General features: G+C 40.2%; 2 protein-coding genes and 1 pseudogene across 2 annotated transcripts; 1 reads left to right on the top strand and 2 right to left on the bottom strand.

The window, feature by feature from the left end:
* The first annotated feature begins 34,473 nt into the window (after positions 1 to 34,473).
* LOC145803981 (uncharacterized) lies at positions 34,474 to 38,639 on the top strand. Its single transcript, XM_082897385.1, has 4 exons — positions 34,474 to 34,722; positions 35,045 to 35,323; positions 37,830 to 38,281; positions 38,513 to 38,639. Exons 1-4 carry the CDS (start codon positions 34,474 to 34,476, stop codon positions 38,637 to 38,639), a joined length of 1,107 nt encoding a protein of 368 aa, XP_082753511.1.
* Positions 38,640 to 49,296: 10,657 nt separating this feature from the next.
* LOC114275153 (filament-like plant protein 4 pseudogene) lies at positions 49,297 to 51,433 on the bottom strand (annotated as a pseudogene).
* Positions 51,434 to 59,710: 8,277 nt separating this feature from the next.
* Positions 59,711 to 66,157, bottom strand: LOC145803980 (zingipain-1-like). The gene is made up of 5 exons (XM_082897384.1): positions 66,056 to 66,157; positions 64,333 to 64,402; positions 64,016 to 64,248; positions 60,137 to 60,274; positions 59,711 to 60,046 (listed from the first exon to the last, which is right to left on the bottom strand). Exons 1-5 carry the CDS (start codon positions 66,155 to 66,157, stop codon positions 59,711 to 59,713), a joined length of 879 nt encoding a protein of 292 aa, XP_082753510.1.
* Between the last annotated feature and the right edge of the window lie 5,932 nt (positions 66,158 to 72,089).

Raw genomic sequence — 72,089 nt, 5'->3', positions numbered from 1 at the left:
ATGTTTGCATAAGTGTCTTGCCATGCCATGTTGCATCCCTAGCTTGTATGCCTAGGTTGCATTGCATCTTGCATGCATGCCTTATTCCTTAACTTGGTGATAGGAATTGGGCCTCGGTCTGTTTGTTTGGTTTGCATTTCATTTGACATGAAAGTTGCACACTTGATTCTGTGGGCCGTCATGCATGGAAATGCGTGATTGGCGGCCCGAGAATCGAGACACATGTCCTTTTGAGTCACAAACATGATAAGGGGCATGATTGGTGCATACATTGTTTGAATTGTATTGCCATGCAAGTTCTGTCCTCTGCTGCTGTGAGTTGCAGGTTCTGCAGGCATTCTTTGTCGACCGGCAGTGTACATTGCCGACCGGCAGTAATTCACCAGCCGATGGATTCATTTTGTGCCGGTGACCACATACCACTGCCGGTGGTAGTTCTACTCAACCGGTGGTGATTCCCAGCATCCAGAGAAACATCCCTAAGGTTTTGGTAGCCTCTAGAGGAGCAGAGCAGGGAAAACAGAGGCAGACTATGCATGGCGGCGCACTTCCGAGCAAGACCAAGCATGCATTGCATCGAGCTCTCCTCCCGAGGCGATTTATCTATTTTTCCTAGCTTAGTTAGTTTGTTAATTGATTAGGCAAATTGTAATATTTAATTAGCTTGCGTAGTTAATTAATTTGTATTATTTATTTGGTCCCTCCGGGCGAGGGCAAATCTGTAATAAGTGTGTGTGAGTGGTGTGTATGTCTTCCAATCCCCACTTATTTCTTCCCTTTTATTTACCTGCTTTGATGGTTAGTATTAGGGCACGTTCAAATTAGCATACCTTATGCTATGCATGCGTGCATTCATCCATTTGTTTTACATGCACCGGGCTCGGTACATCACGCTAACTGCATTTGTACTTCAATTCCAAATTGAATATGTGCATCAATTGACTGCATTTCACATGCCATGCTTAGGTTAGCCGAGCCTACTCTAATTGCATTTTGCATGCGTTGCATTAACCACTCTAACATGAACTAGGATCATGCATGTTTGCTAACTAGTTTATTGTTTTGGCACGGAGTACGATGTAAGTATTTATGCTTTAGCATCTCGCATGCGTGTGAGTGCTATCATGACAGTATGCTTACCATGTGGCTAGATGCTTATGTGAGATAAAACTGTTTGAATGCCTGTGGGTGAAGGTTGGATTGTTTGAGTTGGAAAAACTCGTTGAAATCCGTATTTTAGCCTACTTGCGAGTAGCAAATTCCAAAGTACTCTTTTTCAAAACAAACGGATATGCAATGCTTGTTTCCAAATTAGGAAATCTAGTCTATACTTGTTTGCTGTGCGCATAACATAGTAATTCTAGGCTAACAAATGGAATAAGAACACATAACGTTTTCAAAATCGGATATCATGGTCAGTAGAGGCCCATCTTCGGACCGGGCGAAAGGGGGTGCTCATAGCTGACCTTCCCTAATCGTACCCTAGCTCCCGAGCCGAGACAACTCCGGTGATGACGGACATGTGGCCTTTGGCACCGAGTCAGGGTTTCCTAAATTCCCCCATTTTAAAATATTTAGGTGGCGACTCTGTATCTGGCAAAGCAGTCCATGTTTGGCACTTCTTTTCAAAAAATCTATTTCTCAAAACGGTTTGCCAGATTTGGACTCTTTGGTTCAAGATTAAGAACCGTGACACGAATCGAGTCCGAACTGTAGTAGCGGGGTCCCTCGCGGGCGCGTGCTACACCATGCTGTGCCTTGCCCTCTGCTGCTGTCAATTGTAGGTTCTGCAGACATTCTTGGCCGACCGGCAGTGTTCAGTGCCGACCGACCATAAATCCGTGGCCGATAGCTTCATCAACAGCCAATGATCACATCTTACTGCCGGTGGCCATTCTCCTCAGCCGGTGGTGTCTCCCAATGTCCAGGGAAGCAATTCTGAGACTTTGGCAGTTTTCAGAGGGGCAGAGCAGGGAAAACAGAGGCAACCTACGCATGGCAGTGGACTTCCGAGCAAGACCCGAGCATGTGTGCATTGAGCCCTCTTCCCGAGGCCCTTTTTCTTGCTTTCTTAAATTAATTAATTTGTTTAATTAATTTAGTTGGTCTGTAATAATTAATTAGCTAGGATAGTTAATTCATTATTCGAATTGTATTATTCTTTTGGTCCCTCCGAGCGAGGGCGAATTTGTAATAAGTGTGGGTAAGTGTGTGCATGTCTTCCAACCCCCACTTCTTTCTCCCTTTTACTTACTTGCTTTGATGGTTAGTAATAGGTCATGTTTAATTTAGCATACCTTATGCTATGCATGCGTGCATCATTCATCAGTATTGCTTGCACCGGGCTCGGCGCATCATGCTAACTGCATTAGTATTTCAAATCTAACTTGAATACATGCTACCTGTGCATTTTCACATGTCATTCATAGAATAGCCGAGCCTACTCTAGTGACACTCCGTATGCGTTGCATTAGACATTTAAACATGGACTTGGATCATGCATTGATTGCTAACGAGTTCTTTGTTTTGGCACGGAGTACGATGTAAGTATTTATGCTTTAGCATCCCTGCATGCGTGTGAGTGTTGCCATGATAGCATGATTACCATGAGGCTAGCTGCTTATGTGATATAACTGCTTGAATGCCTGTGGGTGAAGGTTGGATTGTCTGAGTTGGAATAGCTCATTGAAATCCGTGTTTTAGCCTACTTGCGAGTAGCAAATTCCAAAACATTTTTTCAAAACAAACGGATATGCAATGCTTATTCCCAAATTAGGCAATCTAGTCTATACTTGTTTGCTGTGCGCATAACATAGTAATTCTAGGCTAATAATCGGGACAAGAACACATAATGTTTTCAAAAACGGATATCACGGTTAGTAGAGGTCGATCTTCGGATCGGGCGAGAGGGGGTGCTTATAGCTGACCTTCCCCAATCGTACCCTAGCTCCCGAGCCGAGGCAACTTTGGTGATGACGGACACGTGGCCTTTGGCACCGAGTCAGGGTTTCCTAAATTTCCCAAAATAAAATATTTAGGTGCCGACTCTATATCTGGCAAAGCAGTCCATGTTTGGCACTTCTTTCAAAAATCTGTTTTCTCAAAATGATTTGCCGGATTTGGACTCTTTGGTTCAGATTAAGAACCGTGACACAAATTGAGTCTGAATTGTAGCGGAGTCCCTCGCGGACGTGTTACATATTGAGATATTGTTTAACTTGTAACTAGGAAGGAATGATCGGTGAATAGGTCATGGTGATGGAATTGAATGATTATCGTTGCCATAATTAGTTTTAATTGTATTTTAGAACTTAATTTGAAATTTCGGGGACGAAATTCTTTAAGACATAAAGGTTATAATGATCCCAGTTTTGACCCGACACGTGTGGCAGTCCGGACTCGAGTTTATGGTTTCTTAATGTTGCTTATTGTCTTTTCCTCTTTATTCCTCCTTAAATTTGGTTATTTGGGCATTTTGAGTGTGTTTGGAATAGGTTGGTTGCTTGGTTTTCAAACCTTATGCTATCAAGAATTTTGGTCCTCCGCTCAAGCAGCCCTTTTTGCGCTCGAGCGAGATTTACAAACTCTCAGTACGTTGCACGTCTGCAAAGGTACTGGAGGGGTGTTTTCCATACTCGAGCGGCGTTTCCTACGCTCGAGCGGGCTGTCACTTGAGCAGCCTTTCTTGCGCTGGAGAGGTTTGTCTGTTGTCTGCAAAAATACTGGAGGTGTGTATTCTGTGCTTGAGCGGGGCTTCTTGCGCTCGAGCAGATCAAATTTTTGTGTTTGACACTCTAGCGGACAGTGCGTATATCAAATCCCGAAAATGACATTTTATATCACTTTTTAATTCTTCTCTCTCTCTAAAACTTTCTAAAAACCTAGATCTTGACTCTCTCTCTCTCTTTAAAACACACTCTCTCTCTCTACATTTTGACTTAGATCCTTTAGGTTCTCTACCCTAGTGTCTTTCAGAAAAAGTTAGAGCATTCCAAGAGCTTCATTTTGATCCGATTAGAACTTGATTTCGGTGTTGTTGAGGGTTCCACTTGCTTTGCTTGATCTTCTCTTCTTGAGGTAGGTATTTTCTACACTTTAATATGGTTTTTAACTTAGTTATTTGTCGTTGTGTAACAATGGTGGGATTTGGGGGTACTGTGAACAAACCTAGGGTTTGGGCGTAAAATGGAAAGAGGGGTTTTTGGTAAAAGAGAAATAAATGATTGTGGGGTTTGAAAATAATGTTGTATGGGATCAAAATTGTTGGTTTTAACCAGGGCTTTGGAAGCTTGTGCTAGGATGGGTTCTTTTGGGACTGGAAAAATCAGATTACCCTGGGTTTGTGGATCTTGAGCAGTGGCAATATTAGCAGGGGGACCGAGCACAGGGATAGCCGCGGTGGGTACATGGGATACAGAGGCCGTAGCTAGCTGCGGTTGCTGTTGTTATAGCCTAGTTATAACCTCGGCCTGACGGGTCGCATCATGCTATAGTGTTTCAAGTATCTGTTGCAGATGTTGTATTAATTCCTCCACATTGCCCAAGGGATACTGTGTCATCGGAATAGGTGACTGTTCTTGAGCTGGACTGGAAGTAGACGACCGCTCCCATATTGGACTTAAGACAAGTGAGTTGAGAGGTGATTGCTGTAAGAACGACACTGGTGAATGTTGTCAGATCCTCATTTGTCTTGTAACTGGTGATAGTGAGGTAAACACGGGCTATCCCCAAACAAGATCCCTGACTTTGCAAAGTCTTCTGATGTTGGTTCAGAGCACTTGGGGGATATCTGAACGTTCTAAAGCTATGGTTTAAACTACCTGGTAAAAGAAATAAAGCAAAAAAATAGTAATCAGAAATCGCACGGCATCTCAGTTGAGATGTTATCAACACAGATGTGATCAAAGCTGTAGAATTGTACTCTACACTGAATCTTGCCCCAAATCAGATACCAACTGTACCACTAATATGCACATCCTTGTACAGTTTCACTGTAAAGCACATACTAGTTAAAAGAGAGCCAAAAGCACCCTTATGAGGGGCTAGGGTTGCCCTGTCCTAGTTTTGTCATGAACTAGGGTTTCACTACTTCAATCAATCAGTTTCACGCAATCCTACATAAGGGTGAGTATTCTGTCCTAGTTTGGAACAGTCACTACGGCTTTACTATATGTAGCTAGGCCAAATGGTCAAAAGAGGGTACCTCAACAAGACTACCTAATATACCTCTCACACCTAACACTGAAAAGTGGAAGGAGGATCAAGCGGTACAGTGGTAGTCCAAATCCAATGGTTGTGTTTCCAATATGGCAGAGCCCACGACCGGTCAGCCTTTTTGCAAGCTTTTGGGCAAGCCTCCATAAACCGTCCAGGAATAACAAATGGAAAATACGGTGACTGAAAACACCGATGCAGATACAATGCAAAGAACATATATATGTAGGTAAAAAACTCACATCATGAATTTCAAGTCAAGTTCTCTACTTTTCCCAGTAGAGTTGCCAGAAACTGTAGCGTGCTTTTCGTGCTTCTCTCTTATACGATTTGCCCTACAATTCGGACTCACGTGGTTTTGAATCTAATTTTACAAGTGCAATGTGAAATAGATAAACACAAATGAGTCCAAATCCAACAAATCTTTTGAAAAATCGATTTTGAATAAAAAATGCCAAAAATGGACTGCATTGCCAGATTACAGAGTCGTCACCTAAATATTTTTGTGAAATTTAGGAAACTCATGACTCGTGACAAAGGTCAGTTATCCGTCATCACCAAGAGTGTCTTAGCTCAGAAACTTAGGTATTAGAGGGGAAGGTCATGAATTGAGCACCCCACTCACCCGATCAAAGATCGGCCTCTACTAATCATGACGTGATTCTTATTTACATTATATGTTCTTTCTCCGATTATTATGCTAACTTACTATGTGTTGAACACAAGTATAAACTAATTTGTAAAATTTGGAACACTTTGATTTTATGTTTGTGTGGAATTTGTTTTGAATATGTACCACTAAAGTGACCTCATATATACATTTGATCAAACTATCCCAAGTTAAGCAATTAGCCTTCATCCACAGGCATCCAAACAGGTGTATCACGTAAGCACTTAGCCTCACGGAAAATATGCTTGTCATGGCAACAATCACACATGCGATATGCTAAAGCACAAAAATGCTTACCCCAATGTCCGAGGTGAGCCGAAAGAGAGAAAATAGTTAGAAAAAATGCATGATCCTAACTAATGCAACACATGAAACTTGTAATTAAATAGGCTCGGCTACTAATATGGCATCTGAATCAATTTGATAACATGCAGTTTAAACACATTTCAAAGGACTAATAAATAACAATGTGAGTTAGGATGATGAGCTGAACCCTATGCATGCGAGACAAATGGATGCAAATCATGGAAAATGCTAAAAGAAACATGATGTTCTATTCTATCCATCATAAGCAAGTAAATAAAAGGGAGAAAGAGATGGGGATTGGAAGACATACACATTATTACACATTTTTCCCTCTCGCAGGAGGGTCTGAATAAATGTCCTAGCTAGTGACTTTGAATTAACTAACTATTATAATACCAAAATAAATGAATCAACTATTCTAGCAAATTATTTACAAGTTAGAACCAATTAATTAATTACAACACATAATTAATTAACTAAGCTATTACAAGTTCGAAGGAATTACACTTAATTAATTACAAGATACTAATTAACGAGCCACGAGGAGGAATTGCTCATGCATGAAATACGGATTTGCCACCCAAACAATGCCTATGTTTGGCTGCCAGAATGATGTTGTTTTGCAGTCAGAAAATTGCACAGTTTTTCACCTCAACCTCTGCTCTGTTCTGCAAGAAAAAGGACACTACCTGGCTGAAAAAGGTAGCCGGCCAGCCAGAAGAAGTGGTCAGCCGTACAGTAATGTGGCCGGCCGGCGACTAATGTTTGGTACTGCCTTACTACAACAGACATGAAACAAAACACAAACAGAGTAGTCTCAGGGGATGTTTGTCTATCCTGCCTCTCCTTGTCATTAAATAGATCAAATGAGAGGTAGGCTTGATTCACAAACCATCAATCAACACAAATTCGTTGCATGATGATTTATGGATCAAGGGACAAAAGCTTAATAAATGAATCTAAATGACCAACAAAAACCTCTCCTTATCATGATATTGATCAAGGGAAGTGGTTAACTTGAAATTTGAACCATTATCATCACAAGAGAGTATGAAATGGCTCAAAACTCAATGGGTTCAATTAACGTCCGATTGAACCCCAAACCATTTTATTATCCTGTTACCTCGTAGTCTAATTTTATTACCTCTTCTAATTACCTTTCCATTCATTAGTCATTTTAGTCCAATAATGAAAATTAAGTCCACTAATGGAGAGGAGCGTCAAACAAACGGTTGTTTTGGGCATGAGAGAGAGGTCATGCCTTTGGTAATGAACCTCTGAAGAGATTAAACCATTAAGCACAGATTTCTCTTTCTCAAGCTTAAACAACACTTATTTGAAATAACTCTCAAAGCAATAAAAAAAAAAGCCAAGAAAAGAGAGAGAGTGCAAAGGTGATTAGAGGTGAACACAAATATGGAAAGCTTAAAACAAATGCTATCAACTCAAATAGATTAGTGTCTAATGCCTAAAACACCAAACCTATGAGGACTATTATACTACAAACATACTATACAAAGCATACATGAAATGGACAACCTAAAACAGTCCTAAAACAGTCCAAAAAAAAAAAACATAGAAATTTTAAGAGAAAAGCTTGAAAAAGTTAGCTAAAATAACAAGGACATGAAGCTAGTAAACAAGCACAAGAAGGGAAGGCTAACCCCTCCATTTTTGGGACTTCAAAACCACATTTTTAGCCTCTGAAAAACTTTGAAACTTAGTGGTAAAATGCTCCAAAAAAATTGATGAAGAAATGGAAACACAAGGGCAAAAGCTTGAAATACAAGGTACAACAAAGGGTGGTCCACCCTCTACCTTGGATAGCTTTTAACCACAAGTTTCAGCCGATAAAAATAGTTGAAAAATAGCCCAAAAATAGTAAGAAAAGATAGGAAAGAAGTTGTGATAACCCCATCTTGTGTTAAGTTAATTAATTATGATTATGTGTTTAATATGATTTTGAGTGCTATTTATATGATTATATGTGGTTTTGGCTTTATATTTGTTCACCGTAGGGAAATATGTTCAATTTGTTGTTGTAAATTGAAAATTGAAGGCCTTATTGGCCACAGAAACCGAAATTGACTACACCATTGTGATTGACGTAATTTTTAGAGCCTACGGTGAAATTTAATTGAAAAACTGATTCGGATCAAAATAATTAGATTCAGAATGATTAAATTAGAGCACTATTACTAAGCCTAAATCAATTTGATTAGCCAAGCCTATAAATAGGCCTATATGCACTCAAGTCCTTCCTTTGAGCTCATCTTGGCTGAAATCACACTGTAGAGAGAGAGAGAGAGAGAGAGAGAGAGAGGCCGGTTCTAGAGAGAGAAGAAGAAGAAAATTTGTGAAATTGTCTCAAACATTGGGGATTTGAAAGGCTAGAATTTGGAAGATTTGAACTCCTAGGTGAGTAATTGAGCTTAACTCAGAAGTTTTAGTTGGCAATTAAGTGAATTCAAGCAAGATTTGAATTGATAATGATGAATTTGAAGTCTATATGCACATGCATGTATAAAATTGCGATGATTTTACATATTCAAGCATGAATCATGTTGAACATGATGAATTGAGAAACAAATTTCACATGCATGCATAATTTTGTGTAGCTTCATGATTTTGAGCACCATTTGTACCATTTGAAATGGAATTGAAGTCAATATTTCACATGCATGCAAGATTCATGTAAGTAAGGAGCTTAACTATTTGAGTTTAGAAATTGACAAGAAGAATTTGAAATGATTTGAGAGATGAACCATGATTTTAGACAATTGGTTTCAAATTACCTATATTCTTATGTTGTACAATGTCTTTCCATGCCTTTGTATGAAAAACATGAGTTTTGGACCTTTGAATATCAAGATTGAGCTTCAAATTCAGTTATGACTAGAATTTGTCGAGTCCGCTCGAGCGGGGAAGGCACCGCTCGAGCGTAAAATGTTAGCTCCCAGAAGTTTTTCAGACATTGATATCCGATTGAGCAAGAGTAGTTATGCTCGAGCGTCCAGTCACATGTCTGACTCTTAGCTCGAGCATCCAAAGCCACGCTCGAGCGCAAAAATGAGGTAACCAGTACTTTTGCAGACCAAAGGGGTCCGCTCGAGTGAAGAGTCCTGTTTCAGAAATTTTAAAAAGTTGTTTTGTGTTTTGTTTTCCGTTATCTTTCGTTTCTAAGCACTCTTGGGCATGCATTGATCATTATAAATGAATTAAAAAGATAAGGAAGAAGCCTAAGAAGGATATATGAATTAAGAACGGATTGAATCGCTTCTGACCCATTATGTTTATGAAATGTGTAGGGTCAAGCAGAAGGGCAAATCATCCGGCAAATCGATGTGAGTAATGTCTTAATAAAGATATGTTAAAGTATGCTATTTTTCACAATGTTACTTCTATGTGAGCCTTATGGGTTCGTAATTTGAATTATGGATGAATAGTGTAGACACCTCATTTTTGACCGCCCTTCAGACTTGGGCGCCATTGATTGATTATTTGGTGATGAAAGTGATGTTATGCAAAGGTTCAATTTCTTCGGCAAGGAGAACTCCAAATCCAAACCTTACACCTCATTTTGGACCAAAACTATTTTGACCAAAATGATTTTTAGACCTTAAAACCCTCTCTTTCAAAATATTTTTGAAAACGTTTCTACGATGTTCCGAGGCTCGCATTTCGTTAAATATTGCGCTTTTTGGTAAACCGAGCAAGGATAAAGTGGAAATAAAATAAAGAGAGGTGAACTCTTTGAAAAAAATCTTTAAAACATCTTGTTTAGAGGTTTGGAGTTGAAGAAAATTGGAGGAGAGGGAAGAAAACTAGCTGAGGAGAAGTTAGTCATGAATCCGGTTAGGACTGAAACTGAGCAGTCTTCACTAAAATAATAATATCTTCTTCCCCAGTTGGAATTTTGATGTGATGCTGCCACCATTGGAAAGATTACTTCCAGAGTTTCAATTTAGACTTAAGAATGAACTACAACGGAGTCCGGACGAAGGAGATATGCCCATTTGAAGTTGGACCTAGAGAGCAGGTTTTTTGGCCAGCCACTGGTGGAGTTTTCTAGCCATGAGTGGGCTTTGTCGGCCATGTGTCGACCAGAGGTGAGTTTTTTCGGCCACCAATGATTGCCGGTTGGCCACTGGTGTCGAAAAGGCCGTTTTTTCTGCAGATATTTTCCGCCAACTGTTCCACACTGCTCCAGCTGTCCCTTCTTTGATATTTTCGACCTGAGCTCTCATTTTTCTATATATAGAGGACCTTCTAAATTGTTTTCAAGGTTGGAAAAAATTTGGGAGCCTCTCTCTCTACAATCCTCTCTCTCTATAATTCTCTTAATTTAGATTTCTTCTCTCTTGAACTTCTGTGCATACAAGTAGAGATATACTTCTATTTTGCCTATCAACCCTTAACCAAAGCTGCTTATCTTTGGGCTGAGGTTACTTGGGACCCTCTTTGAGCTCTAGAAGGTGGTCTTGGCTTGATTTAGTGCCTCATTTGTGCCTAGAATTGTCCTTTGCTTCAAGAGGTATAACACTTGTCCTTTAAGCTTGTTTTGTACACATGGTTTGCCATCTTTTCAAACTATTTTTGGGTTGATTTTGAGCTGTAAAAAAAAATCTGTTTTTGTGGCCTAAAAGTGTTGGTTTGAGGCTATTTTCAATTAAGGGGTGGTTCACCCTTCTTGCTTCTTTGCTTGTAAAGCTTTTGTACCATTTTTCATCACTTTCAAACCAACCTTTTTGGGCCTTTTAACCACTGAATATCAGAGGTTTTTCAGTGGCAAAAATGTTGTTTTGAATTCAAAAATTGGAGGGGTTAGCCTCCCCTCCTTGTGTCTTGTTTACATGCCTAGTTAACCTCATTTATTAGCTTATTGTTTTAGCTTTTTTGTGGCTCAAGTCCAGCATGTTTTAGACTATATTTAGGGCTATTTTGCCTCTATTTTTGGCTGGTTAATTCATTTGAGCCTTGTATGGCATGGTTGTAGTGTTAATTCCTTCACTAGCTTAGTGTTTTAAGGCTTTAACTAGCATTGGTGTGAGTTGGTTGCATGTTTTAGTGTTTTTATCACTCATTTTCAGCACCTATAATCTCTGCAATCTCCCTCATTTCTTCACTTTTTGGTTTTGCTTTGAAAGTGGTTTCAAACCACTTGTTTGCCTAATTGTGAAATGGAGGTTCTACACCTAATGGTTTAATCCCTTAAGGGGTTCATTACCAATAGTGTAATGCCTCTTTCGTGCCCAAAGCAACTTGTGGTTTGAGCCCTCTTTCCATTAGAGGACACTCACCAATGGACAATTGGTTAATGAATGGTTTGGTAATTAAAATGAGTAAATAAAATTGGAAAGTAAAAGTGTGCAAGATAAGCATTCTTTGTGTTGCATTGCTTGTGTTCAAATCAGACGTTAATTTGAACACAAGGAAAGTGGAACATTTCATACTTAAAGTGATGAAATGTGTCATTTTCCTAGGTCACCATTGCCCTTGATCATGCATGATAAGGTGGTGGTCATTTTGGTCTTATTTGTGCATTTATTGAACTTGTACAAACTTGGTCCCTTAGCCATCATGCATGGAAATTTCTTGATTGATGGTTTGAGGGTCAAGAGTTTCTCTTCTTTGAGCTTGTGTGATGATAAGGAGGGTAAATAGTACAAACAATTTGTGAGAATACACTGTTTTGCTCTCTGTTGTAGCATGGAAATGTAAACCAGTAGTGGCCGATAGCCACCACCAGTGGCCGACCGACCACTAATGGAAACCGACCGGCCACCATTGATAGCCAACCGGCCCCTTGTCCCTCTTGTAGGCCGTCAGTGATTTTTGCACAATGTGTTGGTAAGATGAAGCAGAGGTTCTGGAAGTGGACAGCTTTGTAAGTGATCATATGTGCAAACAGAGGCTTGTAGTAGCAGAACAACGGCTTTTCGGGTGGAAACCAAGCACGTGCATTAGCCTCCCTTGCATTTTAAGTTTACTTATCGCTTAAATATCAAGCTTAGATATGTGTTGTAATTAATTAGTTATGGCGAATTAAGTGTTGTAAATAATTAGTTAGTTTGACTAGTTATTCGTTTTCGGTTTGTATTAATTAATTAGTTAGAGTAATTAATTAATTCGGTTTGTAATAATTATTTAGTTTAATTAGCATAGCTAGTTCATTAGCTTATTCATTCAGACCCTCCTTCGCAAGGGCGTAATGTTGTAATAAGTGTGCGTGCGTGTGTGTATGTCTTCCAACCCCACGTCTTTCTCCCTTTTATTTAACCGCTTTCGATGGTTAGATTAGGAGCATATTTCGATTAGCATGCCTTATGCTTGTATCCATTCATCTTGTCTTGCATGCACCGAGGCTCAGCGCATCATTCAAACTGCATTGCCATTTCAATAACTTATTTGAATACATGTTTAATTGCAAGTTATCAAATTGATCCATATGCCATATTAGTAGTCGAGCCTATTAATTGCATATTGCATGTGTTGCATTAGACATCTTATATAGTTAGGATCATGCATATTTCACTAACTCATGTTTCCTAGCTTAGAGTACTAGGTGAGTTTTTATGCTTTAACATACCTGCATGATTGTGAATGATGCCATGTTTAGCATGCTTGCCATAAGGCTATGTGCTTAAATGCTAAACTGCTTGTATGCCTGTGGATGAAGGCTAGTTGTTTGAATTGGAATGATTCAACAAATGTGCGTTTTAAGCCCACTTTGTTAAGTGGCAAATCATGTTTTAAGCCCACTATGTTTGGTGGCAAAACCGCAATCTTTAAGCCCACTTGAGGTGGAAAATTCAAACCATTTTCACAGACAAACATGAGTTGAATTGTTCCAAATTGAGCAAACTTGTCTATAATTGCTTATGCGCATCACATAGTAATGTTAGCTAATAACCGGAATAAGAGCACATGATATTTATAAAAAATCATATCATGATTAGTAGAGGCCGATCTTTGATCGGGCGAGCGGGGGTGCTCAATTCATGAGCTTCCCCTCTTATACCTAAGTTCCCGAGCTGAGGCAACTTTGGTGATGACGAACACGTGGCCTTTGGCACGAGTCAGGGTTTCCTAAATTTCTCCAAAAATAAAATATTTAGGTGGCGACTCTGTATCTGGCAAAGCAGTCCAATTTTGGCATTATTTGATTTAAAATCGATTTTCCAAAAAGATTTTCCAGATTTGGACTCTTTGGTGTTTATTAGTTTCACATTTCACTTTGTGAGATTAGATTCAAAACCGCGGGAGTCCGAACTGTAGGGCTTCTTTCGAGCTTCCAAAAGGGGGCACGAAAAAAGCGAGCCACAAATAGTTTGAATGATAGTCTTTTACACAAGACTAATTGAATACGAATGTGATTACTATCATGAGTATGACACACACATGGATACGAGTATGGAAATGAATGAATGGGCCAAAGGCCGTTTGATATAAATGATTGGGCCAAAGACCATTTGACATGAATGAATGAGCCAGAGGCCATTTAATATAGATGATTTGGCCCAAGACCGTTTGATATGAATGAATGGGCCAGAGACCGTTTGATATGAATGATTGGGCCAGAGGCCGTTTGACATGAATGATTGGGCCAGAGGCCGTTTGACATGATTGATTGGGCTAGAGGCTGTTTGATATGAATGAATGGGCCAAAGGCCGGTTGATAAGAACAGAATAGGCCTGAGGCTGTTTGATATGTTTGGGCCTGTAGACGTCCCCGAACGCCCCGGGAGGGTGAGCTCCCGTTCTGTTCATTTATGGGGTTCACTACAGTTCGGACTCGATTTGTGTCACGGTTCTTAATCTGAACCAAAGAGTCCAAATCCGGCAAATCGTTTTGAGAAACAGATTTTTTTTTGAACAGAAGTGCCAAACATGGACTGCTTTGCCAGATACAGAGTCGCCACCTAAATATTTTTTTATGGGGGAATTTAGGAAACCCTGACTCGGTGCCGAAGGCCACATGTCCGTCATCACCAGAGTTGTCTCGGCTCGGGAGCTTGGGTACGATCGGGGAAGGTCAGCTATGAGCACCCCCTCTCGCCCGATCCGAAGATCGGCCTCTACTAACCGTGATATCCGTTTTTGAAAACTTTATATGTTCTTATTCCATTTATTAGCCTAGAATTACTATGTTATGCGCACAGCAAACAAGTATAGACTAGATTGCCTAATTTGGAAACAAGCATTGCATATCCGTTTGTTTTGAAAAGCGCTTTGGAAATTGCTACTCGCAAGTAGGCTAAAATACGGATTTGAACGAGTTTTTCCAACTCAAACAATCCAACCTTCACCCACAGGCATTCAAACAGTTTATCTCATATAAGCACTTAGCCACATGGCAAGCATACTGTCATGGCAACATTCACACGCATGCGAGATGCTAAAGCATAAATACTTACATCGTACTCCGTGCCAAAACAGGAACATGTTAGTAATCAATGCATGATCCAAGTCCATGTTAAGTGCCTAATGCATCGCATACAAAATGCCACTAGCGTAGGCTCGGCTAGCCTATGAATGACATGTGAAAATGCACAACTAACATGTATTCAATTCGGAATTTGAAATACAGATGTAGTTAGAATGATGCGCCGAGCCCGGTGCATGCGAAGCAAATGTATGAATGCACGCATGCATTGCATAAGGTATGCTAATCTTTAAATATGCCCTAGTCTACCATCGTAAGCAGGTAAATAAAAAGGGAAGAAAGAAGTGGGGATTGGAAGACATACACACCACTCACCCACACATATTACAAATTTGCCGTCGCCCGGAGGGACCAAATAAATAATACAAATTAATTAACTACGCAAGCTAATTAAATATTACAAATTGCCTAATTAATTAATAAATTAACTAAGCTAGGAAAAATAGTAAACCGCCTCGGGAGGAGAGCCAGATGCAACGCGTGCTCGGGTCTTGCTCGAAAGTGCCCCGCTATGCCTAGTCTGCCTCTGTTTTCCTTGCTCTGCCCCTCTGAAGACTGCCAAAGTCTCAAAGATGCCTCTTTGTATACTGGTGTTCACCACCGGCTGAATCAAATTACCACCGGCAGTGGTATGTGGTCACCGGCACAAAATGAAGCTGTCGGCAGAAGAATAATTGCCGGTCGGCAATGTACACTGCCGGTCGGCAAAGAATGCCTGCAGAACCTGCAACTCACAGCAGCAGAGGACAGAACTTGCATGGCAATACAATTCAAGCAGTGTATGCACTAATCATGCTCCCTATCATGTTTGTAACTCAAAGGGGCATGTGTCTCGATTCTCGGACCACCAATCACGCATTTCCATGCATGATGGCCCAAAGGACCAAGAGTGCAACTTTCATGTCAAATGAAATGCAAACCAAACAAACAAACCAAGGCCCAATTTCTATCACCAAGTCAAGGAATAAGGCATGCATGCAAGATGCAATGGAACCTAGGCATACAAGCTAAGGATGCAACATGGCATGGCAGGACACTTATGCAAGCATACAAGCAAACATGAGGTAATGTAAATTGATGGAAAAGTGGACTTACACATGATTTAGGCAACTCTAAATAGGCCTAAAACAATGGTCAAAGTGACCAAAATAAGGGACCAAACACATACACACATGCACATGTTGAAGGCCTAAATGCTTAAGCATCAAAAGACTACTTCTAAGCACACTTAGGAGGGAATGATCATGGATAAATGACATGCATTATAAACCTTGAAAACATGTAGGAAATGATGTCAAATTAACCTACCAATGCAAGCTATGCATGAGTCCAAACCTAAGGACCTAAAACAAGACCATATGACTCATGATGCAAATGACCAAATTGAATCAAAACAGCCCCAAATCATGCAAAAGTAAGCCTCAAGAACCACTTAGATGGCATCCAAATGACCTAATCTTAGAGGCATATACAATGGCATAAACATGAAGCATGAAACATCAATTCTTGAAACATCAAAAGGGTCATGAAATGCAAGCATATGAGCATGATAAGAGGACTGAAATAACATGGTCGATAGTCCCAAACCACTAAATCGATACAAGAATGTCATGCTATACATTCATACACTTAAGGCCAACAAGCCGGAATGCAAAGGAGCTATACTAAGCATGCCAAATTCGACCCAAACAACTATGGACAGACCTCTAGCATGGAAAAATAAGCACACAAGCTTCACAAAACTAGACCTAAAACATGCTCGAACGAAGGCTAACAACCTAAGGCATATTAAGGCAATAACATGGCATTACATGGTAGGTATGCTAAGCATGCATAGTGTACCAAAACCAACACACAACAAGGTTATATCATGGCATAATAAGCATGGAAAACAACCAAGACATGATCAATACACACTCTAACATGATGCTCTCTCAAGAGGCCAAAAAGGGTCCCTTTCAAGGACAACAAGGGGAGGGGGTGGCCCTCCCCTTTTGGAGACTTCAAGGCACCATCTCCGCCACTGAAATCCCTCAAGATTTCAGTGGTGAAGAGGCCCAACCACCAAAGTCTTGAAACTCACTCAAAATGGCTCAAAATGGGGCCTTTCAAGGCCTAAGAGGGGTCAAACACCTCCAAACCACAAAACACTCTAAACAAAAAATTTAGAGGGCCTAAAAACAGAACTTTTTTGTATTATACACCAAGCTCAAAAACGAATTTAAGACAGGTAGAAATACAATGCAAAATTGGGGAATAAAGAGGCAAAATTGTTACCCTTGAAGACCCCTTTGACAATGGTGCTCCAACAGCTCCTTCTAGGTTGAAAACAGCTCCAAAACTGCAAAACCAACCTCTTAGAACCTCAGTAGCTAAGTGAAGGTGAAACACTATGTGTTTGTGTGCAATAGTAAGACACAAATGCACTTTAACACACACAAGAGGGAGATATAGAGATAGAAAGTGTATGGTTTCTAAACCTAGAACTCAAAACCCTAAAAATGGCTGTCTAAAAATATCTCAAGTCTCTCAAGTGTCTCTAACCCTAAAGCCAAGAGAGAAGGCTCTCTCTTATAGAGCTTCTTGTCTTGTAAAGCTTACAAGACAAGCTTCCAAAGAGGGAGATCCCTCCATACACGTGTATAGAGGGGAGCCAAAAGCAAGACAGCTATGACAAAATATCTGAAAAAACAGATGCACAGTAGTCAGCCGGCCAAAGATGCCATTTTGGCAAAAAATAGTGCCGACCGGCAACAAAGAGTGCCGACCGGCAATATACATTGCCGATGGCAGCAAAAACCAGCCGGTGGCCTCTAGCCACTGTCGGTGGTGTGTGGGGATGCCTCACAAGGTATTCCCTGCCCCTCCAAGGCAAAACACAAGTGTTTGGTGTGAAACCAGACACAAAACGGTCAAGTTCGGAGATCCTGAGGCAGGGCACGTAGCCGAGAACTCCGGGAACTCCAAACGAACACAAACAAGGGATAATCACCGAGTGTTCAAACGGTGACGTCCAAGTCTTGAGGACGGTAAAAAATGGGGTGTCTACAGTTGCCCCTCTTTGACAGAACTCGAAAGTCATAACAATGACGGGAGTGAATGTCAAAGCCTAGAGACGACCCATTTTTGACAAGGCCGAAGACTCAGAAAAACATGCAAGACAAACAAGATATGCGCCCGAAGGTAGGGGACAGAATGCAAGACAATGCACAGAGCCGAGCATAACTTATGATAATGTAATATATACAAAACAATGTATAAACAATGCAAATGAAAATGAAAATGCAATTGAAACAATGCAAACTATATGCAAAGCAATCGAATCACGATCCAATCACGAGTGGTTCGAAACCACACCTATGTCAAATAGATTGATGGAGGTAACAAGTCTGTCTACCATAGAACGGTCAACTGAACTATGAGCATTGTAGACAGACACAAGAACGAGTATTGGGGGAGAATTGACACAAGTGGGGAAATGACCCGCTGGAGAAAGGACAATGATCCTAATGCCGGATGCGATAATTACACTACAATGCAATATATATATATATATGGAAATGCTGGGGAAATGGCAATGGATATGGCACGCGGGCCAAACCAAATCTTGCCTAGGAAAAGCATGTACACATACAAGACACGTCTAACATAGAACGGTCCACTGAACTATGCTTCGACACGAGAAGTATGGGCACATACCAGACCAAGCTCAATCATGGAAAGGCGCAAGCCATAGATGGAAGTGATGCAGTGAATGCATGCTATCTACAATGCAATGGATATGGCACGCAGGCCAAACCAAATTTGCCTAGGAAAGGCATGTACGCATACGAGCCATGTCTAACACAGAAAAGGTGCCGCAACCCTCAAACCAACATACCAGCGTGGAATAGGCGCGTACACATGCAGAACTATGTTTTAACGTGAAAAGTAAGGGCACATACCAGACCAAGCTCAACATGGAAAGGCGCAAGCCATAGATGGAAGGTGATGCAATAAATGCATGCAAACTACAATACAATATCTACAAATATGCAATGGAATAGATATTTACAAAATGCATGACAATGCAGTATGATGCGATCTACTGGGGAAAATGCAATGAATGCATGCAAGCTACAATGGAAATGCATGACAATGCACTATGATTCAACGACTATGATTGCGACTTTCCCTATCTTACCAACAGGGCGATATACTAGGTTGGTTCAGTATCCAGAACTGAGGCGTAGACATGCCGCCTCAATCTATGGGGCTTCCATACAGATTTCAAGCCGAGGATACACCCCTGGGTATTTAAACCAGACTTTAGTCTCGGAACTCCCGAACCTTTGCGTTCTAGGCATAAGCCGTTCGAACTCTAGTTTCCACCGTCCTAGTTGGTCTTCTAGGAATTCACCGCAAACATAGGCATGTGGCTTTACCAGACCACCGAAAGTCGTTTGGGCACGACAAACACCAAAGGAATTGCCCCTTCAGAGGATTTAGTGTCTCCTAGACGGTGGAGACTGCACAAGAAATGCACCGAAGGTTTCGCACCTCCAAAGGATTTAAGGTCTCCTAGACCGCGAAGACAAAATGTAAAAACACCGAAGGACTTGCACCTTCCGAGGATTTAAGGTCTCCTAGACCGTGTAGATTGCACAAGAAATGCATAACAATGCAAGTGAACTACACATATCAATGCACCGGAGGCTTCGTACCTCCCAAGGAGTTAAGGTCTCCTAGACCGTCTGGACACCTGTGCTTAAGACATGCGTGGCAATGCAACCGAACTGTGCACATCAATGTGCCGAAGGTTTTTCACCTTCCAAAGATTTAAGGTCTCCTAGACCGTGTAGATTGCACGAGGAATGCATAACAATGCAGGTGAACTACGCACATCAATATGCTGAAGGTTTCGCACCTTCCAAGGATTTCAGGTCTCCTAGACCGTGTTGACATACCTGTGCGGCTCGTCTGGTCGCTCCAACCTCAAATGAACCGTACATACAATATCGTGCCTGAAAAGAAAACAAACTCAATAGGTACAATGTCGTTAGCAACATGCATGACAATGCAAATGAGGCACGCATGCTAATGCTAATGACGACACACATGCCAACAAAAATGTGACACGCATGCCAATGGAAATGAGACACGCATGCCGATGGAAATGAGACACACATGCCGACGAAGATGGGGCACACGTGCCGATGTGAAATGATATAAGTGAGACACGCATGCCTCGTAGGATGCAAAATGATGCAAGTGTGACACGCATGCCACACGGAATGTAAAATGATACAAATGAGACACGCATGCCTCATAAGGTGCAAAACGAAACAAATGAGACACGCATGCCTCATAAGATGCAAAATGATGCAAGTGTGACATGCATGCCACACGGAATGTAAAATGATACAAATGAGACACGCATGCCTCATAAGCTGCAAAATGAAACAAATGAGACACGCATGCCTCATAAGATGCAAAATGATGCAAGTGTGACACGCATGCCACACGGAATGTAAACTTTGGCAATTGGGCTTATACGCCACGCGAAGCCGGTTTGTATTCAAAACAATGCAATGTACTAACAAGTACAAGTGAGGTGCGCAAGATAGCGCGATAGGATACATGCAAGATGCAAGTAAGGTGCACAAAACAGTGCGATGCGGTGCGCAAAATAACGCGATTGAAATGCAATGCACAAGACAGTGTGGTGCGCTAGACAGCGCGAGTGAAATGCAATGCACAAGACAGTGCGATGCGCTAAACAGCGCGAGTGATTTGAAATGCACAAAACAGTGCGATACGCTAAACATCGCGATTGAAATGCAATGCACAAAACAGTGCGATGCGCTAAATAGCGCGAGTGAAATGCAATGCACAAAACAGTGCGATGCGCTAAACAGCGCGAGTGAAATGCAATGCACAAAACAGTGCGATTGATTTGAAATGCACAAGACAGTGCGATTGATATGCGATGCACAAGACAGTGCGATTGATTTGAAATGCACAAGACAGTGCGATGCGCAAAATAGCGCGAATGTAAACTGCACAAAATAGTGCGATGCGGTGCGCAAAATAGCGCGAATGTAAACTGCACAAAACAGTGCGATGCGATGCGCAAAATAGCGCGAATGTAAACTGCACAAAACAGTGCGATTGAGGTACGATGCATATGGGGCAACTTTTGAATTTCGTAAAAGCCAAAAGGATACGAAAAGGATACACCTTGCACGAATTCGAGTGCCACGCACAGAAGACACGACCCGAGGTCAAAACGGAGGCCGGTTGAGCGTCGGAGATACACTTTCTTGTACTTTCTTGAGCTATGAAGACCAAAACTACTCATATGGCCTAAACAAGGCTGTGGGAACACCACCGGCCGGGAGGGGAAGCCACCGGCTGTCCATCGGCTGAAAAAATAATCCTATCGGCACAATATTCTGCCGGCCGGCACAAAATGTTGCCGACCGGCAAAAAGTTGCTGAGTCGGGGCAGATTCGACATTTCACCGCGGGTGTTTTAAAATAGGGTTTCTAAACCCTATTCTTCACTTCCCTCTCCGCCGAAAACTCATATTTTCTCTCTCTAGAGTGTTTTCCCTTCCTTTTTCTTCCGTTTCTTCGCGTTCTACGCCCGTTTCGTCGTCGGATTCGCGATTTTCTTCGCGTTTCGGACATTTTCAACCAAACAAATCTTTGTTTCGGTGCCTCATTTTCCGTTTCCACCTTTTTGGGGTTCGTTCCTTTCGCTTTCCTCTTGATTTCCGTGCCCTTTCACATCCCGGCCTTTCCGATCATTTTTGGCCTTCTCGGGGGTTGACTTTCCATATTCTAGCCCGGTTTTCCTTCCTCCGGCTATTTTCTCACTATTCTTGACATGGCGGATGACATTCCACGCGGTGGGACTCCCCCGGATCACGAGATGGATCCCGGGGTTGAGCTCCTACCCTTGAGCGAGCGCCCGTTCGACCCGACGACCTACCGGTCGGCGATCCATGTTCTGCCCCCTGACGGACTGCGCCAGTTCAGGAGTTTCGAGAGGTACGCGCGACCCGAGCTACTACTGCGTGAGCCTACCTCCCACCTGTCCTTCGACACTTCCGAGGTAACTCTCCTTTCTCTGCTTTACTTTTTGCAATGTAGGATACAAAACTGTCAACTGCCATAACCGATTACAGTCGATACTCTGTATAATGTAGTTGATTGCAAATGCACTTGCAACTGATTATCTGTTTAAGACTCACACGTGCACACACACTGCACTAGCCTTGAACCACTCAACACACGGCACCCACTGTATTCCACTGCAAACACCGGCACCGGACATCTGCTTGAGTCTGAACGTATGCACACATGCTATACTGTACTGAACCATCCAAACACGCTGATGCATCACACGTTGTAGTTCACTGTAAGCACACCGGCACCCGGTATTTGCTTGAATCTGTTAAACTTGCATGCATGCTATACTGTACTGAACCACCCAAACACGCTGACGCATCACACGTTGTAGTTCACTGTAAGCACACCGACACCCGGTATTTGTTTGAATCTGTTAAACTTGCACACATGCTACATCTTTATGCTCCTTAGAACTGCATTTTGAAAATTGCCTCGCAATTGTTGTTTTCTGTTTACAGGGAGATTCCCATACCATCCGTGGGTATGGGAACACCGGCGCTCGGGACTGGTACGCCGAGCTTCCCGATGCGGTCCGTCGCCATCGTGGACCAGGCGGGTTTCGGCGCCTTCTGCAGAGGACTCTCCAGGCTCACTACATGTCGACCTCTCCTCCCCGCCTTGGTAGAGAGGTGGTGGGACACCACCGATTCATTCCATTTATCCGCGGCAGGGGACATGACGATGACCCCTTACAATTTCTCGATGCTCACAGGCATCGGGGTAGGGGGTGATCCGATCCCTTTCGATATTGACATGGACGAGTGGACTGCCGCACAGATTCACTTGCTCGGTGAGGTGCCACCCCTCGCCCGTCCAGGCTTTGTCTGATATTCCTGGTTCGAGGTGCAGTTCTGGGTCCAGCCCACCCTTGTTGACGCAGCCCCGATGACCCCAGAGGCCGTGGAGAGGTACGCTCGCGGCTTCCTCATGTTTTTGTTCGGGATGACTATTTTCGCCGACCGGGCGAACACCGTGCCACTCTGCCTGCTCAGCGCACTGGTGGACGTCAGGCGGATCTTGCATTACGACTGGGGTGGCGCTGCTCTGGCCACTCTCTATGGGTACATGAGCTCGGCTTCCCGCGGCAGCGGACAGTTGCTCGGAGGCTACTGGCGGGCTTGGGAGGTACATTTCTTCTCCGCTTTTCATTTCTGCTTTTCTATATTTTCTGTACTCTGTACACTGCACACACTGCAGTCTGCTTTATACTTGTTGTATACTGTACACACGGCACGCACATACACTCTGCTTTACACTGACTGCACACTGCTCACATTGCACACTCTGCACAATACACTGCACAACACATGGCTCCGCCATATCTGCTTTATTCTGTATTCTGCTTTATCTGATAGTTATCTTGATGTTTTCTCTGCAGTTGTGTGTTTACGCCTACTTTCCTAGGCTCGCACCCATACCGGTCACGGAGACCCCTCTGGTCGTCCCTTTTTCGCGTCGCTTTGACGGGAGATGCACCCGGAGGCTGCGAGAGACTTTCAGCTTTTTCCGCCGCTTCTTCGACACCATCACCCCCGCGGAGGTATGTTTTACTCGCAGTTTATTTAAGCTTCGCCCTTTTCACTGCATATTTCAATAACAGTAGATAACAAACTGTATTGCATTTTCAGATCACCTGGCAGCCATGGGCTCCTTTGCCAGCCGTGACGCGGGATCGGTTTGCCGGTGCCGATGACACCTCGCGTTTCCGGATCTTGTTGGAGGGCCCGGTCTGTCGGGCTTGGTACCTGGGTCAGCGTTTCTTACGCCAAACCCTGGGATTACCTGAGCAGATAGTCCCGGTTCACCCTCCCGAGGATATGAGGGAGACCGAGAGGCTCACCACTGAGCAGATGGACGATTACACCATCAGTTGGGAGGCGACCCGCTTCAGAGGCATCGACGACTACCGAGAGTACGTGCAGACGTACCTTATGCGGCCTCTGAGCGGCGGCCGTCGGGTTGAGGGAGCTAGGCCCGTGGTGCTAGCGGCTACGGCGGGAGCGGGAGCTGGAGCGGGAGCTTCGAGGAGGGCCCGAGTCCGTGGCAGGGGCGGAGTTCAAGGGGGACGGGGGACTGGTTGGCCTGTTCTGCCCACTTCATTGACTTTTCGAGGGCAGGTCGGGGCGACCTATCAGATCCCCTTTGCCCCTCCACCGGCTGATCACGAGTTTGTCGGTGTCCCCGATTTTCCTCCGGTATGTATTACTGCATTTTTTTACAGTCATTTCATTTCAGTTTTTTTGATATTCCACAGAATATTGATGCATCTGATACTTTTGCAGGCTTCTTCTGAGTACACCCGGCAGTCATTGGAGATGAATGCCTCCATGATGGGGATGCTACAGCGGACCTTTGATCTCCTGGCCCTCTACAGCATTCCGGTATGTTCTTTTGATCACGACCTCAAATCACTCACAAGCTGATTCACGTAATCTGATGCATGACACAACACCTGACGTACTGATCTTACAGCATCTGATACACTGCATACACTGCATTCTGCACTGATAAACTGCTCACGGCATTCACTCACTGTACTCATACACTGCATTCTGCACTGATAAACTGCTCACGACATTCAGACACTGTACTCACACACTGCATTCTGCACTGATAAACTGCTCACGGCATTCAAACACTATACTCACACACTGCATTCTGCATGGTACTCTGCACTGATAAACTGTCCATAGTATACTGATGCATTTGTCTTTTGTGTACCTTTTCAGCCTCCTTTCCAGATTCCCGGGGTAGGAGGTGCTCCGGCTGGACCTTCCGTCCCCGTCCGAGGGAGAGATGAGGAGGGCAGAGTATTCCCCCGCTCCAAAGCGGGGCGCACTTCTGCCGGGAGTAGTTCGCGGGCTCCCGTTCCTGATGATGACGATGATGAGGTTGACGAGTTGGAGGCGGACGCAGAGTCGGAGGCGGAGTTGTCGGAGGAGGAGACCGGAGGCGGCACTAGCTCGGGCTCTGACGACGATGCTGCTGATGCTCCTGGACCTTCGTCCAGGAAGAGGACTAGGACAGACCGTTAGCCCTCGGAGTCACTTGACATAGATTTTTGTTTTTTTCTTCTTTCTTGTACTTTTCCTTTTGTTGGTAGTTAGGATACTTTGTACTGCCACAGGCAGATTTTTGTTTTCCTCAAAACTTTGTATTTGAAAAAGATTATGAAATGAACAAATTTTTTGCTTAAAAAGTGTTACATTTACATATCTCATGTATTGCATCGCATCCCATCATGTTACACTTCAATGTAAACGGAATATGATCTGTTGTCCGAAAATTGAACACTCACACTGTGGTAATAATCAGATAACCAAACAGCCAAGTAACAACAAAGCAACCCACTGCCTGATTCTGGACACACAGCCCTTACTCTGCTAGGGATTAATCTGCGTACAGCCCAAAACACAGCATTCGGTTTATTCTGCACACAGCAAATTCTGAGCGAACGGCCCAATCCGACAAGACGGAGCTCAAAGACGGAACCAGTTGGAGTTGAAGCATGCTCAAATATAGAGAATGGCACAGCATTCTGAGCATAAACGATTTTTGAAATAAAAAAGGATTTTCAACCGGGGTATCGAGCCTACAACTGAACACAGCGGGAAGGACTCAAACAAAAAGGGTACACGAGCCAAGCACAACGAGACACGCTCGGAAGAGACCTAAAACAAAGGTTGAGGTAAACAAAACAAACGACACGACATACAGATGCGTTAACGACGGCGAGGGACCCCATATCACGAGGAGCCAGTTTCTCTGGGTATTATTTCCCACCCTTTCCGATTTGTGATTCTTACATCACTCTGGCACTCAAGCTCGGTTTTTTCTCTCAAAACCCTTTTCCTCACTTTTCTCTCAACTCACACCTCTCTATTCTTCATTCTCTCATTTTTTCGTCCCTCCCCAAGGTGATCAATGAATGAATAGGAAGTTGCTGGTTCATGCCCAATGCCGTTGGCTCACAGCTATTTCTTCTGGTGGGTAGAGTGCCTTTCTGGCAAGTATGTTGACGACGGGGGGGAGACAGAATGCCTGGCTCAACTGTGCCCCTAGTTCATCACTTTGACCATTTTTTTGTTTTTGCTTTCTACTAAAACAGTTTTGATCAAGATGAGAGTCGGATTAACGTACTTGTTTGATTTTTGATTTGAAAACCATGCAAGTCAGGCTGTAAGCACTGAAAATTTTCCCTTTTGGGTCCAAGAAAATGGTCCAGTTTCGGAAAATGGAATAGTTTTCGAGAAAATAGTCAACCTCAGTAAAAATTTTCAAAAACTATTTTGCGAACAGTCAATGCTCAATGAGCATGGAACTTACTCTTTGAGATGCGCCACCTCGGATCGGAGGCAATGGAAAATTGCCCCTGGCTTGAAAGGGGTGGATGGCAACGGAAAGTTGCCCCTGGTTTGAATGGCGGCTCATGACGACTCGTGGCAACGGAAAGTTGCCCCTTGTTTGGACGGTGCCGCAGTAGTCCGTAAACAGTCTTCATTGGGGTTGGTCAAGCTCTTGGACACAGAGGTGACGAAGACGGTCATAACAAATATATGGACACAGTCACCTTGGAAGGTGTTGGCGACTGGACTTTGGGATGATGAAATTGAAACCATTGCATGGATTGAGACGCTATGAAAGCGTTGGGGGCTGGACTTCAGAATGAAGTTGCCTACGTATCCTAAACATGGGAATCAAGCCTTACGTAGTTTCGGTAAGGTACACTCGAGTATTTTAACCTTCACTTTTCAGGCTCTAACTTTTGCCAAGGCGCCCGATGCGGGTTTTCGACCTTGCGAGCTTCTTTTATTCATTTTCTTTTGTTCATTTCTTTTTCTTTTCTTTTTTCGCATTTTTTGCTTTTCTTTTCTTTTTGCATTTTTTGCTTTTTTTGTATTTTTCTCTTGCTCTAACTTTTGCCTGGGCCGCCCTTCCAGGTTTTCGGCCCAGCGAGCCTCTCAAAGGGTAAAAGTGTAACAAGCCCATGCCAAATGGTTTTTGAAGTTGAAGCCTCTCTGTATCTAGGAGAACGGCTGTTGTAATGATTTGTAGGAGACTCCGTCATGGCTGCTCCACGAGCTCTTTCAGGTGAGATCTACTCTTATGGTTCAATTTTGGCGCCTCTTGGTCGAGGGCTGCTTCAAAACTAGCCACACGGGCCTCCTCTAACAGTTGACTGTGGAATGTTCCGAATGAGTTCGAGGTTCGAGACAACGAACGGGTTGAATCTTGAGGTTGAGAGTGATCCTAGGCAGCACAATCTCAAGAACGATTCCACTCAAGTCTTCACAGGGACATTTGTTTTTGAAAGTTTTTAAGAAAGCGACGAATCACTCGCGCCGAAGATAGTGTGGAACCAATCTGGATCAAGCCAGGATCCTTCTCAGTACTCACGCCGACAAGCATGATTTCATTCATTAAAAAAGGCTTAGCACGTCTCTCTTTCTCTCAAGATGATCAAAATTTTACAAAACCCGAGGAATTCCTTCCTCTTCGTTTTTATCACCACAGTGTTCAAAAGGGGTTTTTTTTTTTTTTGAAAAACTTAGGTTAATGCAATGGGTTTGGCGCGCAGGAGAGCAGGCGAGATGTACTGTCAGCCCAATCAAATTCTCTGGTACTTATACTGAAAGCAAGCATGAAAGTGAGATAGCAACAGCTGTTTCATTCAGATTTGTTGGTGTAACTGGCCCCTCGGCAGAAACAGACTCAAAAACAAAAACAAGTAATCACATGACAAAACGGTGTTCGAGGCAACAACCCCGGAATCACCTGGTATTCTATACAAAGGGGACTGACTCGCTACAACAAGACAGACCTTTAAGCAAAAAAGACTGACTCAAGACAAAGAGACAGACTCAAAACAAAAGACTGACTCGATACCCAAGCCAGGATTTACAAAGCTAGCGTTCACAGCCACTCAAAAGTGCGTGCCAGACACCACATTCAAAATACATCCAGATGCTGCCCGCAGGTGGTTCACCTTCTGATTACATACTTCCAGTATCTGTGTTCTCAAAATCCAATAACTGAGTAGTAACGGACTTGGCTGAGGTGGTCGGGAGGATAACCTCGTTGTCAATCAAATCTTGCACCTCATGACGGAGGCGGAAGCAATTGTTGGTTGCATGGCCGGTCTGCTGGTGGTACGCGCAGTACTGAGCAGCATCATGTGTAGCGGGGAGATTCTTCGGGAGAGGCCGAGGCTCCAAGGGTTTACGGTGCCCCCTCTCGGCAAGGATCTGAAGTGCCTTGGACAAAGGCATGTAGAGAGCATGAAAGGTCCTGCGCCCCCGGGGCAGGTACTTCGGAGTCTGAGCGCTCTTACTAGCCGCACAAGCAAAAGGGTCGGCAGGCGCCACTTTAGCTTTCTGATCTTTCCCGAGTGCAGGGGCGGGAACAGCAGGAACTATTCTGGCATGACGGGGCCTATCCCGATTTTCTAACTGGCTTGAACTACCCTCAGGTGGAGTGGGGAAAGCATCCTCCACAAATTTTGCCACAACTGCGGACATATGTTGCTTGTTCATCCCCCCGGCTTTCAAAGCCTCGACTGCCCACAGCAGTTGTTCGATGGGATCGGCATCTGCCTTCATTTTGTCTTTTCCTCTGGCCTCGGCCTGATCGAGGGTTTGAGTTGATGTCGATATGTCATTGCCATAGTTGAAGGCCATCTTCGGTTGACTAAGTTCGATCACAATTCGCCCCAACAGCGGGGGCTCCTGGGGTACAAAACTCCCGGCATATGGTGCGGCTGGAGGTGAAGCTGACATTCCGTAGGCGAGATCCGCCATAGACCTCTAGAGATCACCTATCATCCCCATTAGCTCAAATGTAGTAGGCTCGCGAGCCTGGTATAGCTGGGGGGCCCAAACCGGGTGCGCAACAGGCGACCTGGGTGGATGTGACACATCAGTGTTGGCCTCACTTTGCAGAGTGATCCCCTGCTCCAATGCAGCCGTCATAATCACGATCTCTTCCGAATTCTGCGTCATCATAACCCCTGCCTCGGCGAGAGGGAACACTGGCTATTCTGTACCGGCTGTCCGAACTGAAAGAGACAACAATCAGCATTTCTGCCCAAACAGATCAAACACGGGTGTAGCTGAACAACTGTACTCTACTGCTGATCACTGTTCCCAGAAATCACTGTCCCAAAACTGAACCTGATACCCGCAGATAACTGATTCTCATAACTGACACTGATACTGGTGTGCTCAGGTCTGATACTCAAACTTGCAAACTGACATGTACTTTCCTGTAGAGCAACACTCTAAAAGCACATAGCAGGTAAAGAGAGCCAAAACACCCCTATGTTGGGGTAGGGTTTCCCTGCCCTATTTTGTCAGCAGCTAGGGTTCCACTATGCACGCAACAGTTTTCAAACAACCTAACATCGGGTAAGCAACCTGTCCTAACTTGGAATGGTCACTATGGATCCGAATATGCACTAGGTCGAATGGTCGAAAAGGGTGCCCCGGTAAAACCGGGGTTTGTGTTCCCATGCTGTCAGAGCCCATAACCGGTCAGCCTTATGGTCATGCCTTGACAAGACAAGCCTCCGGCAAACCGTTCAGGAATGGCAGATGGCAAACAATGTGTTCCTAGGCGCACCAATGCACATGCAATTGAAAGAGACACATAAGCGTAATCAAAACAGGATATCACGAGTTCGAGTCAAGCTCTCTAAATCCCCAGCGGAGTCGGCAAACCGTTTTGTTCATTTATGGGGTTCACTACAGTTCAGACTCGATTTGTGTCACGGTTCTTAATCTGAACCAAAGAGTCCAAATCCGGCAAATCGTTTTGAGAAACAGATTTTTTTTTGAAAAGAAGTGCCAAACATGGACTGCTTTGCCAGATACAGAGTCGCCACCTAAATATTTTTTTATGGGGGAATTTAGGAAACCCTGACTCGGTGCCGAAGGCCACATGTCCGTCATCACCGGAGTTGTCTCGGCTCGGGAGCTTGGGTACGATCGGGGAAGGTCAGCTATGAGCACCCCCTCTCGCCCGATCCGAAGATCGGCCTCTACTAACCGTGATATCCGTTTTTGAAAACTTTATATGTTCTTATTCCATTTATTAGCCTAGAATTACTATGTTATGCGCACAGCAAACAAGTATAGACTAGATTGCCTAATTTGGAAACAAGCATTGCATAGCCGTTTGTTTTGAAAAGCGCTTTGGAAATTGCTACTCGCAAGTAGGCTAAAATACGGATTTGAACGAGTTTTTCCAACTCAAACAATCCAACCTTCACCCACGGGCATTCAAACAGTTTATCTCATATAAACACTTAGCCACATGACAAACATACTATCATGGCAACATTCACACGCATGCGAGATGCTAACGCATAAATACTTACATCGTACTCCGTGCCAAAACAGGAACATGTTAGCAATCAATGCATGATCCAAGTCCATGTTAAGCGCCTAATGCATCGCATACAAAATGCCACTAGAGTAGGCTCGGCTAGTCTATCAATGACATGTGAAAATGCACAACTAACATGTATTCAATTCGGAATTTGAAATACAGATGTAGTTAGAATGATGCGCCGAGCCCGGTGCATGCAAAGCAAATGTATGAATGCACGCATGCGTTGCATAAGGTATGCTAATCTTTAAATATGCCCTAGTCTACCATCGTAAGCAGGTAAATAAAAAGGGAAGAAAGAAGTGGGGATTGGAAGACATACATACCACTCACCCACACTTATTACAGATTTACCCTCGCCCGGAGGGACCAAATAAATAATACAAATTAATTAACTACGCAAGCTAATTAAATATTACAAATTGCCTAATTAATTAATAAATAAACTAAGCTAGGAAAAACAGTAAACCGCCTCGGGAGGAGAGCCAGATGCAGCGCGTGCTCGGGTCTTGCTCGAAAGTGCACCGCCATGCCTAGTCTGCCTCTGTTTTCCCTGCTCTGCCCCTCTGAAGACTGCCAAAGTCTCAAAGATGCCTCTCTGTATACTGGGGTTCACCACCGGCTGAATCGAATTACCACCGGCAGTGGTATGTGGTCACCGGCACAAAATGAAGCTGTCGGCAGAAGAATAATTGCCGGTCGGCAATGTACACTGCCGGTCGGCAAAGAATGCCAGCAGAACCTGCAACTCACAGCAGCAGAGGACAGAACTTGCATGGCAATACAATTCAAGCAGTGTATGCATTAATCATGCTCCCTATCATGTTTGTAACTCAAAGGGGCATGTGTCTCAATTCTCGGACCACCAATCACGTATTTCCATGCATGATGGCCCAAAGGACCAAGAGTGAAACTTTCATGTCAAATGAAATGCAAACCAAACAAACAAACCAAGGCCTAATTCCTATCACCAAGTCAAGGAATAAGGCATGCATGCAAGATGCAATGCAACCTAGGCATACAAGCTAAGGATGCAACATGGCATGGCAGGACACTTATGCAAGCATACAAGCAAACATGTGGTAATGTAAATTGATGGAAAAGTGGACTTACACATGATTTAGGCAACTCTAAATAGGCCTAAAACAATGGTCAAAGTGACCAAAATAAGGGACCAAACACATACACACATGCACATGTTGAAGGCCTAAATGCTTAAGCATCAAAAGACTACTTCTAAGCACACTTAGGAGGGAATGATCATGGATAAATGACATGCATTATAAACCTTGAAAACATGTAGGAAATGATGTCAAATTAACCTACCAATGCAAGCTATGCATGAGTCCAAACCTAAGGACCTAAAACAGGACCATATGACTCATGATGCAAATGACCAAATTGAATCAAAACAACCCCAAATCATGCAAAAGTAAGCCTCAAGAATCACTTAGATGGCATCCAAATGACCTAATCTTAGAGGCATACATAATGGCATAAACATGAAGCATGAAACATCAATTCTTGAAACATCAAAAGGGTCATGAAATGCAAGCATATGAGCATGATAAGAGGACTGAAATAACATGGTGGATAGTCCCAAACCACTAAATCGATACAAGAATGTCATGCTATACATTCATACACTTAAGGCCAACAAGCCGGAATGCAAAGGAGCTATACTAAGCATGCCAAATCCGACCCAAACAACTATGGACAGTCCTCTAGCATGGCAAAATAAGCACACAAGCTTCACAAAACTAGACCTAAAACATGCTCGAACGAAGGCTAACAACCTAAGGCATATTAAGGCAATAACATAGCATTACATGGTAGGTATGCTAAGCATGCATGGTGTACCAAAACCAACACACAACAAGGTTATATCATGGCATAATAAGCATGGAAAACAACCAAGACATGATCAATACACACTCTAACATGATGCTCTCTCAAGAGGCCAAAAAGGGTCCCTTTCAAGGACAACAAGGGGAGGGGGTGGCCCTCCCCTTTTGGAGACTTCAAGGCACCATCTCCGCCACTGAAATCCCTCAAGATTTCAGTGGTGAAGAGGCCCAAACACCAAAGTCTCGAAACTCACTCAAAATGGCTCAAAATGGGGCCTTTCAAGGCCTAAGAGGGGTCAAACACCTCCAAACCACAAAACACTCTAAACAAACAATTTAGAGGGCCTAAAAATAGAACTTTTTTGTATTATACACCAAGCTCAAAAATGAATTTAAGATAGGTAGAAATACAATGCAAAATTGGGGAATAAAGAGGCAAAATTGTTACCCTTGAAGACCCCTTTAACAATGGTGCTCCAACAGCTCCTTCTAGGTTGAAAACAGCTCCAAAACTTCAAAACCAACCTCTTAGAACCTCAGTAGCTAAGTGAAGGTGAAACACTATGTGTTTGTGTGCAATAGTAAGACACAAATGCACTTTAACACACACAAGAGGGAGATATAGAGATAGAAAGTGTATGGTTTCTAACCCTAGAACTCAAAACCCTAAAAATGGCTATCTAAAAATATCTCAAGTCTCTCAAGTGTCTCTAACCCTAAAGCCAAGAGAGAAGGCTCTCTCTTATAGAGCTTCTTGTCTTGTAAAGCTTACAAGACAAGCTTCCAAAGAGGGAGATCCCTCCATACACGTGTATGGAGGGGAGCCAAAAGCAAGATAGCTACGACAAAATATTTGAAAAAGCAGATGCACAGTAGTCGGCCGGCCAAAGATGCCATTTTGGCAAAAAATAGTGCCGACCGGCAACAAAGAGTGCCGACCGGTAATATACATTGCCGATGGCAGCAAAAACCAGCCGGTGGCCTCTAGCCACTGCCGGTGGTGTGTGGGGATGCCTCACAAGGCATTCCCTGCCCCTCCAAGGCAAAACACAAGTGTTTGGTGTGAAACCAGACACAAAACAGTCAAGTTCGGAGATCCTGAGGCAGGGCGCGTAGCCGAGAACTCCGGGAACTCCAAACGAACACAAACAAGGGATAATCACCGAGTGTTCAAACGGTGACGTCCAAGTCTTGAGGACGGTCAAAAATGGGGTGTCTACAGGGCCTGAGGCCATTTCATATATTAGATCGAATAATGAATGGGCCTAAGGCCGTATGATATGATTGCTATAAATTTCAGTTATGTACTCTTTTATTTTGATATTATTCACTAGGCTATCGCCCACTCTCATTTATGTGTGTGTAGGTGAGCAAAGAGATGTCCAAACCTAGCCCCAGTGAAAGACATGAGAGGAGTCAAGTTTTGTGGAGTCAACCCAAATGTCTCACGCACGAGACACTGCTTTGTTTCTTTTGGTTTACTCTTTTGTTATCTTGGTGAACATGTTGCACCACCTTTGTATATAAGCTTTTGGTTTGATTGACTATGATATGGACAAAATCATATATGGTCTTTCTTTTTGTGTGGGTTATTAATATACATATGTGAAATGTTATGATGTGCCATGTAAACACAACTCTCCACTATGGACAAAATTTTTAAGTTTGCTTCCATTTTGGCCCCTTAACTCTATTGAAATATGTTTTAATCAGGTTTGAGGCCATAGGTAATCTCTTGATTACTGGCCGGTTATGACCTTAACCCATAGGGGTGGGTTCGGGTCATGACAGAGTGGTATCAGAGCACGAGTTAATAACTCATACACTTGTCCAAATGAGCAATAAGCATCTAGAAAAGATCTAGGATGCATTCATGTGATAAGTATGAATTTGAAAGCATCAAGAACATGCTTAAATGCTTCAAGATGAATGATTATGTGCTATATGTTTGTGATTTACTTGCATTATGAATTATTTGAATATGTATGCTCTTTGGTGTATGCATACATGTGAACCTTTTTGTATAAAGAATAATGCAAGTCTAATCAGATGGTAAGAACAAGAGGTGATGAATTAGAGGAGTCTTCTACTGCCAGAATGGATAGGATGGAAAGATTGATTCAGGAAATGGAAGAAACATTGAGGCAACAACAACAGTGGCAACAATAGTGGCAACAACCATATCTTCCGCCTCCTTCTCCGGTACCACCTGTTCAAGACCTTCAGAATGATGACTGAATAATAGCTCTCACCAAAGAGTTTAAGAAAATGAAACAGCCACAATTTCATGGGGGATTGGATCCGTTAAAGGTTGAAGCATGGGTCCTCGGCATAGAGAAACTGTTTGAAGTGTTTCCTTATTTAGAAACACAAAAGGTACTTCTAGCCACTTTTACTCTTGAAGATGAGGCAAGAAGATGGTGGATGTTAATGCGTGAGAGCAACAAGGATATTGGTTGGGCACGATTTTTGGAGATTTTCTACGACAAATATTTTCCACAATGTGTCCGTAACAGAAAGGTGTCGGAGTTCATGGAACTTAAACAAAACAGCATGATAGTAGCTGAGTATGAGGCCAAGTTCACTGAGTTGGCCAGATTTGCACCACATGTGGTCGATACCAACTACAAGAAAGCGAGACATTTTGAAGGAGGGCTTCGAGGTGATATCTTAGAGAAGGTGAATGTTCTCAAGCTAGAAACCTATATTGGGGTGCTGGATCGGGCCATAATATCATAAGGTAACATAACCACACAGGTCAAATCAACAACTGACTAGAAAGGTAGTAAAAGACATGGCTTCTTTTCGAAGAAGAAATTTTCAAACAAGCAAAATACGGGCTTCTCAAGTACTTCGAATTCTTCCCGAGATACATCTCCAATGTGCAATATTTGTACTAAAAGGCATCGTGGAGTTTGTCACCGTGTGTCAAGAGCCTACTTTAAATGTGGTAAAGCATGGCATATGGCCAGAGATTGTAATCAGAACAACGGAGAGTTAGCTGCTAGCAGCCAAGTTCACTGAGTTGGCTAGATTTGCACCACATGTGGTCGATACCAACTACAAGAAAGCGAGGCATTTTGAAGGAGGGCTTCGAGATGATATCTTAGAGAAGGTGAATGTTCTCAAGCTGGAAACCTATATTAGGGTGCTGGACCGAGCCATAATATCAGAAGGTAACATAGCCATACAGGCCAAATCAACAACTGACTGGAAACGTAAAGACAAGGCTTCTTTTTTAAGAAGAAATTTGCAAACAAGCAGAATACAGGCTCCTCAAGTACTTCGAATTTTTCCCGAGATACATCTCCAATGTGCAATATTTGTACTAAAAGGCATCGTGGAGTTTGTCACCTTGTGTTAGGAGCCTGCTTTAAATGTGGTAAAGCAAGGCATATGGCTAGAGATTGTAATCAAAACAGTGGAAAGTTAGCTGCTAGCGGCCAAGTTCACTGAGTTGGCCAGATTTGCACCACATGTGGTCGATACCAACTACAAGAAAGTGAGGCATTTTGAAGGAGGGCTTCGAGATGATATCTTACAGAAGGTGAATGTTCTCAAGCTGGAAACCTATACTGGGGTGCTGGACTAGGCCATAATATCAGAAGGTAACATAGCCATACAGGCCAAATCATCAACTGATTGGAATGGTAGTAAAAGACAAGGCTTCTTTTCGAAGAAGAAATTTTCAAACAAGCAGAATATGGGCTCCTCAAGTACTTCGAATTCTTCCTAAGATACATCTCCAATGTGCAATATTTGTACTAAAAGACATCGTGGAGTTTATCACCGTGTGTCAGGAGCCTGCTTTAAATGTGGTAAAGCAAGGCATATGGCCAGAGATTGTAATCAGAACAGTGGAAAGTTAGCTGCTAGCTCAACGACATCGATCCCAAAACTAGGGAATACTATGAGGCCTACTACAACCGAAGATACCATGAGCCAAAGGAGAGTTTTTGCACTTGTTCCTGGCGATACATGAACCGCCGAAGCCGTTGTCTCAGGTACTATCTCTATATGCAATCACGATACTTTTGTGTTAATTGACTCCGGATCAACACACTCTTTCGTAACTTGTGCATTTGCATCTAGACTGAGTAGACTTGTAGAATCATTGCCATATTTGCTATGTGTATCTGCTCCATCCGGGGAATCTGTGTTGTATACATTTGTATATCAATTTTGTGACATGCGTATTGGGAATGGTATTCTATATGTAGATTTATTACTCTTGGACTTTAGACATTTTGATGTAATTCTGGGCATGGATTGGTTAACTAAATATTGTGCCACCATTGATTGTGTAACGAAACGGGTTGTATTTAAACCACTGGAATAGGAAGAAATTGTGTTTGTGGGTAATGGGGTAGTGCCTCCACCTTACTTGATATCGGCAATGAAAGCATGTGAATTGATTAGGAAAGGGTGCCAAGGTTACTTTTGTTGTGTGCTATCTGAACAAATTGTGAATGTTGAATTGAGTAGTATCCCTATTGTTACCGAATTTCTAGATGTATTTCCAAATGAATTGCTAGGGGAATTAGTGGACAGGGAGATAGAGTTTACTATTGAAGTTGTGCCAAGCACTCAACCAATTTCCAAAACTCCCTACAGAATGGCTATTACTGAAATGAAAGAATTGAAAGAACAATTGCAAGACCTACTTGAGAAAGGTGAGAAAGGGTTTATTCGACCTAGTACTTCACCATGGGGTGCACCGATGTTATTTGAGAAAAATAAAGATGAAACCTTACGCTTGTGTATTGACTATCGAGAATTGAACAAGGTGACAATAAAGAATAAATATCCCTTACCTCGTATTGATGACTTGTTTGACTAGTTGTAGAGATCATAAATGTTTTCCAAAATTGATTTGAGATCCAGGTATCACCAGTTGAAGGTAAAGGTAGAAGATGTTGAGAAAATCGCATTCAGAACGAGGTATGGTCATTATGAATTTCTTGTTATGCCATTTGGAGTGACTAATGCTCCTGCAGCATTTATGGACCTAATGAACCGAATTTTTAAGACTTACCTTGATGATTTTGTTATGGTTTTTATTGATAATATCTTGATATATTCAAAGAATAGAATTGAACATGAGCACCACTTGAGAACCGTCTTACAAACACTTAGAGAAAAGAAATTATTTGTCAAACTAAAGAAATGCGAATTTTGGTTGGATGAAGTTATTTTCTTAGGACATGTTATCAACAAGGAGGGGATTTAAGTGGACCCACAGAAGATAGAGGCAAATGTAAATTGGCTTACACCGACGAATGTAACAGAAGTCCGTAGTTTCATGGGCTTAGCTGGGTACTACATAAGGTTTGTAAAAGACTTTTCGAAAATAGTTGTGCCTCTTACCCAACGGACACTCAAGGGGAAACCGTTTAAATGGAATGATGAAAGAGAATCAGCCTTTCATGAACTGAAAACGAGACTGACCACTGCACCAGTGTTGACATTGCCCATAGGTACGAAAAACTTTGTAATTTTCAGTGATGCATCTTATAAGGGTCTGGGTTGTGTGTTAATGCAGAATGGGCAAGTAATTGCTTATGCCTCTTGACAGTTGAGGCCACATGAAAAGAACTACCCAACACATGACTTAGAATTGGCTGCAGTTGTATTTGCTTTAAAAATCTGGCGGCATTATTTGTATGGGGAAAAATGCGAAGTCTATACGGATCACAAAAGTTTGAAGTACTTCTTTACACATAAGGAGTTAAATATGTGACAGAGAAGATGGTTGGAATTGATAAAAGACTGATCTTCAAATTCAGTATCACCCCGAGAAAGCCAATGCAATTACTGATGCCTTAAGCAGAAAATCGACAGGGAAATTAACATGTTTACTTGCTGAACCGAAAGAAATTTTGCTAGATTTTGAGAGAACCGAGATTCAAGTTGTGTTACACGAACAAACCAGGTTGATCGCCACCATTTTAGCTGAACCAACAATAATTACTGAAATTAAGCGAAGGCAAAAAGAGGATGAGTCCCTCAAGAAAGTGATTAATGAATTTGAGGCAAGTCCAAACGCAAAGTTCAGCATCGAAGGTGAAGTGTTAAGATTTCAAAACCGAATGTGTGTCCCAAATGTTCCGAAACTAAAGAAGAGGATTTTAGATGAAGCTCATAAGTCAGTATTTGCTATGCATCCGAGTAATAACAAAATGTATCGGGAGTTGAAGCAAAGCTATTGGTGGGCCAAAATGAAGAAAGAAATTGTAGAGTATGTATCCAAGTGCCTTCAATGTTAGCAAGTTAAAGCTAAACATCAGAAATCGGGCGGTCTACTTCAACCTCTCCCTATTCTGGAATGGAAATGGGATCATGTGACTATGGACTTTGCTGTTGGTCTACCTTGAACTCCTCGAGGTATGAATTCTATTTGGGTTATAGTTGATAGACTAACTAAGTCTTCACATTTCCTGCCTGTTAAAACTACATTTGATGTTTATAGGATGGCTACTATATATGTTGATGAGATTGTTCGTTTACACAGAGTTCCGGTGTCCATTGTCTCAGATAGATATCCGAAATTTGTGTCTAGATTGTGGAAGAGTTTACAAAGAGCTATGGGAACATAATTGAGATTCAGTATCGCGTTCCATCCACAAACGGACAGGCAATCAGAACGGACCATACAAACCTTGGAAAGCATGATACAAATGTGTGCTTTAGATTTCCAAGGGAGTTGGGAGAACTATTTGCCACTAGTAAAGTTTGCATACAATAACGGCTTCCACTCCAGCATCGGTATGGCACCATACGAAGCTTTGTACGGTAGAAAGTGTAGATCGCCAATTTATTGGACAAAGGTCGGAGATAGGACTTTACTTGGGCCTGAAAATTGTGCAAGACACTTCTAAGAAGATCAAAATTATTCAACAAAGGCTCAAAACAGCCCAAAGTCGACAAAAGAGTTATGCAGATGTTCGAAGAAGACCTCTTGAGTACGAGGTCGGTGATCATGTGTTTATTTGTATAATTCCGTTGAAAGGCCAACTAAGATTTGGTAAGAAAGGTAAATTGTTGCCCCGTTACATTGGGTCGTTTCAAATCCTCGAAAGGCTAGGTCCAGTTGCTTATCGAGTCGCTTTGCCACCGAGATTCGAGCAAATGCACAATGTATTCCATGTATCAATGTTGAGGGGTTATCTTCGAGATCCATTTCATGTGATTGATTATCACCGGATCGCTCTTGATGAAAATATGGAATACACATAATGGCCAGAACGAATCATCAACCGACAAGTGAAGCAGTTGAGGAATAAGTCCATTCCAATGGTCAAGGTATAATGGAAGGAACACTATGGGAAGGACGCTACAAGGGAAAAAGAGGATGAGATACAACTATGTTATCCATATTTGTTTACGGACGAAGGTAAAATAAGTTTGGAGGACAAAACTTCCTAAAGGGGGGAAAATTGTGATAACCCTGTCTTGTGTTAAGTTAATTAATTGTGATTATGTGTTTAATATGATTTTGAGTGCTATTTATATGATTATATGTGTTTTTGGCTGTATATATGTTCACCGTAAGAAAATCTGTTCAATTTGCTGTTGTAAACTGAAAATTGAAGGCTTTATCGGCCACAGAAACCGAAATTGACTACACTATCGTGATTGACGTAATTTTTAGAGCCTACGATGAAATTTAATTGAAAAATTGATTCGAATCAAAATAATTAGATTCAGAATGATTAAAGTAGAGCACTATTACTTAGCCTTAATCAATTTGATTGGCCAAGCCTATAAATAGGCCTATATGCACTCAATTCCTTCCTTTGAGCTCTTCTTGGCTGAAATCACACTCTAGAGAGAGAGAGGGGCCGGTTCTAGAGAGAGAGGAAGAAGAAAATTTGTGAAATTGTCTCAAACCGTGGGGATTTGGAAGGCTAGGCTCAAGAGCTAGCTAGAATTTGAAAGATTTGAACCCCTAGGTGAGTAATTGAGCTTAACTTATAAGTTTTAGTTGGCAATTGAGTGAATTCAAGCAAGATTTGAGTTGGTCATGATGAATTTGAAGTCTATATACACATGCATGTATAGAATTGCGGTGATTTTACATATTCAAGCATGAATCATGTGGAACATGATGAATTGAGCACCAAATTTCACATGCATGCATAATTTTGTGTAGTTTCATGATTTTGAGCACCACTTGTACCATTTGAAATGGAATTGAAGTCAATATTTCACATGCATGCAAGATTCATGTAAGTAAGGAGCTTAACTATTTGAGTTTAGAAATTGACAAGAAGAATTTGAAATGATTTGAGAGATGAACCATGATTTTAGACACTTGGTTTCAAATTACCTATATTCTTATGTTGTACAATGTCTTTCCATGCCTTTGTATCAAAAACATGAGTTTGGACCTTTGAACATCAAGATTGAGCTTCAAATTCAGTTCTGGAAATTCTAGAATTCATCAAGTCCGCTCAAACGGGGAAGGCGTCACTCGAGCATAAAATGTTAGCTCCCAGAAGTTTTACAGACATTGATGTCCGCTCGAGCGAGAGTAGTTACGCTCGAGCATCTAGTCACATGTCTGACTCTCTGCTCTAGCATTTGAAGTCACGCTCAGGTGCAAAAATGAGGTAACCAGTACTTTTGCAGACCAAAGGGGTCCGCTCGAGCGAAGAGCCCTGTTTCAGAAATTTAAAAAGTTGTTTTGTGTTTTGTTTTCCATTATCTTTCGTTTCTAAGCACTCTTAGACATCCATTGAGCATTATAAATGAATTAAATAGATAAGGAAGAAGCCTAAGAAGGATATATGAATTAAGAATGGATTGAATTGCTTGTGACCCATTATGTTTATGAAATGTGTAGGGTCAAGCACAAGGGCAAATCATCCGGAAGATCACTATGAGTAATGCTTAATAAAGATATGTTAAAGTATGTTATTTTTCACAACGTTACTTCTATGTGAACCTTATGGGTTCGTAATTTGAATTATGGATGAATAGTTCAAGTGACAGTCTTTTACACATGACTAATTGAATACGAATGTCATTACTATCATGAGTATGACACACACATGGATAGGAGTATGGAAATGAATGAATGGGCTAGAGGTCGTTTGACATAAATGATTGGGCCAAAGGCCATTTGGCATGAATGATTGGGCTAAAGGCCTTTGACATGAATGAATGGGCCAGAGGTCGTTTGATATAGATGATTGGGCCCAAGACCGTTTGACATGAATGAATAGGCCAGAGGCCATATGAATGATTGGGCCAGAGGCTGTTTGACATGAATGATTAGGCCAAAGGCCGTTTGACATGAATGATTGGGCCAGAGGCCGTTTGATATGAACGAATGGGCCAAAGGCTGGTTGATAAGAACAGAATGGGCTTGAGGCCGTTTGATATATTAGATCGAATTATGAATGCGCATAAGGCCGTATGATATGACTGCTACAAATTTTAGTAATGTACTCCTTTATTTTGATATTATTCATTGGGCTATTGCTCACTCTCATTTATGTGTGTGTAGGTGAGCAAAGAGATGTCCAAACCCAGCCCCAGTGAAAGACATGAGGCGCGTCAAGTTTTGGGTAGTCAGCCCAAATGTCTCACGCACGAGACACTGCTTTGTTTCTTTTGATTTACTCTTTTGTTATCTTGGTGAACATGTTGCACCACCTTTGTCTATAAGCTTTTTGTTTGGCTGACTGTGACTAGAATGTTCCTGTATGGACAAAATCATACAAAATTTTTAGAATGATTAAAGTAGAGCACTAACTCTTTTTGGCCCCTTAACTCTGTTAAAATATGTTTTAATCAGGTTTGAGGCCGTAGGTAATCTCTTGATTATTGGCCGGTTATGACCTTAACCCATAGGAGCGGGTTCGGGTCATGATAGAAGTAGTGTAAAAGAGTCAAGAGTTATACCCTTTGAAGAGGAGTGACCCTTTGAGTTATAAACTACCAATTTCTCACCCTCAAGAGCTAATATTCAAGCTCAAGGGTTGTAATACCCCTGTTCTGTATTATGCTAATTGGTCCTTAATATGGATATGATTATGTGCTTGTTATGATCTTGTGTGCCATTATGTGAAAATATGTGATTTTGAATTTCTATCTATTCACCGTAGGAATATCTGTTTGATTATCTGATTTGGAAATTAAATTGAAAGCCTTATCGGCCACAGAACCCGAAATTGATCACACCATCGTGATTGGCATAATTTTTAGAGCCTACGGTGAAATTTAATTGGAAATTGATTCGGGTCAAATTAATTTGATTAAATTAGTGAATTAGTGCTCAATTATTTTAATATTAAGAATTTTGATTAAAAGAGCTTTTAGTGGGCCACTTTCACTCAAAATCCCCTCATTAGTTCATTTTGGCTGATTTTTTACTCTAAGAATAGAGAGAGGGTTGGCTAGAGAGGGTGAGAGAAGAAGAATTGTGTTTGGCTCAAGTTTGATCTTGAAAGCTTGGGAATTTGAAGATTTAACTCAGGAATTGACTAAAGCTTGGGTTTTTGAAGCTCCTAGGTGAGGGAATTTGTGAATATTAGCTTGTAATTTTGTGAATTCAAAGTTGTATGATGTTAATGAACATGAAATGAATTGACCATGATGAAATGGGTTGGTCTTGTTGAATTTGAGGTCAATAGATGCATGCATGTAGGAAATTACTATGAATTTCCATATTTGAGCACAATGTGTATGTGATCCATGTTGAGTTTTGATTAATGACCATGTATTAGATCATCTCGTCACCAATTTAGTTGAGGATATTGTGTATATTTCACATGCAAGTGCAAATCATGAGAGTTTGAGTCTTGCATGTTTGAATCTAGTGTGTTGGTGATGAGTTTGAGTTAAATTGAGGCATGCATGTGATTAAATTGTGAAATTGAGACTCATTGTGTTGTAATTTGGTGTTTATACCATGTTAGAATATGTATATGTGAAGTTTGAGCCAAAATCATGCTTTTAGAACCTTTGAATACCAAGTTGAACCTTTGGGAAGTGCCGCTATAGCGGGGAATACGTGCTCCCAGCATTTTTGCAAACTTGGATGTTTGCTCGAGCGGGGAAGTTCACGCTCGAGCAGGGAGCTATGTAGGATGAACTTCCGCTCGAGCGTCCGAGTTCACACTCGAGCGTAAAAATGATACAACCAGCACTTTTACAGACCTATTGGGTCCGCTCGAGCGGGAAAGTCCACGCCCAAGCAAGGACCCTGTTTTCTAAAATTTTGAAAAGGCATTCTGTGTTTCGTTTTCCGTTCTCTTTCACTTTTATGCACTCTTAGGCATGCATTGAGCATTGTTATTGAATTAAAGAGATAAGAATGAAGCCTAAAGAGGAAAATGCGAATTTAGAACGGATTGAATTGTTTGTGACCCTTTTGTGTTCATGGAATGTGTAGGGTCGAGCTCCAAGGCAAACCAACCAACCGATCACTGTGAGTAATATCTCGACAAAGATATCTGAAATATGTAGTTGTCCAATTGCTTACTTTTATGTAAGTTTTATAAGTTCATTGATTCGATTGGTGGACAATGTTTGCTATACCAAATGTATGGGCTAGAGGCCGTTTTGACAAGAATCAATGAATGGGCCAGAGGCCGTTTTGACAAGAACGACTGAATGGGCCAGAGGCCGTTTTGACAAGAATGAGTGAATGGGCCAGAGGCCGTTTTGACAAGAACGAATGGATGGGCCAGAGGCCGTTTTGACATGAATGAATGGGCCAGAGGCCGTTTTGACATGAACAAGTGGGCCAGAGGCCGTTTTGACAGAAATGGAAGTTTAAATGGGCCAAAGGCCAATATGTTTAGAACCGCAGTCACTTGACCTAAATTGTGTATATAAGTTAAATGGAATTATAAATTGGACCTAAGGCCATTTGAAGTATGTTGTTCTACATATCGTTTGTATCTTCTTATTTGATATTATTCACTGGGCTTTCGCTCACGCTCATTCATGTGTTTGTAGGTGAGCCAAGAGAGGTCCAGACCCAGCCCCAGTGAAGTTTGTCATGTCGGCGAGGACTTTGAATATATCAGTATATAGTTTTCATGGGTTGACTCAGTTTTGGATGACCCTATTTGTACAGAACTTATGCTACTGTATTCTGTTATGAGTTATTAATGTACATATGTATGGTTTGTTTTTGACGTGCCATGTAAGCACGGTTCTATGGACAAAGTTTTAAACTACTTCTGTTTGGTCCCCATTAACTCTGTTAAGGAACTTTTGCTTTGGTTTGAGGCCGTAGGTAATCTCATGATTACTGGCCGTTATGTCCTTAACCCACGGGGGCGTGTTCGGGTCATGACAGAGTGGTTTCAGAATCCAAAAGAACAATAAGCGTCTAAAAAAGATCTAGGATGCATTCATGTGATAAGTATGAATTTGGAAGCATCGAGATTATGCTTAACTATTTTGATATGAACGGTTATGTGCTATAAGTTTGTGAATTGCTTCGTTGCAATTGTTTGAATATGTATGCTTTCTAGTATATGCATACTTGTATATCTTTTGTATAAAGTATAATGTAAGTTTAATCAGTTGGCGAGAACAAGAGGTGATGAGATAGAGGAATCCTCTACTGCCAGGATAGACAGAATGGAAAGACTGATACAGGAAATGGCAGAAACTTTGAGACAACAACAAGAGTGGCAGCAACCACACCCGCCACCTCCACCTCCGGCACCTCCTGTGTCAGATAATCAGAATGACGATCGGATAATAGCACTCACCAAAGAATTCAAGAAAATGAAACCACCACAGTTCCATGGGGGACTAGACCCGTTGAAAGCCGAAGCATGGGTTCGCAGCATTGAGAAATTATTTTAAGTGTTTCCCTGTTCAGAGACACAGAAAGTGCTTCTAGCCACTTTTGCGCTAGAAGACGAGGCAAGAAGATGGTGGATGTTAATGCGAGAAAATCATAAGGTTGTTGACTAGGTGAAATTTCTGGAAATCTTCTATGAAAAGTACTTCCCGCAGTGTGTTCGGGACAGGAAAGTAGCAGAGTTCATGGAACTAAGGCAAGACAGTATGACTACAGCTGAGTATGAGGCCAAGTTCACTGAATTGGCCAGGTTTGCGCCACATGTGATTGATACAGACTATAAGAAGGTGAGGCATTTTGAAGGTGGGCTTCGAAGTGACATCCTAGACAGAGTGAATGTCTTGAAGCTAGAAACCTATATCGGGGTGCTAGACAGGGCCATCATATCAGAGGCTAACATAGCTAGACAAGCTAAGCCAACAACAGAATGGAAAGGCAACAAAAGGTAAGGCTTCTTCTCGAACAAGAAATTTTCGAAAAAGGAGAATACGGGCTCCTCAAATACTTCGAATTCTTCCCAAGACACAGCTCCCATGTGCAATATTTGTAGTAAAAGGCACCGTGGAGTTTGTTACCTTGTGTCAGGAGCCTATTTCAAATGTGGGAAACAAGGGCATATGGCCCGGGATTGTAATCAGAATGGTAGAAGGATAGCTGCTAGTTCCATTGCATCGATCCCGAAGCTGGGAAATACTTTGAGATCTGATACCACAGGGGATACCGTGAGACAATGGAGAGTTTTTGTGCTTGTTCCGAGCGATACACGGAACGCCAACGTAGTTGTCTCAGGTACTATTTCTATATGTAATCAGGATGCTTTTGTGTTAATTGACTCTGGATCTACACACTCTTTTGTGACATGTGCATTTGCATCTAGACTGAATAGACCTCTAGAATTACTGCCATATCTGCTCTGTGTGTCTGCTCCATCTGGGGAATCTGTATTGTGTGAATCTATATACCGATTTTGTGATATGCTTGTTGAGGATGCTATCCTGTATGTAGATTTGTTGCCCTTGAATTTTAGACATTTTGATGTAATTTTGAACATGGATTGGTTGACCAAATATTGTGCCACCATTGATTGTGTGACAAAATGGGTTGTGTTTAAACCACCAGAATAGAAAGAGATTGTGTTTGTGGGTAATGGGGTAGTGCCTTCACCTTATTTGATATCTGCAATGAAAGCATATAAACTGATCAAGAAAGGGTGCCAGGGTTATTTGTGCTATGTGTTGTCTGAACAATCTGTGAATATTGAATTGAATGACATCCCTATTGTCAGAGAATTTCCAGATGTGTTTCCAAATGAATTACCAGGGGAATTGGTAGACAGGGAGATAGAGTTTACTATTGAAACTGTGCCAGGCACCCAGCCCATTTCTAAAACTCCCTACAGAATGGCTACTGCCGAAATGAAAGAATTGAAAGAACAATTGCAAGACCTGCTTGACAAGGGATTTATCCGACCTAGCACTTCGCCTTGGGGTGCACCAGTTTTGTTTGTGAAAAAGAAGGATGAAACTTTGCGTTCGTGCATCGATTACCGGGAATTGAACAAGGTAACGATAAAGACCAATTACCTTTTACCCCGTATTGATGATTTATTTGACCAGTTGTAGGGATCACAGGTGTTTTCTAAGATTGATTTGAGATCCGGGTATCATCAGTTGAAAGTTAAGCAGAAGATGTTGAGAAAACTGCATTCAGAACGAGGTATGGACATTTTGAGTTTCTTGTAATGCCATTTGGAGTGACTAATGCTCCAGCAGCATTTATGGACTTAATTAACCGAATTTTCAAAACCTACCTTGATGAATTTGTTGTGATTTTTATTAACGACATTTTGATATATTCTAAAGATAGACTTGATCATGAACATCATTTGAGAACTGTCCTACAAATACTTCGGGGGAAATTATTTTCTAAACTAAAGAAATGTGAGTTTTGGTTGGATGAAGTTGTTTTCTTAGGGCGTGTGATCAACAAGGAAGGAATTTTAGTGGACCCACAGAAAATAGAAGCAATCATGAATTCGCCTACACCGACTAATGTGACAGTAGTCCGTAGTTTCATGGGCCTAGCCGGGTACTACAGGAGGTTTGTGAAAAACTTTTCCAAGATAGTTGTACCTCTTACCCAGTTGACTCGTAATGGACAATCATTTGAATGGAATGACGAAAGAGAAGCTGCCTTCCATGAATTGAAAACAAGATTGACCACTACACCAGTGTTGACACTACCGTCAAGTACGAAAAATTTTGTAATTTTTAGTGATGCATCTTATAAAGGTTTGGGTTGTGTGCTAATGCAGAACGGAAAGGTTATCACTTATGCCTCCCGACAGTTGAGACTACACGAGAAAAACTACCCAACGCGTGACTTAGAATTGGCCGCAGTTGTTTTTGCTTTGAAAATCTGGCGGCATTATCTGTATGGAGCAAAGTGTGAAGTCTACACAGATCACAAAAGTCTGAAATACTTCTTCACGCAGAAGGAGTTGAATATGCGACAGAGGAGATGGCTCGAACTGATAAAAGATTATGATCTAGAGATTCAGTATCACCCCAGGAAAGCTAATGCAGTTGTTGATGCCTTGAGCAAAAAATCAACGGGGAATATGGCTTGTTTGCTTACTGAACAGAAAGAGATCTTGCAAGATGTTGAGAAGTTTGAAATCGAAGTGGTAATGTGTGAACAGGCCGAATTGATAGCCGCTATTACAGCCGAGCTAGCAGTCATTGATGAAATCAAACAGAAATAGAAAGAGGATGAACTCCTCAAGAAAATAATTGATGAATTTGAGACAAGTCCGAAAGCAGAGTTTAGCATTGAGAATGAGGTGTTGAGATTTCGGAACAATATGTGTGTCCCAGATATTCCGGAACTAAAGAAGAGGGTTTTAGATGAAGCCCACAGATCCCTATTTGCTATACATTCGAGTAACAGTAAAATGTATCAGGACTTGAAACAAACCTATTGGTGGCCTAAAATGAAGAAAGATATTGCAGAGTATGTGTCCAAATGTCTTCAATGTCAGCAAGTTAAAGCTGAACATCAGAAACCAGGCGGTCTACTTCAACTCCTTCCTATTCCTGAATAGAAGTGGGAGCATGTGACTATGGATTTCGTTGTTGGCCTACCTCGGACTTCTCGAGGTATGGATTCTACTTGGGTTGTAGTTGATTGACTGACTAAATCTGCACATTTTCTACCAGTTAGAACTACATTTAATGCTTATAGAATGGCTACTATTTATGTTGATGAGATTGTCCGTTTACACGGAGTTCCCGTATCTTTTGTGTCGGATAGAGATCCAAAATTTGTATCTAGGTTGTGGAAGTGTTTGCAGGAAGCTATGGGAACAGAACTTAGGTTTAGTACTGCATTCCATCCACAGATAGGTGGGCAATCAGAACGAACAATACAGACTTTGGAAGATATGCTTTGGATGTGTGCTTTAGATTTTCAAGGGAGTTGGGAAGATTATTTGCCACTTGCAGAATTTGCTTATAATAATAGCTTCCACTCCAGCATCGGTATGAGACCATACGAGGCTTTGTATGGTAGAAGGTATAGATCACCTATTTGTTGGATAGAAGTCGGGGATAGAGCTTTGCTTGGGCCTGAAATTGTGCAAGACACTTCTGAGAAAATCAAAACTATTCGGCAAAGGCTCAAAATAGCTTAGGACCGACAAAAGAACTATGCAGATGTTTGAAGAAGACCTCCTGAGTATGAGGTCGGTGACCATGTGTTTATTCGTGTATCCCTAATGAAAGGCCAAATCTTTCATGATCATTTTCATGATCCCTAGCATTACTCTAAACAAATAAACAAAATCCTAAAGCGAAGTATGACTCTCTGTTAAAATATTAGATTCCTACTTTCAACATAGGCTAGGTGAAGTTAGAAATGAAAGCTTGCGAGCATTTGAACAAGTCCAAAATTGTAAACACATGGTGGATATAAGTATAAACCCTCACCTGGTTAGTCGTCACATCAACGTCAGCCACTGTGCAACTCTAATTCTTTTTAAAAAAATAAAAAAATAAAAAGAATCAGAGATAAATCAAAATCTACTTGAGGCATGAGTACATATAAACAAACAAATATATAGACGAACAGAGGCAAGATGTACTTTCCGAAAATCATTTAACTTCTCAGAGGGAGAAACAAGAGACAAGGATCAATGGGTCACATGTAGAGATTCAATCATCTACATTTTTACTTTTAGTTAACCACATAAAACATATAGAATGGAGCAAGTTTGATATAATAAAACCTGATGCTGGCCTGATATTGATCAGGCCTTAAATTGATTCTGTAACTATCCTTTTGGACATTGTACTTGAAATACGTATCAGTTTGTGGGCAGGATGACCAGTATGCGATAAAAATGCTAGGAACTAAAAATCCTTTTATTTGGCCAAAGCATCCTGATGGTTCCGCCTTTCCTTTTGAAACTCGTTATCTGAATTTTCTGTTTTGGCAGGCAAAAGATTCACTTCAGTTTGCAACTCCTCTGCATGTGTTTCAAGAGACTTGTATGACTCGGCCATACATTTCAACTGCCAAGCTGTTCAACTTTTGAGCAGATGCTAATTGTGATTTAACTTCTGCCAGAAGCTGCTCTGTTCCCTGTAGCTGAGCCTTGGTGCTTTCCAGATCCAAAGCCATGTTATCTTTTTCTAATTTCAACTGTTCAAACTCCTCAAGCAAGCATTTCAACGATGTAGCATTTGATTCAAAGGTTGAAATGAAACTTCCTTCATGATCAGAAGCGGAATCAGAAAAGTGAGCACAACCATTTGAATATCTGTCTCCTGATGTGTCCCGAACCACCTTACTTTCAGGTAAAGCAACCTTGTCTATGCAATAAGAACAATTGGTTTCTGCTTCATTATTCTTATAGCCCAGGACATTAAAGTGAAGTTCACTGGCTTTAATCAAAACATAAGAAAGGTCAAGAACAAAATCAAGCAAACTTATTTTGCTGTTAATAACCTTATCGAATGTGGCAGAGAACTTCTGAATTTTTTGGCTCAGTACATCCCTATCAGGAGATGTTCCCTGGACAGCCGAAGCTTCATTCCCCAGAACCAATACAAAGTCATGAATCCAAGATACAGCAGCTACCAATTCTTCATTAATGGAACTATCTTTGGACAAAGACATTTCCTTCTCTTCAGTTACTTCAACCCCCTCAAAACAAGCCTGCCTATCACAAGTGGCATCAGAGTAGTGACTTTCCATGAAAACACAACCCATGGTTTGGTGATGCAGGTTATCCTGCGTTTCCTGCACAACACATCTGATGTCGTCCAAAATATTTTTCATGTCAGCATCGTTGGACTCAAACAACATAGAGATTTGCATTTGGAATTTCATCAAGGGCAGTGGGTCAATATCAGATTGTGGATCTGGTACTGGCAATTCCGCATTAGACTCATGATTTTCTAACGAATCCAACTCAGGCTGTTCTTTGGAATGGAAATGTGGGTTGATTGTAGTATCTTGGTTTGCCATTTCAGATCTCATATTATTTGAAATATCTGAACCAAAGATGGCTCCATTTGAATCATTTGATGCCAATTTCTCCATCTCCAAAAAGTCATCCATAAGCTCCAGGTGATTTTCATTTTCAGCCTTGTTAGATTTCTTTATGTTCTTTCCCTTGAAATGGGAAAGCTCAGAGATCGATGTTGTAGCCCAAGAACCAGCACAACTTCTTTCATTATCATTTCCATCTTCAGACATGGAGGTGAAGCTCGGTGGACTGATAGCATTTTGAATGAGGGAACCTTCAGTGGGGATCTGAAGACTAGATTTTGATGGACTTTTTTGTTGATTATCAGCATGCAGTTGTGATTCTAAAATTTGAAGCTTGCTGACTGTCTTAGCACAAATATTCCTGGAAGCATGCAATTCACTAGTGCACATTGCCAAAGCTTTTTTCTACATCTTTGTTTCTTCTTCCATTGCCAAAAGACGTTCTATGAGAAAATCATTCTCTTTATCGAATTTTGGTACACTATCAAGGGAAAAGTCAAGCAATTGGGGTGGGTGTGGACTTGGAGGCTTTAAAGGAGACCTCCTTACTCGAGTTTCTCCATAATCCCGGCCCAAGTTCTCTACTTCTAACTTCATTTGAGCCAGTGCTGCAGGACCTGGCAACTTCTTCCGCACAAGACCACGCAATCTTTGGCACTTGCTTCCAGCTTAGCTATTTTCTTCACTCCTTCCAAATGCTTCTTGTTAGCTACTTCTGCAAATCTTACACACATTTTCTTTTCCTCATTGTTGTAACCATTCCAATTTGCCCTTAACTGTAAGCTATTAGCTACAAGTCAATGTGCTACATCACCTAGATGCCAGCCAGAAATGCTTCCAGAGGGATCTTGCCTGAAAGAAGAAAGCCTAAAACAACAATTCTTTTAGAATATTAAGACAACAGTGTCAAGTATGCATCAAGAGTAGAATCAATCAATTAAAAATTGGCACTTGAATGAAAAGACAATCTAGTATACCTTCAATTTTCCCATGGCTTCCTTCCATTATCCTCATGCCACAAAGTTGGATAAGGTTTTAGGTCCCCTATCTCAACCAACTAAAAATAGACAATAAAAAAGACAGCAGGATGTGAGCTTATTTATACAACTTAAGGTAATGTCACAAGGTAAAAATGTCCAGCACCAGCCATGCCACATGCCCATTCCAATAGAAAACAAATAATAGCTTCCAATAGAATACAAATAATAACCTAGATCTGATAACCTCAAATTATAAGCCCACAGCTCACAATGTGGAACATTTCAGTGCCTATATGACAGCTTTACACCACAGTTATGCTTCTAATGTACATGAGAAATGTGGAAACTAAGCAACCAGAACGACCATGAACATCACTGGTTAACAGAATTGCACAAACCAAATGCAGGGTAGAGAAAAGGTTTCAATGGTTTGCATAATTGAAGTTGCTAATTTCAGCTTATTCAGAATCTCCGGGCTAGTTGCTAATTTCCAATCACTGCAGGATATTGCATCAAGGGTCAACCTTGCATCCTTATCTGTTGGTGTTAGCTATGGATGAATTAATTAAACACATTCAAGAAGCTTCTAACACCGATCACTCATCTAGTCCATAAGCCTTCAAGGAATTCCAGAGGCTTCTCTGCACTTCCATATGTTGTGAACCATTTAAACTATCATTGTTATTTCAAATTGAAGCTAAATATTAGTTCCTGTCTAGCCGCTACACTTATTGTATGCAGTAAATAGTATACAAAATTCGGGAACCCTACAATAGAAGAGTGAACTTAAGAAAATGCAAAATGCATCTTTGAAGAAAATGTGACAATCTTTGTCAGTTGCTGCTAGAAATCATGGCATTTAAACTTTGAAAGATTACTTACCTTCAAATGAGGCTTGCACAATTAGCCCTACAAAAAAGTTAGACAATGGCTTATCTTACCGACACTCTGTTAACATCTCATAGGCATAACATCAACAATTTACTGGACACAACAATCTACATTATAACTGTTAATGTGCAACGGTTACTCAAATGATGAATGCAGCATTAAGGAGTTGGCTAATCTTCAGATATAGGTACACTACTTCAAGCCTCAGCCATTACAGAATGATAAAGATTCAATGCAGCAATGTGAACCTTCAAATCACATTTTTCAGAGTGAAAACATTGACCTCGAACTTGCTTATAGATGACAAAATGAGATAAATCAATAACCAGTGTTAAACTAAGAGAAGCAAGACAACAGGGCAATTGCTTGTTGAGTTGGTATCAAAAGAAACATCCTTATTTTATATTTTCTTTGCAAGAGACAACTTGTCCTTCTACAGTTTCAATAGCTCAGGAGCTTCTTCCTCATGACAGTTGACAACCTTCGTTAGGAACCACTTTTCATGTTTCTTTAACATAGTTGTCAAGTTAAAACTGTTCTTAATCAAACCTTTCAACAACAATACTTGATACATTGCACACCTTGGAACAATCCTCTTTTCTAAGCTAAAACCAATAAGTATTGGACTTTTTGCAAGAAATAAAGAATCCCAACCCATTTTATTGACAAAAAATTCCATCACTCTCATGATCTTATGCTCGGATGACACCATACACCACGGATTCTTCTCAGAAGCCACAAGAATCTCATCCTCAGACCAACCCCACTTCTTAATTTATTATTTTCTTATATTTTCCTATACTTGGTCTCCAAGTATTCTTGTTGACCAAGAGTAGTACTACCCTAGTCAATTAGTTCTTTTTATATTACTTGGTATCCAGGTATGCTTGGTGACCAAGACTTTATCTAGTGTAAATAGTTATGTAACCCTAGTGGCAAAGGCATTCTCTATCATTATAATTTTCAAGTTACTCTATTTTGCTTGTGGATTCAAGGGTTTCTTTCTCGTGGATTCAAGAGTATTCGTTTACTAAAACGATATCTAGTTTCATGCGTATTCCGTTCTGTTAAGTGGTATCAGAGCCAGGTTTCCCCTAGCTCAATGGCACAAGATAGCGATGTAAACGTGATTTGAAATCTAAAATTTAGCTGGTGAAAGAATTCCTTCACAAGTTATTTCTGGTTTATAAATTGTATTCTATTTTCCAAACATAATTTTTTACCCATCAGGTTGTTATTATTTGCTCTAAGAAGTATAAATACCATATCTATAACATATTTTTTTTAATTATGAATATGTTTATGGGCATTTGAAAGTTCCTTTGTCATACCTCCTACAAGTTGGTGTTACGGAGAGTTTGAAGTCTGAAAATTTTAACATCTATTTTTGCCTAACTTGATTGCAATATGCATAACATAATTTCAAGTTCTGTATTTCTATGGTAAGCACAATTAGAGACGTATATTGCATGATCTATGCCATTGTAATGTCAAGTTTGAAAGGGAGAATGAATGAGAATCACTTCACTGTTAGTTATAATTGTTGGAGAGTCAATCAACTTTGGAAATATTGTACATATCTATTAGCCAATAACATGCAAATTTATTTGGGAAAATTACACTAACAGTCCTCCACTTTACCTCTTGTGTCATTTTGGTCCTTGTAGTTTTAATTTGCTCGATTTTGACCTTCAATTTTTGATTTTGTATCATTTTAATCCAATTATTAACACCGGTTAAAATTATTGACGGAAAACAAACACGTGAGACGCACATGACCCTTTTTCAAGGACAATATAGACATTTCACAACCCTTTCCTTGTTTCACCATCTTCTTCCTCTTGAGTCTTTGCAACATAATAATCACCTACCACCGTTGCTTTCCTCCACTACCAAAATCATCCATGGCCAATCTCAACATCAGCACCATCCACCTCCACCACATCAAACCTAGTATCATCTGCCACCCAGACTACCAAACTCACCACCCTGTCTTTTGCACATACCTGCCATATCGATCACCTCCATCCAACCTCCTTCATCTACCCCTATCATCCCATCATCACCAAACAACAAAGTGACAGTAAAAAAAATAACAGAGAGAGATGATAACAATGACAATAACAAAGTGACAGACCGCCAATTCCTCCAAATCAAATAATAATTCAATCAAATCAAACAAAAAATCATACAAATCAAATAAAAAAAATCAACCGAAGAGAAGAGAGAAAATAAGAGAAGAAGACTATTGGCAAAGAAGATTCTTTGCAATCTGTTGAATAGATCGTCGTGATCTACTAGAAGATCAGCATCTCCCAACCCAGACCTCCATCCGTCAGCTCCTTCACGACTTCCATCTGCCAACCCCTTCCTTAGCTTACTCAGTTGCGATCGCTTTGGGCTTAGTTAGCCCCTTCACAACCCCTATCTATCAGCCTCACCTTTGCTCTCTTTCACCGTGATCCGCTCATTCTCTGTCAGAATCTCCGTCGTCCTCGATCTTCTCAACCACACTACTTTTTCGTCTCAACACCAATAAGCCACCACATTCCCCTCTTCCTATTTCATTTTGTTTCTCTCCTCTTTCTCCTCCTAGTTCTCTCTTTAGAAAAATGAGATTTTAGGGTAAAATTATACTGTGAACTCTATGAGTTAACTCACTGATTTGAAGGCAAAAAAATAAATAGTATTTGTGAAGTTACTATTTTACCCCTAAGAGTATGGCATGTGCGTCTCATGTGTTTGTTTTCTATGAGTGAACTTATAATGAGTTAACTCACTGATTTGAAAGAAACAAAATAAATAGTATTGGTGAAGTTACTATTTTACCCCTAAGAGTATGGCATGCGCGTCTCACGTGTTTGTTTTCCGTCGACAATTTTAACTGGTGTTAACACTTGGACTAAAATGATACAAAATCAAAAATTGAGAGTCAAAATTGAGTAAATTAAAACTATGGGGACCAAAGTGACACGAGAGATAAAGTACAGGGACTATTAGTGTAATTTGCCCAATTTATTTTCTTTATCCTTGGGAATTGGGTGCTTGGTTAGTTTCAAGGTACTATTGGTATGTAACGAGCAGCTTCCTCATACCAAAAATGACCTATGAGAACTAATCGTACATAAATAAGACACGCAAATTGGAAGTTAGTATTGAAAACGCCTTAAACTTAGTCAAAAAAAGGCGTTCGGGGGGTGAAAATGCAAAATAGCCCCCCAACCACTGTTGGGATGTAACGAGCAGCTTCCTTGTGCCAAAAATGACTTGTGAGAACTGATAGTAGATAAATAGGACACGTAGATTAGGAGTTAGAGTAAAAAAAGCCTTAAACTTAAACTTAGTTGAAAAATGGGGGTTTGGGTAAGAATGGCAATGGGGTGGGGCCGGGGATGACCCTCCCCGTCCCTGATCCCTGACAATAACAAAATCCCCAGCCCCGCCCCCGATCCCCGGCGAGGAACCCTTCACCTCTCCCGTCCCCGTCCCCTAACGGGGATCGGATTTCCCTGACCCCGGAAAATCCCCGACAAATATATTCAACACAGATACAAACACAAGAGCAAAAAAGAAAAAAGAAATTAATCTGTATATATACAGATCTGTTCAACACACACACACACACAACAGATATAATATTGTTCATCAACAACAACAGACAACAACATATAATATAGATAACAACTTGGAAAAAAATTTGTTCATCAATCAACAACAGATATATATATATATAGAGAGAGAGGGAGAGAGAGAGAATTGGGGTTTCACGATCAGTGGCTTCACGGTTGGTGGCTTCAGATCAGTAGCTTCTTATCAGCATCAAGACATCGACCGGTGGCTTCACGGTCCTGGTCATAGTCGTGGCTTCAGATCGGTGGCAACGGAGGGATCGGTGGTGGTGGTGGCTTCAGATCAGTGGTTTCACCGATCTGTTCAGATCGGTGGTGGTGGTGGATCTGATGTTGATGTTGATAAGAGATGAGAGAGATCTGAGTGAGTGAGGGAGAGAGATGAGAGTCGTGAGTGAGGGAGAGAGAGATGAGAGCCGTGAGACTCAGAGAGAGAGTTCTTTGGTTTATATTTATAGAAAGGGGTAAAATAGTAATTTTGCTTCGAGGATGAACGGGGATGGGAACGGGGACGGGGCCGGGCCATGTACGGGACTGGGACACTTATCCCTGTCCCCGGCCCGAAACTGATCGGGGATTGATTTTTGAATACCATCCCTATCCCGTTGGGGACATTTTTCGGGGAAAAACCGCTTAAATTGGGGTCGGGGGGTCGGGTCCCCGTCGAGCCGGGTTCAAATTGCCATCCTTAGTTTGGGGGGCGAAAATGCAAAATAGCTCTCCAACCACTGTTGGAATGTAACGGGCAGCTTCGTCGTGCCAAAAATGACCTGTGAGAATTGATGGTACGTAAAGAGGACATGTAGATTGGGATTTAGAATCAAAAACGCCTTAAACTTTGTCGAAAAAGGGCGTTCGAGGGGGCAAAAATGCAAAACAGCCACCCAACCACTATTTGGATGTAACGAGCGGCTTTCTTATGTCAAAATGACTTGTGAGAACTGATGGTATGTAAATAGGACACATAAATTGAGAGTTATACCTTAAACATAGTCAGAAAATGGGATTTGGGGGGCGAAAATGCAAAATAGCCCCAAACCACTGTTTTAAATGTTCTTACATTATTATTAATTGTTCAAAACCATATCCATTTGTGTTGTTTAAATGTGCTACTCACAAGTAGTAGTAGAAGTAGTTTTGATTTGTGAGAAGAAAAAAAAAAAGAAGATCAATATCTCCAACGCTGCTTCTAGTATGATCGGTTGTTGCATATTGATTCTTTTTTTTTTATATATACTTTCCATTTATGGAAGTAAAACATAAACAAACTAAAAAGTCTACCTTCACTTTCGAACTTGAACATAGCTTTCACAAATGAACAATGACTATACTCATAATGGGACAATTATTAATGTATTTTTTATTTTTTTTATTATTATTATTTTTTTTTTCTTTTGAAGTTTCTTTGGAGCCCCTAGTCTACATATTATGTGTTTGCCATGTTTTGTTGGAAGTTTAATATCACTTTGTTGAAATAGGCTTAGCTTTTGGTGAAATTATAATGGAGATTTATTTTTATCTTAATACTAAATTGGAATTATGAATTGTCTGTGTCAATACTAATTTGTTTGTCAATTGAATTGCTAAGTTGCTAACTGCGATTTGAGTTGTTTATGAAGAATTACTTATAAAAATTACTAGAATTTTTTTTTTTTGAATTTCTTTCTTCTTCTTTTTTTTTTTTGATTTTTTTTTTATACATTCGAGTATGCAAAACTAATGATTAATTTGAAAAGATTAATTACATTTGAGTTTTATGTGATTTTCTTTTATAATTTTAAATATGCCAATATTCAGTCTATACTAACGATTAGTTTTATTTTTACAGATGGTTTTTGGTGTGGAATTGTGGATAGGACTTTTTTTGGACAATTGCAGAGGACATTGTTTTAGTCTACATATTACTATATATATATATATATATATTATTTTTTATATTACTTTTTTGTGTTTATAGGGCATGGTTTTTGTTTAATCCTCTGTTCTGTATGAAATTACATTTTTCAGATTGGATTATACTTTGTTTATATGAAATTTCTATTACATTTGGAATTTGATGTTAAATATGAATTTATTGGATGGTTGAAAGTGAAATGTGTGCACGTTCTGGAATGATCGATAATATAATCAATATATGAATTATTTTGTTTATATACAGGGTACAGGTTGCACTAATAATGGAATGAATACAGGTGGTTGAGAAATTAATTAAAAAATCAGATTGTAAAGTTTTTGGCTACTAAATATTTGGTAGCCAAAATTGTAAGCAAAGGTTTTGGGTGACTAAATATTTTGTAGCAAAAAAAAAAAACAAAAGACTTTTGCCGACCAAATATTTAGTAGCCAAAAAAAATATTGTTGGCTAAATATTTTAGTCACAAAAGAACAATACACCTTCGCCGGCAAAAATGTTTGGCCGTAAAATACAGTGCAATGAAAATATCCAGTCTTTTGGCGACTAAACTATTTGGTGGCTAATGGTGGCATAAAACAGTGACTAAATTTTTTAGTCGCTAAATGTGTTATTATTGGCGACTAAACTATTTAGTTGTTGAAAAAGAATTTCATTTTTATTTGATCACGTTCGGCGACTAAATCTTTTGTCGCCAAAAAGTGACCATTGGCGACTAATTTGTTTTAGTAGCTGAAGATAATATAATTAGTGACCAACGCGAATTTAGTCGCCATTGACTATTGCCGACAAGGCTTCAGTGACTAAATGGGCAACAAAAAACTTTAGTCGCCAATGACTTTCGAAGACTAAAAAAGAACCTTCGGCGACTAAAAATTTGGTAGCTAAAAGTGTAATTTCCTATAGTGAACCTTAGCAAGACTAAACATAACTAAAAATCATTTGACGAGGACAAACTCCACGAATGAATTTGAGAACCTTATCTCAGTAATTTTGGAAGAAAAAAAGGTGAACTTTGATATCCTTCTGCTCTTACCTTCTTCCATTCCTTTTATTTTCCACCTTCCAACAAAAAGAACTTCAAGCAATATAGCTTGGATTAAATTTTCCATGAATGGATTTAAAAGAACTTTATGAATGATTTTGAAGAAGAAAAAAAAAACATGAATTTTGACCTAAACATTCAAAATTCTAGTGGCACAACTATTCTAGTAGGATGAATCTCATAGCTTTACCTTAACGCTTCAAATGGAAGCACTTCAATACCAATTCTCTCGACTACTTTAAATATGAAATGAAACCCAATCCCTTTATTTCATATCCATCAACACACAACACCATGATGTAAAATACAAGGAAAGCTAATTACTATCTAAGTCTCCAACATGTGTAAAATAAAAATGTGTCCAACTATAGTGCTCTACCATGCTTGATCAAGTAACCAAGATTTATTGACTTAAAGCAAGGAATCCTTTAAAGAACCTCAACCAAACCAAGATTATAATAATAACTTAATGAACCATATCTAATAAATCTAAAGCCAGAGAACTCTATTCACGTCAAACAAATTGAAATACGTGCAAAAAACCATTCTCATATGGGCTCTAATATTGAAACATTGTGAGTCTTTGGGCTTCCTCTAAACCTTGGTTGAATGCATCTCCTTTATTATTTGTTATTATCCTTTTGATTTCCATTACCTTGCTTGACCATGAAATAAGCAGACACGCTTAAGGGTTTATCACAAAAGCAAAGGTGCACATCTGTACAAGTAGATGCCTTATATATTGAAACAGAATGTAGAAATAAAAAATAATAAATAAACTGCTAACAAAAGGAATGTTAATGACAAGCAGAGAACATGACAAGATTAATCCTTCTTCGGGAATATAACCCCAGCAGGTGGCTTATAGAGGTGAGGCTTCTCATATCTTTCGTGATCACCAATAATAGGATAAGTTGGCCAACAATTTATCCCTAAGGCTCCGGCGTAGCTTCCGTCGCGTGAGATGTATGCATAGCCGCCTACACCCCACTGCTTCCCCCAGGAATTTTTTATCAGCCAGGCAGGTTCTCCATTGTAAGTCCCCATGCCTACAAGACAAATCTCATGAAATTCCAGAAGTGAATGGTTTTCAAGATCTGATTTATCACTCAGCTTCACCATATCAAGCTCGAATAAAAAACGAGGTGGCTTGTACAAGCGCTACATATAAAAATAAATTACAATAACATTTAATTACAACTTATTTCAAAATTATTCAAATAAAACATTTTTGTGTTTAGTAGTTTATACCCCTTTATAAAGATCAAAAGATGTATGGCAGGCTATACCAACAGTGATCGGGTGATACTGGAGAATTCTTGACATCTCATACTCATTTTCGGCTGCCATCTCGCAACATCCATCGATAGAAACTTGTGGACTATGAAACTACAAAATTTATAAACATCATAAATTCAATATATATATTTTTTATCAGCAAAAATAAACTTTAATAATAATAATCAAGGAACAATACAAATGATTATTATCAATAAAGGCAAGGTAGGTGCAAAAGAGCATCACAACAAAACTAAACGATCCCAACTAGGTTGACACAGAAATAGCTTGTAATCACTACAGCTGCCAAACCCACAGTTTCCATCTTCATTTGAGCAGTCCTGACTTAACCGCTTCGGTTCCAACACCTTCTTACCTAGTGTATATTTGAAACAATCTCATTTATAGAGTAAAAGTAGCCAACATTATGTGATTTCAACCAGATGGCTAATCCTACTTTGATAAACTCACACAATGCCTCCAAGTTTGGTTGAGTATCACTAAAGATACATTCATTCCTATGCTTCCACACAGGCCAAACATGTAACACCCACATCCTTTAATCCATTGGAGTGTGTATTTAATTCTCTTATTTTTATCTTTTTGGGAGTCTTTGGAGTTGTTGAATGTTGGTTTTAGAGGAGTGTGATCCGATTTCAACTCATTGGGTTTGTTTGTTTGCACTTGTTCTTGTCAAAAAGTTCATTGGGAACTTAGAAATTCCATTCTAGGGTCGACACCAGCCTTCCTAAGGGTCGACCCTGACCTATTGGTGAAGTTTCTGGAAGTGTTGTTGGAAAATAGGATAGACACCAGTCTGGGGAGGGTCGACCCTCTTATGTTGTAGAATTTGTGTGTTCGTTGCTGTAAAATAGGGTCGACCCCCTCTTGTCTAAGGGTCGACCCCCCTTGCTTGTGCTAGATTGTCTTTTTCTACCTAAAAGGTCAACCCCCCTACCCGAAGGGTTGACTCCTGCGTGTTTTTTTTTTTTCCAGATTTGTGGGTCTGAATGGGCCCTACCTTTAGGAGGTTTTGGGCCTATTATTTTATTGACCTTAGGGCTACTTTTCTACTACTATAAATAGGCTCCAAACATAGTTTCATTTCACTTTTCTCCTCTTTCCTCTCTCTCAAACCGTGAGTGCTCCTCTCTCTCTCTCTCTCTCTCTCTCTAAACTCAAGCTTTTGGCACTAAGACTACTAGATCTACTCAACTAGAGTGATCTTTTCACCATGGTCCTTTGAGAAAAAGTGTAGATCTCATTGAGGGCTTCCTTTTGGTCCGATTGGTTTGTGGTTTTGTCACCATTGATTTTTGGGTCGTCATCTCTTGGCTTCAAGAGGTAGGGGTTTCTAGTTCTCTTTCAATACCCTCATTTATGGATAGATTTGTGGTATTTTCTTTATATAAATACAAGAGTTTATATTTTTATGCATATTGTGATGAATCATGAGATTGGGGGCTAGGGTTTGAAGGGAGTTGGGTTCACTTGTTGGGTTAAGATCTTGGGTCTTGAGTTTGGGTGTAAAAGTAATAGAAGGGTTGGAATAAAATGTGTTTTGTGAAAAGCTTTAACTTCTCTTAAAAATCCTAGTTTGGATCATGAAGATGGTTAATGGTTTTGCTTCAATTGATAGTAGAATCATGAAATTGAAGTGTTAAATTACACATGTACAAGTTTAATTGAAATTTTAAAGAGTTTGCAAATTTATGTAAAAGTTGCGATTGAACCCTCAATGTTGATGTTTTAAATTATGTTATAATGTGAACCAAACTTGGGGAAAAAGAAATTACTAATAGTATGGATGATATGAGCTTTGTGTTGAAATGGTTGTGTTGAATCTTGTTGTGTGTCATGTGAATTGTATTGGGTTATGTGGTGTTAAGTTGGTTGAGTTGTGTTATGTGGAATTGAGTTGTGTTGGGTTGAGTTGAGTTGTGTTGGGTTGTGTTGTGGTTAGTACCCGCACAGGGAGTTGAAAAATGGTTTTTCGATGCCCACGACCGTCCGTATCATAGCCGGTAAGTGTGGAGGATGGTTTTAAAAATTGAAAAATGATTTTTCGGTGCCCACAATCGTCCGTCTAATAGCCGGTAAATGTGGGGGTGGTTTCAATTCAAGGTGCCCAATTGCCCTGTCTAGGCTTATCGCTGGACGAATGTGGCAAAAGTGTTTTTGGGTGTCCACATAGTCCTGCCGTATTGTAGCCGGCAAAAATGGAAAAACGATTTTGGGTGTCCACACAGTCCTGCCGTATTGTAGCCGGCAAAAGTGAAAAAAATGGATGGTTTTCGAAAATGTTTTGGGTGCCCACTTCCTTCCGTATAATAGCCGGCAAATGTGGGGGATGGTTTTAAAAAGTTGCAAATGGTTTTCGAAAAAAAAAAACAAAAAAGATATGGTTTTTGAGAGAATGACTTTTGGGAGTTCACTTCCCGTCGTATAATAGCCGGCAAAAGGTGGAATGTGCTATGAATTGGGTGCCCGCTATCCCGCTGTATCAAGCCGGAAAAAAGGTGGAATGTGTTGTGAAGTGTGTTGAGGTCAGTGATGATATATGTGACTTGTGATGAACTTGTGAAATTACCATTTGATGTGTAAATTGGTATGAAATGGAAATGCATATAGAAATTATTAGAAAAGAATGGATAATGAAATGGTAATTGGAGAAGGGGTTAGTGATAAAGAACTCACCGGGCTTTTTGTATCTATAAGGAAAGATTAGGAGTTTTGCTTTGTGTTTAATTGAGAAATTGAAACAAAAGGGTTTATTGTCCTTGTGATGTGTTGAGTTATATCTAATAATGCAAATGTGAATATGATGTAATTGTTCTTGGATTTCTACGTTAAAGAGTTATAGCAATAAAGGATTGATAGGTGGGAATAGAGTGTATGAGGGTTGTTTTGAGTATTAAGGGAACATGAACGTGAGGTATGGAGTTATAATAAATGTAACTAGTAAAAGGGGAGAATGGGAACAAAAAGGAGGAATGTTAAGATGAAAATTTAATAAGGAATATTTTAGAATGGGTTAATAAATATAAAATGATGTGGTTCCTTAAACTTGTTTGTTTCCAAAAGGATTTTTGGTTTTCTGATAAAAACGATGGTTTTGATGGTCGAAGGTTTTACTAAATATTCAAATAAATTTCGAGAAAAAGGATACTCTATGTATGACATTTTGAAATTATAAAACGTCACCTACTATATGGTATCACCTTGCATGCATGATCATTTCTATATATAGGATGGTTATTGTTTTAGAACTATAAGATTCCTACTGGGCAATTGTGCTCACCCCTGGTTGTTTCATTTTTTTTACAGGAAGAGATTTCGGATTAACCGGTTTCAGGATTAGGAAGTTCATGTATATCTTGTGTGTAATCTCTTTGTACCTTGATGTTTGTAATTATTTATTTGTAACTCCGCAGCGGGAGCTTGGCATGTATTTTTTATTATTATTGTTGCACTCATCATGAGAGAGAACATGAACTACTATGTTTCTATTACTCGAGGGTAATAGATACTTTTAATTATAAAAAAAAAGGGACCTAAATTTCGTGCTCTTAGTAATGTTTTCGAGTAATTAAAATTTGGGGCGTGACAAAACAATTGCTATGGGAATTGCTCTCCAAATTTTCCTTTTCCTTTTTTTTTTTTCTTCTGAAGTTCTAGCCCATCCACCACTACATTAAGCTATCAACTAAATATGGGATCACCATTGTAATCCCCACCGGCCTATGATTTTTTACCATACTTGCCACACAAAGGGACAAAAAAGTAAAACATGATTCAGATGTTTGACCATACTTGCCACACAAATTGACTCTAATTAAAAGTAAAACATACCTTTCTTGATTTTTCGTATTTGCCTTTCACTCCTGTGTATGGATAATACTTCTCCAATGCGATCCCTTGCCTATAAATGTAATCGTATGCCAGAATCTCCGATCCTCCTTTTTTCGGATTCCATGGTATACAATCCAGGATCTCTTGTGCCGCCAGTGCAACCAACTCTTCTCCATAATATATGTGACGGGCACTTGCCGTCACATCAACAACCGCAACAACAAAGCATGTATCTGAAAAATAAAGGATAAAAGTAAAATGATTATGAACTTAATACCAATAAGAAAAACAAAAAAGAAGAAGAAAAGAACATTTACTTCCAATTTGTCTTCTAACTAAAAGTAGTGCTCCCCTTTCCACCCAATTAATTGAGGCAGAAAAAGCAACCTGTAAATTATGAACAATGAATTAGTATAACAGTGTAAATTTAAACTTGAGGGTTCAATTCAATGGCCAAGGGTGTTACTCTCCTACAAGGGTTGAAATCTTGCTATTAAAAAAATATATATTGATAGACTAATTAAGGCATAAATTACAAATGAAAAATATACATCATGAATTGATCTTGTTGAATTCACTAATCTTTTAGTGCTTTTAGCCAAGTGCAACAAAAAGATAGAACTTATCAACAAAGAATCACGAGTCATGTAAAAATTAGGTTATAAAAACAATAATAATAATAATCATGAAACTTCCAGTTAATCAATTATGCCATTAAAATATTTTTCACGCTACATCTTTGTTTGCACAAATTTAAAATTTTCTAAATAGATTATAAAGCTGGTGAAGTTTATCTATAAAATATTAGAACTCAGTGAAGTCAAGCAAATCTAACTCACAAAGTGAAACTGAGAGTATAGGAGATTAGATTTGAGAACTGGATGAAATAAATTAAGTTTAACAAGATTGTCAAATATGTCAAAATGGAAGGAGGATTTTTTATGACCCACATTCACTCCCAGAATATTTGAGTATGGAAATACAAAATTTTAACTCCTCTTATATATAAAAATATATAACAAGAAAAAAAAATTGCAAGGCATAATTAACCAATAGCCTACCCCTATGAAGCTGTGACTAATCTTAGATTTCTTTTTAGGTTGTGTTTGGTTCATGTATTTGGGTAGGGAAAGGGAAAAAATGTGTGAAATTTAGCTATATTTCATTCACATTTCACCTATCTTTTCCTTTTCCAAATCCATAAACCAAACATAACCTTAGGATAAAATAAGGAATTGATCTTATATTACATATCTATGATGCAAGACACCAAACTCTAAATTTTGCATTCATGTGGCGTGGCTCAGAGCTGAAGAGAAAGGTACATAAGGTCAAATGGGTGGAAGTGACAAAGAACAAAGATCAAGGAGGGTTAGGCATTAGGAGGATATGGGAGGTAAATGAGAGTCTTTTGTTGCAATGGTAGTTGAGGTATAGGGCCGCAAATAAAGCTTTGTGGAAACAACTTCTAATGTGCAAGTGTGGTTTATAGGGTGGAAGATGGCTACTAGCAATGAACTCTGATGATGAAAGGAAGATATCAAGACTTTGGCGTGTTGAAGGTGGTAATGTCTAACTCAACATTGTTTAACTTCTATGATAGTAATCTAAAGATTGGGCTAGGTGATGGCTGCAGGATTCATTTCTGGGTTGATAGGTGGTGCGTGAACGTCCAACTGAAAGAGGAATTCGCAATGTTGTATAGTCTATCTATGGAAAAAAAAAGATTCTCTGAAGGATTTTGTGCAAAGAAGACGGAGCACAGGGGAATGGATGCTCTCATTTAGAAGGTCTCTCCTATCATGGGAAGAAGAAGAAGTTGGCAGGTTATAGGGTTTGCTGAGTAATGCTCCAGTGCTTAGAATGAACTGCCTTGATTTCCTCGAGTGAGAGGCTGCTTCTTCAAGTCAGTTTACAGTTGCATCAGTAAGGAAGGAGTGTGATGCCATGTATGGACCTAGGCTTCAAATTACGAAGATGTTATGGCACAATGCAACACCACCAAAAGCACAATTTTTTGGGTGGTTACCTTGGAAAGACAGGGTAAAGACAGTAGATTTCTCGCATAGCATTGGGGTTATTAGAAGCAGTGAGGGTATTGTTTGCCCCTTTTGCAAATCTGAAGCTGAAATAGGGAATCATGTTCTGTTACTTTGCCCAGGAGTATGGAAAGTATGGTTAGATTTGCTGGATTGGTGGACGATCAGCAGGGTAACACTTGCAGATGTGGAGGGGTTGCTTCAATGGTGAAGGGGTGTCAAGTTCAAGAAGATGGAGCGGCAGATTTGGAAAACAGTACCTATTGCCCTATTGTGGTCGATCTGGAAGGCAAGGAGATGGCAAAATTACCCAACCCGATTATATTTGTCCCGACCCGATTTTAATAAAAAAAAAGTTTAAGAGAACATTGATAAAGTAGGGTAAAATAGATGGGTATGTAGGTCAAAACTATCAAGGTTAGGGTAAACTACGAAATCGTATCATTAAAATAATTGAGTTTAAAGTCAAGAATTCATGCGTGAAACCCAAAAAAACCCAAAATGATTGGGTGTTTAATGGTCGTCAACCAAAATTTGCAGAGATTGGGGAACTTGTTAAGGTGAGGGTGGCTATGTGGGCTAAATCAAATTTCATAGGAGTTCAATACACAGTCCATGATATTGTTTCAAACATTAGGGAGGCTAGATTTTACTTGTACTTGTGGTTTGACTATGTAGCAGCAGCTTTGTTTGCTGTTGGGGGTGATGTTGTGTTGGTTTGGTTTTGTCTTGCTTTGTTGGCTTCTCACCAACAGTGGGCGTGGTGCTCAGCAGATGATTTGGTATGTTTTTCAGTGCTAACCTAGTTCAGATTGATTTGTCTCGCCATAATGCTTTGAGCACTTGCTCTTCTTTTATTGATGTATCTTGTACACTTTGTATGGGTTTCCTCATCAATAAAAGTTTTTTTCGGTTGATAAAAAATTATGCTATAAAATTTAACTTAAAAAAATAAGTAAGCTAAAACAAAATATGATTAAATTAAGAAATCTATCTTTCTTTCTTTTTGATCGGCAAAAGAAAACTATATTGATGAAGATCAGAGTACAAGACAAGATATATATATATATATATACATATATACTAGTAAAGAAAAGCCTGTGCAAGGCACAGGTCGAAGGTTCATAAGAAATAATTTTATTGAGAAATTTAAATATATGTAAATTAATTAGATTATTTAAGGTGGTGTTTGATAACTTAATTCAGCATTTAAATTTGAATGTATTAAGTTATAATTAATTAAGTATGTTTGATAATCACAAATAATATCAATTAAAAATTTAAGTGGTTCTGAAAATGTAGGCCCAAAATAAGAAAATTTTTCCACCATACATTAATGTCAACATACATTGTTATAACCTCAAAACCTCCGCCATTACCACCAATGCTGTCACTACCACCACCATCACCGCTGCCGCCTCCACCACCACCCACCACTCACCATCTACCACCCTTCCACGACTACCACCTTCTTTACCACTATCATTATTTCCATAAGCACTATCATTATTTCACTACCACTACTACAATCGCCATTGTCGTTACTACCACCACTACAACAATTCACATTTGCAACCATTGCCACCATTGTCATAACCACCACCATCATTCCACCTCCACAATAATCACGACCATTCCACTACCTTCATTACATTACTGCTACTCAATTTTCATCATCACTACATTACTTCTCCATCATCAACACAACCATTGTCTCTCTAGTTGCACCAGAATTGTCATTAACGGTATAGCCACTATTGTTGCTTCCAGCACCATCACCAACTCATTATCACATTAAAAAAATTTTAAAATAATAAATTTTAAATTTATTAATATCATATATATCAAATAATTTATTTTACTTTAGCACTTATATTTTTATTAAACAACTTTTTAGCTAAAAAAAATTTAGTATTCAATTTTTAGTACTAAATTTTCATCTTTTAGTTTTCAATTTTATCAAACAGCACCTCAATTTGGTAGTATTTGATAACTTAATTCAACACTTAAAACCCAATCTATTAAATAAAAATCAATTAAGTCCGTTTGATAATAACAAATTGTATCTCTTAAAAATTTAAATGACTCTTAAAATGTAAGCTAAAAATTAAGAAAACTTTAAATGATAGGAAACTTGCTTAATTCTGACTAAATTTATAAATACTTATACACAAGTATTAACGTACACCATTTCAACCTCACAACTGCCACCATCACCACCTTTGCCTCTACCACCACTATCACCACAACCACCACCAACATCCACCACCTTTCCACGACCACCACCTTTATTACTATTGTCATTTTTGTTACAAGTACTGCCATCATTTCACTACCACCACCACCATAATCGCCATTGTCATTACCACCACCACAACAACTACTACTACAATTCATACCATTTCCATAACCATCACCATCATTCCACCATGGCTGCCACCCTCGTTTTTATCTCCATTACGTTATTCTTCCACCAACAATACAACCATTATCTTCTATCTCCACTATCATTATTGTTATTGGTTTGAGGGTAAATTATAAAAAAAATCTCAAGATTTGACCCTTGTAACAAAATAAACCCTGAGTTTTTAATTTTATCAATTTAAACCCTAAACTTTTGATTTGTTTTCCATTTGAACTATTTATCTATTTTACTTAAGTAAAATCGATAGAAAATTGGTATTTTGGTCATTAAACTCAATGAAAATGGGTATTTTAGACATTTTATATATACACCTACATTAGGTTTAATGGCTAAAATACTATTTTTTCGTCGATTATAGTTAACAAAAATAGGCAAATGGTTTAGATTGAAAACAAATTAAAAATTTAGGATTTAAATGATTAAATTAAAAACTTAGGATTTATAGTGTTATAAAGGTCAAACCATGGAGTTTTTTTTTGTAATTGTCCCTTGGTTCTATAGGAACCATGGTTGGTACCACCACCACTTATCGCAAAACAAAACTAAAATATACAATTTCAAAATAAAAAAGCAAATTCATTGAAGGATTTCTAATAAGACAAAAAAGCAAAAGAGAATGACGAAATGAGTAGTTAAAAAAAAGACAAAATGAGAAAACTAAAGTAAGCCACTGATAAATAAAACCAAGCAAAAAGGTAAAATCGGAAAAAAAAAAATTACGAGCTACGAAGGGTGCAGCGCTTCTTATATATATATAGGTGGATATATCAACAAAGGAGGTGAGTGTAAGGAGCATCATAGCAAGACTAGGGCACCACAAAGCAAACTCAATCATGTGCTAGCACAACACCGAATTCGTGAAATTAGTCAACAATGAGATGACTTGCCAAGTGAAAAAAGCAATAGAGAGGGGGGAAAAGGTATGAGGCAAATGATTAAGTAACTTAAAAAAATTATGAATACATATAATGATAAACCTATTTAACATGGTTACAATAAGTGTAAGCAAAAGTCACTATAAAATATCAAGATAATTTTACAAGTATAAGATTGGGTCTTGTTAACATGTGCTCTTAGGGCACATATTGAGAAAGTAATAATTAACTTTACCTACTTCCACTAGCATGGAGAATGTTGAACAAAAGTATAAATACATTTAATGTTTTTTAAAATGTTAATAAATTTCATATTTTCTTTTAGAACCTGGCCTCTCTCCAGTTCGTAAACGGATTGGAACGTGTTGTTGGGCCCGTGAGGGTCCACCACAGGTTTCGTTTTGATGATCTGAATCGTTCAATATATAGAACCCGTTAAGTACTTTATCCCTATAAAAAATCACTTTGATCAGATATTGAGAGCTACGTGATTGGATCAAATTTTTGTCAACGATAAATATAATTTTCAAAATAAATTGTTGACGAAAATCTGATCCAATCATGTAGCTATCGACATCCGATCAATGTGATTTTTTCAAGGATAAATTACTCGACGAGCTCTACACATTGAACGGTTTGGATTATTGAAACAAAATCCATGGTGGGCCTCACGGGTCCAACAGTCCAGTCCATAGCTGAGCCCTTCTTTTATGTGGACAAAAATACCTCAGTCTTGAGGTATGAAATTGATGGTAAGCTTTTTAATTATAGTGTGATGTTAAAAGATAAAAATTAATTATAAATAAATAAACAAAAACTAAAATTGTAATATTAAAATCCAACAAACTTTTCCGATAAATGGTTATTCAATTATCCACCATTTATCTTCTATTTTGTTTTTTTATTTTGAATTTTATGTACGGTATCTTTCAATATTTTTATAATAAGTTATTCCAAATTAGAAAGAACTTTAGTTGGAAATTATATTTGTTTGGTTGAATTTTCAAAATTTATTTTGAAATTTTAGAAATTAATTTATTAAAAATAAATAGAAAAAAGAAAAAAGAAGAAGAAGAAGAAGATTTTTTCATATTTTTAAAATTATTTCTATACCAAAAATAAATAAATTAAAAAGTTAAAATGAAAAGAAAAACAACAATGGTGTTTTGATCTTATAATAAAAAACAACTATTTAATGTAGACATCATTTAAGTTTTTACAACTTCCTCTATTAATGAAGGTAGTTGTACCTATTTAATACTTTCTTAACATGTGCCCTTAGTATATTGTAGACACTCCATTTTTGACCGACCTTAAGACTCAGACGTCACCGATTGAGCGCTTGGTGATATTGCATAATGTGCTTGTTCAGAAGTCTCAGAGTCGCGGCTGCGAGCCCTGCCTCCGGACTTCCGAACCCTCTTCTGTGCCTTGCCTCGGTTTGCGAACCAGACTCGATTTTCTCGGTCTCTTTTCCTGAGGGGAGGGAGAGGTCCCGTAGACCATCTCTCAATGTCCGTAGGCTACATTTCGTGGCCATAGGCCATTTTGCCCATTTCGGAGTTCGGTTTCCGGTTTTTCAGAATCGTTGGCCGTGTGCCTCGGTTCGGGACCGCCTAACAATCTCCGTTTGCCCTGGTTTTTGGCATACCTCCTATTTACTCCCTTTTGAGGGACACTGGGGTCTGAGAAACCCACTTCGTGGCCGAATGCCACTTTCGGTACTTAATAGCCCATTTTCGGGACCCCGAACTGCGCGTTTTGGCCCCCGAACATTCGTTTTGCAACGGTTTTCATTCATTTTTGGCAGGTACCGCTGTTTTATCACCGGGAAGGTCACTGAAGGGTGGGAGGCCAGTAATTGTTGCAGCAACCAGTTATATATCCTCCGACGCCCTCTGACGCCCGTTTTTCACACTTCCAGGCTAATGTTGAACACCTTGGGGCCACTTTCTTGAACTTTGAACCACATATCTGTGATGTACACACTTGGGAGGATCCTAAAAGTTGGTGGCCGGCCAATAATGTTGCCTGACCCTTTTGAACCCCTCCTTCCGGGCTAATGTTGAACACCTTGGAGCCATTTTCTTGAACTTTGAACCACATACCTGTAATGTACACACATGGGAGGACCTTAAAAAGTGGTGGCCGGCCACTATTTCAACTTGACCGTTTTGACCCCTAGCCGGCCGGCTAGGTGGGGTGGCCGGCCGGCCACCTGGAACTCCAAAAAGGGGCCGGCCATGTTCCTTGCAACATCAACTTTACAGTTGTATAGCTGTTTCCCCCAGAAAATATCCCAATCCGGGGGATATTTTGTGGGGGAAAACTTGCCTATTTTCCCCCACCTTTTGCCCCTCCTTTACTCCCCCTTTTTTGTCCATATAATCAGCTGGCAACATTGCATACAAGGGTTAGAAAAATTGCTCCTCAAGCTTGAATACAAAACTCCCTCTCCATCTCCCCCATTTCCTTGAAAACCTTCAAGCTCTACACTACCATTTCTTCTACACCACCAAGCTCTACCACCACCACTCCAATCCAGCAGCAAGGGGAGGAATTCCAGCAGCTAAGAGGCAACAAATTTGGTCCAAGAAGCAACAAAAGAATTGGTCTTCATGGGTGAGTTGCAATTTCCCCTTTTTGGCCCATTTCTTGTATCTTTTGCAAGCCATACATGCTTATTGTTTTGAGCTCCGACCAAAACTGAAAAGGTCATTTTTTTGAGCTCATTT

The sequence above is a fragment of the Camellia sinensis genome, chromosome 12, assembly GCF_055761805.1.
Source record: "Camellia sinensis isolate YWXY chromosome 12, ASM5576180v1, whole genome shotgun sequence".
NCBI classification, from domain to species: Eukaryota; Viridiplantae; Streptophyta; class Magnoliopsida; order Ericales; family Theaceae; genus Camellia; species Camellia sinensis.
The sequence above is the reverse complement of the archived record's forward strand: the minus strand, read 5'-3'. Positions and strand labels throughout refer to the sequence as shown.

Excerpts from the sequence above, each read along its gene's own strand:
- LOC145803981 (XM_082897385.1), top strand. The coding sequence starts at position 34,474 with ATGCGTGAGAGCAACAAGGATATTGGTTGGGCACGATTTTTGGAGATT. Across the intron at positions 35,324-37,829 it reads GCAGAATACAGGCTCCTCAA|TATCACCCCGAGAAAGCCAA; the intron begins GTACTTCGAATT and ends CTTCAAATTCAG. Across the intron at positions 38,282-38,512 it reads ATGAAGAAAGAAATTGTAGA|GATGGCTACTATATATGTTG; the intron begins GTATGTATCCAA and ends TGATGTTTATAG.
- LOC145803980 (XM_082897384.1), bottom strand. The coding sequence starts at position 66,157 with ATGATTCCCTATTTCAGCTTCAGATTTGCAAAAGGGGCAAACAATACC. Across the intron at positions 64,249-64,332 it reads AGTTAGAAGACAAATTGGAA|ATACATGCTTTGTTGTTGCG; the intron begins GTAAATGTTCTT and ends TTTATTTTTCAG. Across the intron at positions 60,275-64,015 it reads AATACGAAAAATCAAGAAAG|TTTCATAGTCCACAAGTTTC; the intron begins GTATGTTTTACT and ends TAAATTTTGTAG.